General features: G+C 56.7%; 1 protein-coding gene and 1 long non-coding RNA gene across 8 annotated transcripts in view; one reads left to right on the top strand and one right to left on the bottom strand.

Annotated features, from left to right (window-relative positions):
• Window positions 1-19092: 19092 nt before the first annotated feature.
• LOC119531073 lies at window positions 19093-51060 on the top strand. 7 transcript variants are annotated; one of them, XR_005216199.1, is made up of 8 exons: window positions 19093-19246; window positions 20938-21061; window positions 21923-22676; window positions 24262-24373; window positions 28789-28835; window positions 28922-29065; window positions 36704-36783; window positions 50693-51060. It is a non-coding gene; the product is annotated as an uncharacterized LOC119531073 (long non-coding RNA). The 7 variants fall into 7 exon arrangements; XR_005216202.1 differs by lacking the exon at window positions 20938-21061 and having other exon boundaries at window positions 19095-19246; window positions 21923-22071; window positions 22576-22676; XR_005216198.1 differs by lacking the exon at window positions 20938-21061 and having other exon boundaries at window positions 19094-19246.
• A 16600-nt stretch (window positions 51061-67660) lies between these two features.
• Window positions 67661-69420, bottom strand: part of RTL1 (retrotransposon Gag like 1) — a 4386-nt gene continuing 2626 nt past the window's right edge. Inside the window, exon 1 of the mRNA XM_037835239.1 lies at window positions 67661-69420. This exon is cut by the window's right edge and continues 2626 nt beyond it. Coding sequence (XP_037691167.1) covers window positions 68018-69420 — 1403 coding nt within the window. The 3' untranslated portion in view covers window positions 67661-68017.

Here is a 69420-nt window from a genome sequence, read left to right as displayed (position 1 = left end):
AGATCAAAACAGAAATCTCTGAACTATAAAATAGAAATACAATACAGAAATACAATGAAACCAAAAGCTAATTCTTTGGAAGAGCCATAAAATTGATAAACTTCAAGCGCAACTGATTAGGAAAGAGAGCGAGAGAGCGAGAGCGAGAGCGAGAGAGAGAGAGAGAGAGAGAGAGAGAGAGAGAAAGAGAGAGAGAGAGAGAGGGGGGGGGGATTCAAATCACCAATATCAGGAATGAGAGAGGTGACGTCATTATATAACCACAGATATTACAAAAGTAAAGGAATTTTATGAACAACTCCATGCCTGTAAGACCTACAACTTAGATGACATGGAAAAACACCTTGCAAGAAACAAACTATGAAAGCATACTCACTTAGAAATAGATAACCTAAATGCCCCATATCTATTAAGGAAATTGAATCTATACTTAGAAACCTTCCCACAGAGAAATCTCCAGGCCCAAAAGGATTTGCCCAAGAATTCTACCCAACATTCAAGAAGGAAATAATACCAATTCTTCACAAACTCTCAGAAAATTCAAGAGACGGGAAAACATCCTAACTTATTCTATGGGGCCAACAAAACCCTGATAGAAAAAGCAGAAAAAGATATTATAAGAAAACTATAGATTGATATCCTTTATGTACAGAGATGCAAATATTCTTAACAAAATTTTAGCAAGTTCAATCATAGAAAAAGGAAAATATTCATGACCAAATGGGGTTTATTCCAGGAGTGCAGGGTTGGTTTAACAGTTGAAAATCAATCAGTGTAATTCAGCATATTACCATATTATCAAATCTTAATAGATACAGAAAAAGCAATTTGATCAAAGTCAACATTCCTGATAAAAATTACGAATAGAAGGGAACGTCCTCAATGTGATAAAGAACATCTTCCAAAAAAACTACAGCTAGCTTCATACTTAGGGTGAAAGACCGAATGCTTAGCCCCTAGAACAGTGATGAGCCAAGGATGTCCGTTCTCACCATTTATGTTGAATGTTGTAATGGAGGTTCAACCAGAGTGTGAAGCAGGAAAAAGAAATAAAAGGCATTGAGATTGGAGAGAAAGAAAACAAACTGTCTTTATTTGGAGAGGGGATGATCATCCACATAGGGAATCCAAGAGAATCTACACCAAAAGACACTTTTAAGAGAATGAGAAGACAAGCCACATAATGAACTATAAATGAGTTTAGCAAGGTTGCAAATACAAGATTAATATAAATACAAGATTATTAGAAAAAAAAATCGACAAATAATCAGCCACTGAAATAAAATGCCATTTATAAGAACACCAAAAATAGATGAAATACTTAAGGGACGAAGCTGACAAAAGATGTGAAAGACCCAAGAAAACGGAGAGAGAGGCCCTGTTTGTGGGCTGCAAGACATCAGCTCTCTCCAAATTAATCTCTAGACTCAACACAATCCCAATTAAAATCCCAGTAGGATTTTAAAAGAGAAATTAATAAACTAGTCTAAGCTGATTCTAAAATTCATGTGGAAATGCAAAGGACCTCGAATAGCCAAAGCAACTCTGAAAAGAATAAATCTGATAGGTAACACCACCCCAATTCAAGACTTATTATAAAGCTACAGTCATCAACAGTGTGGCATTGGCAAAAGAGAGATGAAATAGATCAACGAAGAGAAGAGTTCAGAAAAAGACCCAAGTGTATATAAGCTTATTTTTGACAAAAATGCAAAACCATATGAGTGAAGGACAGTCTTCTTGTCAAATGGTACTGGAACAATTGGATAGCCATAAGCAAAAAATAAAGAACACTAATCCACCGAATGCCTCATAGATCCAAAGGTTACCTCGAAATGCCTCATAGATCCAAACGTTAAACCTAAAACTGTAAAACTTCTAGAAGAACACATGGGAGAAAATCTCTGTGACCCTGGTTAAAATTTCTTAGTTACAGCACCATAAAAGAACAACTTGATAACTTGGACTTCATCAAAATTAGAAACTTCTCTTCAAAAGACACTTTCAAGAGAATGAGAAGACAAGCCACATCCTGGTGGGGGAGCGGTATTTGCAAAGGATATATTTGAAAAAGAGCTTGTATTTAGACTATATAAAGACTCTTGAAACTTAATAAAAAGAAAACAAGCTACTCAGTTGAAAAATGGGCAAAAGATGGACGCATATACTTCACCAAATAAGCCAATCAGCTCCTGAAAACCTGTTCAACATTGTTATTTATTGGGAAAATGCCCATTTGAAAACCGAGGCGGTACCACGACACACCTATTAGGGTGGCAAAAATTAGACTGAGCCCTGCTGCCTCCGCGGTCAAAAGTTCTGGTGCTCGGTGGTTCTGGGCCCTTCGCGGCAGCTCGCGCTGGTGGCTCTTGACCCAGGGCCTTGCTCAGAGCCAGCGAGCACCAGGGCTTCTCCCTCCCCTGCTGCCCCACTCTCCCCAAACCCGCCTGTTGGGGTGCAGCCCCAGGGGCCGCTGGGACTGGACAGATCTCTGCCCGCCCCCACCTGCGGCCCTCTAGGCCTGGCAGGAACGCCCTCCTGGGGAAGTGAGGGGCTTGCGGGCCTTCCCAGGGTAGAGGTCACCCGTGGCTTCCCCCGAGACCCCGGGGAGCCGTGGGGATCTGCTGCCACTGTGTTCCCTGAAGGGCTCCAGGGCCCCCCGAGGGTCCTAAGCAGAGCTAACAGGGCACCATTTTGCAACTTCCGCGGGAGGCTTGCCCCCAAGGGCAGAGCCCGAGAGCAGAAGGAGGGTGGTGGGGAGAAGGGAAGGCGGAGGCTGGGAGGGAGAAGAGGTGAGAAGTGGGCTGGGGGGAAGAGTCCCCTCCCACCCTCCAGGCCCATTCCAGGGGACAGAGCTGGGCCAGACCCCAGGACAGGACCCTTTGCTCAGCCACGTGGTTTCCACTTGACAGCTGCCTTTCATCTCCCGGGGTGGGGGTGGTGGGGGGACCTGCAGAGCCACTTGCTGGACACCCCAGGGAGCCCGGCATTTTCCTCTCTCCCAGACCCAGGGGGGCCCACCGACCATTCGCCCATTCTCTTTGCATATCAAGAGGAAGGAGGTTGCAGGAGAGGATGGGAGAGGGGAGGGCCCACTGGGGGGAGGGGGACTGCAGCTCCCCAGGCCAGCGCAGGCTCCTTTTCGGGGTTCAACCTCCAGGCCCCCCTCCTTCCAAAGGGGATCTGGGAGGGGAAAAAAACCTGCCTGTCCTCCCCTCAGGCCACAAGGAGATCTCTGGACCTGTGAAGTGGGGGGTGGGGGGACCCTAAAACTGACCGTGTCTTCTGACCCTCCACTGAGCTCTGTGGAGTTTTCCCACCCCCACCAACCCTGGAATTCCGGAAAGCCCCTAGGATCAGTGTTGCCCCAGGGGGAGGGTCAGGAGGGAGACTGGAAAGAGGTGAGAAAGCAGTTTTTACTTTGCAATCACACATCTCTGCCTTTTGGTTTTTATTCTTGTCCTTTTTTTTTTTTTCCAACAAGAACTATTCCTGTACTTGTTTTAAAGGTTAAAATATTATGACAGTTCCCCGACTGGGCTGTGGGAGAATTAACTGAGGGAAGTTCCAGGCTGTGTGGGGTGTGGTTGCTGCTGCCAGGCTCTCTAGCATCTCGGGGAGCTCTGTGTCAGTCCCCGGCTCCCAAAGACCCAGCTTCTCCAGATGGAGGGTTCTCTCACTGCGTCTGGGGGAGCCCGGCTTCCTTCCCTGGCTGGCACCACTTCAGTCCGAAGAGTGCAGTCTTCAGTTGCAAAGAACTTTTAGTGGTTAGGGGTGCAATTCTTATTAGAATATTCGCCCTCTTTAGCCCTGCCATCCCCCTGGCTCCCAGGACCCGTTCTCAAATAAGGTTTGTACCCCCTGCCCCCCAACATCATTCCTTGGACTATGCCCTCCCTAGTCTTTGCCTCCAGGCCCCTGTGCTGCGGTGGGGGGAGCGGGGAGTCCTGTGCCCCAACATCACCTGCTCAGCAGAACGAGAGGCTCGGGACGGTCACGGGACCATGTGGCAGCCTTAGCGCTGACCATCGAGGAAGTGGATGTCTTCACTTCTGTGGTTTAGGCATCCATGAAATTGGAGAATAAAAACACCCCTCCAGGGACTGTTGTGGGGACCCAATGAAATAAACGCCACTGAATGGCCCCTGGGATCACAGTACATTCAAGAGTAGGCAGTGACCGCATAGCCTGGGGACCCCCGAAGAGCACTCCACTCCCAGCCACTCCAGAACCCCCTTCCACCCGGGAGCCCCAGGAGGCAGCCTTGAACCCCCCAGCTCCCAACCAAGGGATCAGCAGGCCCCCTCTCCCAGCCTGGGGCGAGCGGTGGTGCCTGCTCAGTAGGGGAAGTGGACGGAAGCAAACTGCCCCAGGGGGAGGTGTTTTTTGGTCCAAGGAGCTGCTCCCAGCTACTTCTTTAAGAGGAAGAATTTCCAAGGACTTGCAGGGACCCCCTGCTATGTCTGGCAGGTTCGTTAATGGCCCTGTCTGAGGTTGGTGGGGGCAATTGGGACCCAGGGCTGGGGGCTTGCCCTCCCCTCCTCCTGTGCCGCCCAGAGGATTGGGTTTTAGGGGAAACCTGGTACGTTCAGGGTCCGCCCCAAGATGGCCAGTACCACCGGCAAAGAAGGGGGACTTGGGACCTCTTTGCCCAATGCATGTGTGTGTGTGTGTGTGTGTGTGTGTGGGGGGTGCTGCCTGTCGAAGGCCCCAGCCCCCCACATCAGCACTTTCAAGTCTTTTGGGAGCTTGTGAGAAGGGACTCAATCTGGTTCGCCTGTACCCGGGCCGCGGTGCGCTGGGGGTAGTGGTCCGCGCGGACCTGGGGGGCGCTCGCGGTTTGGTGCAGATTCTCCCGCCACCGCCTGGCTCCCCATCACTGGCCTCACCCAGGTTCCCACGTGTGGCCCGCAGCACCCCAGGGCCCTGCGTGTTTCATGTTTCGTGATTCTCTGTGCAGTTGGGTCCCGCGCCCGACCCCGGCGATCAGCTACCAGTGCCGGCGGCATTGGCTAAATGGCTGGAGCAGAAATTGCTGCAGGCTGTGGTCCCAAGTTAGAGAAAACCTGCATGCCCGGGGCAGGCCCCTGAGGGTTTTTTCCTGGATGGTTTGTGTGGTCCTAGCCTTACTGTTGTGGGACACAGTTTGAGGTCTTCAAAACTGGAGACTAGAAGACACGTTTCCTGAGCCTGGGGGATTGACTAAGTGTGATGGTCAGTGGAAGCACTATATGTTGTTGTAAGAACATGCTGGAGCCAGCCCCCTTAGGGTCTCTGAAATCTCTTGATACACAGAGTGGGGTGTGGGTGAGGAAAAGTGACCCCACTGCCCCCACCCCCAGTTCTGGGGAAGGTGTCTTAGCCAGGACTTACTCAGTGTCGGCTCCCAAATCCTTGAGTTCGCACTTCCCATATGGGGGCCATTAATATGCACGCCCCTCACCCCAGGCTGAACTCCTGACAGCCTGCCTGGAGTTAGTCTGCCCTTTTAAGGATGGGAGACCAAATCGGAGGATCCATCCCCTGCTGCTTTACCTGCAGCTCAGTCAGCCTGAGCTCTGGGACCCGCAAAGTGCTCCAAAGGATGAGACCAGACCCACCTTCTCCCTCTGTCAGCCTTGGGGACTCTAGAATTGCACTTTGGGGTCCCTGATGAGCTCTGTCACCTGCAGGGTTCCCTGAGACCTCCAAGTGTGCTGATGCACAGGTACAAGTTCGTGCTGCTAGGAAGTGAGGTGGATTTTCATGCCCTAGGTCCTAATTCAGGTTTGCAGGTCTGTGAGAAGTGGCTTCCCTGGGGCCACGGTTCGCCCATAGCCCGTGGTTCGCCCACGGTTCGCCCACGGTTCGCCCGCGGTCCGTGGTTCACCCTTGGCCCATGGATCGCAGGTGGCCCGTGGATCTCCCGTGGCCCGTAGATCACCAGTGGATCGCCCGTGGCCCGCGCTCACAACACTGTAATCTGCAGTATTTGCCATGGGTGCCACGGTTCCTTTGGTCTCCCTGCCCCACTCTTTCAGACCCCGGCATTCTGTGTCCCACACTTCACCATGATTTAGCAGGATGCACCAGGGTTCACGCAAATCTCTGATCCTTGGAGTGGCGCATGACTGCCCCCAGGTCTGGGGGAAATGGATTCACCAGAAAGACTTTTAAACAGCTCTCCAAAATGTCCGGGGTCTGCCCTTGTGGATCTCCCGCCTGGGGTGAGGGGTATGACTAGCAGCAATTGTAGCTCCTCCCTGGGGTGAGTAGTTAAATTTCATCCCGAGAGCCCCTCCTTGAAGCCTCCTGGGGATGTTCCTTTAAGAGGAGAAAGACTCAGGGGGTCAGCCCTCCTCACTGTTTTGCAAATTGCTCTCTCACCGAGGGCCGAGCAAAGCGGCTGGTGGAGTACTTGCATGTCTGGGTTGGAGCAACAATGAAACTTGCAGCTTTACCCCAAGACACCTCTTGGGCCAAGAGAGCCCGGCATAGCTGCGCTGGCCCAGGTGTAGTGCTGGCTGCTGGGCAACTTGGCAGCCAGGGGGGTTTTTGGGCTCCGCGCCCCATCAGGGGTGCATAGAGGCAGGGGTCTGCGAGCAGGGACTGCCGGGCCGGCCGGGGTTCGCCGATGGCCCGTGGTCCGCAGCGCTGGATCCCGCAGCACTGTCACTGGCTGCAGCGCGTTTGCTCTGAACCCTTGGCCCGGTGCATATGCTGTGGTTCCCTGGGGAAGGGACCCTCCGGTTATCAGTGCAGCCTCTCACTGGCCACACAGACGGGAAAGGCCCCAGGCCTTCGCTTGCCTCTCCCCCCACCAAAGCTCTACATTTGGAGAGGAACTGAATCTCCACACTTGCCCCACCCTCCCCCAAGGCTCTTGTTTGCCATTGAATTAGCTCAATGCTCAGCCTGGGAAATCTCGGCTGGAGGCCTGCAGGTGGGGGTGGGGGGCAGCAGGGGGAAGGGGAGCACAGGCTCACCTCCCTTTCCCAGGCAGACCTCAGCCCTCAGGGCTGCCTGAGCCGAGGTGGTGGTGGGGGGCTGGGGGGCCGCCCCCTGCAGGCTTGTGCCGAGCAGCACCGCGTGTTGCAGCCCCAGCCCCACTCTCACTGCAACAAATGCACGCACACTCACCCTTATGCACGTGCGTGCGCACACACACACACACACACACACACACACCTGCCTGGGCAGCTCCATCCCCGGAGGAGAGGCAGAACCTGGAGCATTTCCGAGACCCGATGTTGTAGGGACTCAAGTCCCGTGTAATTCTGGGGAAGATCGATTCCCTTTTCCCAGCACTGAGCCGCGCCCTTGGTCCTGCTTTTCCAGAAAGAAGAGCATCAAGACTGCCAGGAGATGGAAGAGGTGAGACGGCAGCCCCTCTGCCCTGTGCCCCCTGACCTGCCTCTCCCCCTGGGAGGAGGTTTTCCTGACAGTGGTGTCCTGTCTGGTGGGCAGACACACGGCGTGGAGAGTGGCCCCTGCCCTGGCCTGCCTTCCTGGGCTCTCCGGGGTCTCAGGGATGGACCAGAGCAGGCCTCCCACTTTATGCATGAACCCAGGCGAGGCCCTTTTCCTTTTGAACTTTGACTGCTGACATTTGACCTGTTGCCCATGATGCCGGGAGCCATTACTTGGCAGGAGGTCCCCGGCCACTCTCTCAACTCCCAGGCCCCTGCTGCTGGGGGGTCCCCCGTCTCCCCACACCTCCTCCCCTCAGGGCTGTCTTGTCTTACCGCTGCCAAACCAGAGCTGGGCATTTGGGAAGTCACTCGGCCTCTCCCAGCTGAGCTGGGGCACCAGTGAAAGTGGAGAACGGGAGCTCCCTGGAGTTGGAGTTTGGTGGTTGGAACACACAAGGCCATCTTACAATCCCGGAAATGACAATGAATTGTACGAGGCGGCCTGAACTGGCTCCCTGGGGACCCGCCAAGAGCCCTTTCCTGACTGGTGTTGGGAGAACCTTCCAGCCCCTCCCCAGGCCCCAGCTCCAACCCTAGGGGAAGAGGATGGAAGTTTCCCCAGGGGCAGGTGGTCTCAGGTCCCAGGGCTGCCCCTGCGGGGGATGCTCTGTTCCTGTAAGGAGGGGAAGACGACAGAGTTCCAGAGGACCACCCCGGCCTGGTCTAGCTAGTTTGTAAATGACTCTGTCTGCAGTGGGGGAGGGGGAGGCTGGAGGCCAGCCCACCCCCCTCTTCCTCCTGCCCAGCCCCAAAGCCTTGTAGGCACCGAGTGAATGCTCCTTCGGACGGTTTCCCCTCTAGGTGTGAACCTGCGAGTCCCGCGGCTGGGGGGTCACGAGGAGTCGAGGTGCTGGGTCACCTCGGCGGATTGCTGGCCCTGCAGCATCGGGGGTCGCCGGGGTCCACACCGCACCTCCCGTGATCCCCTGCGCGGCTCTGGTAGCAATGGCACGCCCCTCCTGGGCACCTGCTGGAGGGAGGAGTGGAAGCTGCTTCAGGCCTTTCTCCCAAGTTAGAGAAATCATCCGAGACGCCCAGAGACCCAGCTCCTCGCGGAGGGCCGACGGACCTGGATTTGCGTGTGGGGCTCTGTAGGCCAGGCCGTGTGCAGAGATGCCCCTTCCCCCTGCCGTGTCTGGGAGGCTGATCACCTCTGGAGGGGAAAGATAACCTCCAGCTCCCTTTGGGGCTCTCTGCCACCTCTCAGGGAACGAGCGCAACTCAGCATCCTGACCCTCTGTGCATCCCCTGCCCCAGTGGGCGAGGGGCACGGGGGACAGCCTTCTGGTGGTCTCCTTTCTGTGGCACTGGGCACTGTGCACCCCCTGCCTGCAGCGGGGGACCACCTTCCCGGGGGTCCTAGCCTCCAGCTGTGCAGTCCAGCGACAATCTTTGGGTCCTGACTCTGTAGAGTGCTGGGGGCTCTGATGAGAGTTGCTGTGACCAGCTTCTATGGCCCCAAAGGCCAAACTTCCCCTAAGAAAGACCGGGGTGCACTGAACTTTCATAGGATGCTCCCAGCTCAGTGCCTCAGTTTCTGCATTTGTAAAAAGACCAGATAAAGAGTCAGCCTGCTCAATTCCTGGGTCTATCCCAGATGAAGCACAAATACCCACCAGTATAACCTCCGGCCCTGTTTGGCACCGACCGGAGCCCCCCAGTCTCCTCCCCTCCAACCCCTGAACCCGAGATTCCTGCATGATGTGCTCCCATCGCTTGTGCTCCTCTTATCCCAGAGACCTTTGCAGATGGTGGGCTTCAGGGAGTGAGGTTGGGAGAGTGGGATTGATTCTTAAACCCCACACCCAGAGCAGGCAGAAGGAAATCCAACGGAGCCAAGGCCTTTACTCCAGAGGGAATTAAATCCGACGCCTGTCCCCACCCTCCAAGTCCAAGGTTGCCAGGGAATTAGCCAGAGCTGCAGCCCCGGGGACCTTCCTAGGGGCAGGGATGATGGAGTTCCAGGCGGGAAGGAGAACCCAAGAGTGGAGCAGCCTCGTTGCTACTCCATCCCAGCTGGACGTCACGGCCCTGGGCCCTCCGAGAAGGGGTGGAGGACAGAAAAGATGGGCCAGTCATTGGTGAGCGCAGCCTGTCAACTGTCTGGAATCTGCCACAGCCACCCACCAACTCCTTAACCAGCGCACTGTGCACCCACAGCGAGTGCTGAGCCAGACCGCGGAGGTTCCCTCCCGGCTCTGCTTCTCACTAGCCGCAGCCCTGTGCCTCCGCTTCCTCCAGTGTAAAGCAGGGATGACCAAGGACACACCTCTGGGTGAAGAGTAAAGGGCCCACGGAACCCTGCCCGGCCCGCAGGGTCCAGTGTTTTGATTTTGCAGGTGCCAGCCCTGTGCCCGATTCCCTGGTTGTTCTGAACCTCGATGCACTCGTGCAAGCATTTCTGCAGGAAACATTTCTAGAGTGTAGATGGCTGGGCTGAGATTCAAATGCCTTTAAGTTTGGGGTCTCTACTGCCAAAATGCCCTCCAGAGGGTGTACACATTTCCACCACTGCCGACATAGAGTTGACAAGATAACCGGGGTTGGGGGTTGGGGTGGGGAGGCATTTTGTGGTGAGTCTTCTAATAGCTTGGGAAACGGTTTGGTAAGAATGTACGTCTTAGGAAACAGAACAAGTGGGAACCTTTTGACCTGGTCAAAATCAAGCTTTGTGCAGATTCCCATTCGACAGCAACCTCTGGGACCCAGTGCCCCCCTTGCCATCAACCCTGGCTGCAGATTAGGGGTAAGGGGTGCTGGGTGGTCCCAAAAGTTAGCCTCAGGACATGGTCTTGCTGGAACAGGAGGGCCTGGGATTTTCACTTTAGAGAGAGCATGAGTCCAAGTGTGGAAATCCTGATCTGCAGAAATGCAGCTCTGCTTCTGTGCTCCATTCAGCAAAGGCTTCCGGTTGCAGGGCCTCCCACAGTGCCCTGAAGTTCAGAGATCCCAGTCCCAGCCTGCCAGGAATGCGGTCTTTGGGGTGAGGCCACCCTGACTCGGTCCAAGGGACTCCCTGAGCAGATGTGAACCTGACTGCCATCTTGCTTTCTGTCTTCCGTCTTCTTTCGTCAGGGTTCTGGACAGAGGCACAGAGGAGCCGTCAACATGTGGGGATGACGTGGTGCCTTCTGCCAAGCGCCCCAGTGCCCACCCTCCTCTCACCCCCAGACCCCAGCTCGGCAGCAAAGCTGGGGGCCGGCCCAGACGGGGGGCTCTTTCTGAAAGGCTGCAGTGTAAGCTGCTTCCTGCCTCCTGGTCAAACACAGACCCTCACATTCTTGGGCGGGACGGGCAGAACCCCCCTCCTTGGGCTGCCTTCCTGGGCCTCAAATCAGGCTCATAATTCATAGTTGGAGGCCAGGAGTGGCCAGGGGCTGCCCCTGTGCCCCCAGGTTCCTCCAGCTGCCCAGGGAAGGGGGTGTACAAGCCACTGGCCTGGGACCAGGGTGGGGGGCTGAGGGGACCCTGGGCCAGGGAGTCCCCTCTGCCCTTCACACACAGGATCCCCATTTCTCCCAGCCCCTTCACACACTGGGTGGGACGTGTGGCCACACAGGGTCGGCGTGTTCACCAGCTTCTTCTACACCCCTTGTCCCTTCTGCCTCATTCGTTTGGAGATGTGTGCTTGGAGTCTGTGCTTTCCAGTAAGCCCTGCTTTATGTATGAAACAAATCCAATAATGATATGTTTTATGAGCTGAGACCACGGTGCGGGCAGTGGAAAGGCTTTCTCCTGGGAGTTAGAGCCTGCCTTCTTGCCCACAGCCGTTCCCGGGCCAGGCCTGGAAGCAGGGCATTCTCACCCTGAGGTCCTAGGAGGGCGCTGGGAGGGCCTTCCGGGTTCCGTCTGGACCCACCCTGGAGAAGTCAGGCCCAGAGGGCACACGGGGTTTGCTCGGAGCAGCAGTCTCATCGGCCATCACTTGGCTCCTCGCCCCCCACCCTCTTATTCTTCTCTCCCTCTCCTGCCCCTGCTTGCGCTCTGGTCTTCTTCCGTGTCTGTGAGAAGGCAGCTTCTAGAAATCCCCCCTGGATGCTTCCTGACCTCCCCAATGTAGGACCTTGGCCTCAGGTCCCCTGCAGCCAGAAATCTGGGCCTGGGTCTGCGCTGGCCCACAGGCGACTTGCGAGGGCCCTTGGGGAGCCCCAAAGCCGGGCTCTGGATTGGCACCGAAGCCTTTCAGGGACTGCTCTGGCCGGCCAGGTTTGCTTGGATCTGGGGGCAGCCACGTGCCATACGTTCCGAGAGGGCTGTGCCTGAGCCAGCCAGAGACTGACTTAGAGCAGAGAACAGCATTTGAATTACTTCTGCTCCAGAGAGGCCCCTCAGCATAAACAGTGAGAATTTCTGGGAAATATACGTAAGGCCAGACTTTCGGGAAAGCAGGATTCCTGCTACTCCTACCCGGGAGAGAGGTGCCAGCTCTCCACCGGCATCCCGGCCGCCCACTCAGCTCTCCCTTCTTGCTGAATGACAGCTTGCCGCTTCTTGAGCCATCCTCCTGGGAGAGGGTAAGGGCCTCGGGCTCAGCGAGCTGCCCCCCGACACTGGCGCAGGGCCCGCCAGTCCCCCTGTTCACTCTGAGCTCTGTAAGGCAGGGGTCTTGTCCCAGCATCTGTCTTCATTTCCTCGGCCTAAAACAGCCAGTCATAGGCACCCAGTAACTGCTTCTTGAAAGGAATGAATGAATCTGTGAATCAAACTACCTGGAATTTTTCTTTAAAAAAAAAGTTGGCAGACTCAGGCTAAAGAAGCAGACCCCTCAGCAGGTGTATGTGGGGGCAGCCAGCCCCAGGTGTGCCCAGCCTGGCTTCCGAGCCCACCCAAGTCCTGGGAAGGGAGTAATGTGGCTGTTAACTACTCAGAGAGAGCTCCCACCTTCCCAGCTGTGGATTTTGGCCCTTGGGGTCCCTAGTTCAATCCAACAAAGCAGGAGGCTGCTGCTATTTTTAAGTGTTATTCTGGGTTTAGAGCAAGCCTGTGGCAGGAGTATGCATTTTTCCCAGAGGCTTGGTGGGCTGACATGGGCAGGACCCTCTGCAAAGGGTCAGGGGTCCCAGAGGCTGCCACCATCCCCCTCCTTCTCTAGGACCCCCTTTGCAAAGGCATCTTTAAGTCAGGAACTGGTGGAACCAGGCAGGCCTTTGCAAGGCAGCCTCTGTTTGCTTTTCTTTATCATCAGATGTGCGAGGGCAGCTCCGTTTACCTAATGGCAGGCGCCTTTAAGCTCATCCTTTCTGCAAACACCTTAAAGGGTATGTTGAACATTTGAGCCTGGCTCTCGGAGGGCACAGCGTTTGCACAGCCTGAGCCTGGGACCCGGCAGACGGGGTGAAGCTCTGAGACCCACGGTGACCTGCGGTGTTCTGAGATGACCCTCAGTGACCAGGGGTGGGATGCAATTAAGCTTTGGGGCAGTCTGAGGCTTCAAGAAGTGTCCACACGGCTCTAGAAGGGGCATGCATCCGGGGCGGGTGCTGAGGGTGCCTGGAGCACGTTCGGGAGCTTTGCCACCGGCCCTGCCCTGGTATCCCCAGGAAGGGGTTCATGTCTCCATGAGAAGGGAAGAGAGCCGGCAGAGCAGTAGGCCTTTGCCCACTGGCCGAATGTTATCTTGGATTATTTTTTTTAATTGCAAAATAAATTTATACTTCTTATAAAATAAATGCAAGCAACAAGAAAGTCACTGCACCCACCGCCATCTCATACAACCAGGGACATGGGAGTGAATGCAATGCTCACCCCTACCTCCCTCCATTTAATTTTCTCAATTGAAGGAGGCACACTATCCCTGTTTTATAGATAAAGGAAATGAGGTTTAGAGAGATTCAAGCAATTCCAGGACCACACAAATAGCAAGTGGACTTGCAGTATCCAGGAATCTGATCCCAGAGCCTGAGCCTTCAACTTCCAGGTGAGACTGCTGGTCGACCCGGAGCTGGGAAAGTGAAAGCCAGTGGTCGGTCAGCATTTGCACCCTTTTGATTGAGGATCCCACATATAGCTGGTCCCCAGCTCTTTGCAGCAAGGGCTGCTGCCCAGAGAGGGCCCTTGCCTTGCGTTGCCATGTGCTACCATCGGTTCCTTTCTCAATGTCTTGCACTCCCAGGACAGTAAGAGACATCAGTTGCATCTCACAGGTGAAGACATTTTCCCTCTCGTTTATGGGTGAGCTTCTGTGCAGTTCTCTTGAGGGTAAGTCATCAGCATCTGGATGCTTCTGCTGTTTTGGTGAAAGCTAAGGGGTTGGGAGCTCCTGGGTCTATTGGTGCCCCCAGTCCATACGAGCTGTGGCCTGGACATCAGCAAAGGTAGGGTCAATGCGGGAGGACCGTGTGTCCCCAGGAAGCCCAGCCCTCAGCCCCTTTGTGCATGAGGACGTTCGTCACAGGCGCTGGGCTTTCCACTTGCACGCTTATGGCTTCTGGGTTAGTGTGGAGACATATAGATCACCCGGCTTGGCTCAGGGAGGCAGACTGTGGGCTCCAGAAAGATCCAGAGCTTGACTGTTTCAACTGAAAGCGTGCCCAGAAGGGGCCCCCTCCCTGTGACACTAGAAGGCGGGTCCTCGTGCAAGTCGTCTCCGAAATCTAGTACAAATGTCTTCTCTGGGAGCCTCTTGGGTGGGGTGGCAATTTTTTTTTAACTGTCAGCAATCTTTCAGTTTAAAAAAAAAAAAAAGCAAACTTGCCAGTTCTGTTCTACCTGGAATACATTTTCTCCTCTCTGGGTCCCTCCCTGGGCCTCGGCAGTTCTCTGTCAACAGGGTGAAAGCTGCCCCCCTCCCTAGCCGCCGGCGGTTGAATGAAGCAGTTCTTTGCTCTACCGAAGGAAATATTTCCATGGAATTAGGCCAAGAAAACCCCTTGCTTGAATCTGGCGCTTGGCCCGTGCCCAAAGCCCAGGGGCCTGGATGGGGGTGAAATGGGGCAACGCAGCCACCTCTTTCTGATGTCAAGATGTGCCGCTGAAAACCCAACCTATGGCAGTGGCCTGCTTTGCAAAGACCCCGTTCGTGGCCTGCCTTGTCCTTCAGTAAATGGATTTCTCTAGGTCCCTCCTGGAGGAACGAAACCATTGACGTTCACTTTTCTCTTCTCTTAGCAGCCTGGACTTTGTTTGCCCCTGTGGCAGCTTCGAGAAGTCTGGCATGGCTGTGTGGCTGCCCCCAGCACCCTCCATGCCCACCGCCTGTGCGTGAACACCTCCGTCCCAGAACGGCCTGGCGCCAAGCAGGACAGGAGGCCTCAGCCTCTAGACTTCTATTTACTTATCGGAAAATAATTTTACATTTGAGGTTCCTAAAGAAGAGGCCAAATGACCAGTTCTCTTGGGCTACTGCATAAAAAATTGCAAATTATAAAGGTAAAACTTATCAAAAGAGAGCATTCATAGAAATCGAAAGAAAAAAAAATCACCCAGAATCTATGCACCCAGAGCAACTCATGTTAGCATTTTGGTGTATTACCTTCTGGTTCTTCTCATTGGCTCTAGTCATGAAAAGTCTTGCTTATGAGCAATGCCCACCCCCTCTCCCCGATACCGTCGACCCCCAGCATCCGATGAGGAACAAGGTAGCTATTTACTGTTGGACATTTACTGTTGGGTTGCTGTTGGCCAGTGGTGACAGCCAGGAGTTTAGTGAGCTCAAACACGTATCTGTGCCGCCTTGAAGCCCAGGGTCTACTGGGAAGTAAAGTTTACCCTTGGCTTTCTGTGAAAGGTACTGAATTTTATTTGCCTTTCAGTATCTACAATCTGGCAAACTCCTCTATGCAAGGGTTGGGGCTATACCCAGGACAGAGCACTCCAGAGGCTGGGTCCTAGGCAGGGGAGATTCGGGACGGCGCAGGCAGGGAACCCCAGTACCCGACTTATAAGGGATTGTGGCTACCAGATGATTGGATAAGTGACCCAAAATAGAAAACAAGACCCTTGTACCAGTCCTCAGAGGCCAAACTAAAGAGGTTAGACTATTTTGAAGGCAAAATCTAGTTCCTGAGGTACTGTTTGTAGGGAAGAGACCTGCCCATGTATATTCTAGAAGAGCCACTGTCGGTTCTGGGATGTCAAAAGGTGGGGCTCTTGTTTGATTATTTGTTTTCCCTAAATCCTTGGATGCCCAGAATTGGACCTTACAGGAGGCACAGGCTCCCCACTTCCAAACAGCCTTTTGGGAAGACCCTCCAGATGCTCTGCTGTCTCTTGGCCTTTGGCTGAGGTGTATGGGGGAAGTGGGAGGAGGCTGAGGATTGCAAATTTTGGGGCGCTTGAGCGATGAGAGGCTGCTGTTGGAATCATAAGTGGGGCAGGTGATGGCACGCACGGGGTAGCTGAAGCAATGTCAGCTACCAATGCATCCCTCCTGGGCAGTGTGGAAGAGGGCCAAAGAAAACTCTGGGGAGCTCTAACATTTTAGGGGGACCTGGGAGGCTTGGAAGGCCTGAGTAGAGGGGCAGCACACAGGCATCGTTGTTTCGTCAAAGCCATCAGGATGGCTTTTGAGAAGAGAGGGCATTTACCCACGCCTGGGAGGTGCATATAGTCAGAACTTGCCTTCATTTCCTGGCTGAATCTTAGGATGTTTGTACACTTACCCACAAGTATGTACATGTGGGGAGGAGAGAGCTCACACGGCTTTTGAGGGTTCCCAAGTATGAATTAAAAAAAGAAGAAAAATGTGTGCTTTGAGTTAGATCTATGTGAAAAATCATCAGCAGCAGCAGCAGCAGGCTACGCCGTGGGCCTGGGACACTGGCTTTCCTCCAGGATTCTTCAGAACAGTTGCGTGTCAGCGTGCAGAGAGATAAAGGGCTCCATGTCTCCAACCAAGATCTCCGCGTCTGTTTTCCCCTATAGATACGAATTTGGGTCTTCAAACGTCCTTTTGGAGCAAGTAAAGCATGTGTGGTGTGGCTTGTAGTGAGAGCAGCTCGATCCAAATAGCGCCATAGGTTTGGCTCCTTCACACAGTTCTCCCGTCGCTTTGGACCAATAAATATTTAAAAATTTAGGTTCTGAGCTCTGGGAAAGCCAACAAAAACATTTAAACGTATGGATATTTTATTTTATTGTGGTTAAACCATGCTCAGTGGAGATTAGTTTACAACGTTCTTTTTTTCTTTTTTCCCCTATCTTTTTTTCTCTTTCCTTTACTTCTCTTTCTCTCTCTCTCTCTCTCTCTCTCTCTCTCTCTCTCTCTCTCTCAGAAGCCAGAAGGATAAACATGTTGCCATGGAATTCAGTTTAAAATAAAATACAATGGAAAGAAAAGCTGCCTGATGAAGTAACCACATGGACGCGGCAGGGTACACCTGATACTAATTACTGTCACGCAGAATGTTCTGGAAGACATTTGACTCGCCTGATGTATACATTCAAATCAAGCAAAGCAGGACTGGAGGGCTCCGTGGGGACTTTTGTCCAACTGTTTCCTTTTCCAGATGAGGAAATAGAGGCCCCGAGAGGGGACAGGCCTGGGCTCAGCCTCCCAGCCAGGAGCCAGCAAACCCGCGGACTTCGTAGGAAACACATAATTTCCGGGGTCTTTTATCTTGGCCCGTCGGGAAGGCCCAGAGAAAGAGGGTTGGGGCTTACTGCTAAACTCGGAGGGGCAGGCTTGAGAGCCAGGGAACCCCAGAAATAAGGCCAAGAGGCCGACTTTGTCCGGGAGGCCCACCTTCCTCAGGGAAACCAGGACTTGGGAAGAGAGAGAGACCGAGGATGGGTGTCTGGGGGGTCTCTCCTTCCAGGGCCCCCCAGGAGTCCCCCACCCAACTCCTGGGGCTCGCACAGAGTATCAACTCAGGAGCTTTTGGGGTTCAGGGCTGAGGCCAGAGGCACTGTCTCCAGCCTCCAGGGCCCCCCAAGCGCGCGAACACCGACGCCTGGGGCCCGGCCTCGGCTCCCACGCGGGTTTCCCACGCGCGGGGGACCAGCGGGAGCGCAGCACACAACGCGCGCCCCTCGCTTCTGCCCCCAGAGGCTAGCAACCAGGGCTGCCGGCGTCTGATTGGCCGCAGGGGCCTGACGACAGGGGCTCCTGGCCGCTGATTGGTCCCGGCCTGCTCGGGCTGTTTCCTAGTTATTAATACCGGAGCTAATAAGCCTTCTGCCCAGGACCGCGCTGCTCCGGGCCCCGGGCTTTGGAGGCTTTCTCGACGTCAGGGCCTGCTGCGGGCCCTTCTGCCTCTCAGTCCTGCCTGCGGGGCTGCGGTCCCTGGGGTCCCCCGCGCACTCCGCAGGCTGTGCAATTCTTCCTCCATGACGTCGTTTCACACGTTGGCTTAGCTCCCCGAGGTGCCCCCCAGGCTGGGTGTCCCCCTCCCACGGCCAGTGGTCCCCGCCCCTGTTTTCTGCCCGCGGGCTTGGACACACAACTTCTGTCCGCCTTCAGGGCCCGGAATCTGCCGTCCATGCGGGAGGAACCCCGAAGCGGCGCCGAGGCGCCCCCGACGTGCGCGGTGGCTGTTCCAGCCCGGCGTCCCTTCGCGGCCTCCTCTCGCTCCTCGCGGTGGGGACCATCACTCATTTGCACCCCTTTTCTGTCACCGGGCGCTCCACCCTGGCCCTCCCGGCTGCCACCCACCTGTCACCCTAAGATAGATCCTTAGTGCTTTTCAACAGCGTCTTGACCTTTACGGAGGACATTTGATTGACGGCCCTGCCGGCTCTCGCCGCTCGGGGCCGGGCAGCGCCTCCGGGGGCGCCACCTGTTAGGGATTAGGGCTCATGTGCCAAGTCTGCGAGCACGAGGGGCGCAGCACCATGTGTCGCTGCCTGTTTCCCGAGGCCGTGGGAGGGGGGCTCATTCAAAGAGTATGGGGGGAATCACCCCAATTTTGGGGGGTACGCCAGTCCTCTCCAAATGGTACAGTCTTCCTTTGCAAGTACTTTCCCGAGAGGGACACAGCTCACGTCTACATACTCATTACAACTCCCGTTAGGGTGCCCCCTTGCTAACGTGCGGGAAACAACACTCCCACCCCAGCCGCGGCCAAGGAAGAGACTGTGCAGATTGTAAGCGACCTAGTGGGGAATCTCTAAAACTAGGGTTTTTTAAAAAAACGTTTTTATTATTTTATTTTATTTTATTTTTTTTTTATTTTGAGATGCTGTGCCAAGTCTCCCAGGTCAAAGAAAACCAATCAGAAATGGATGGGTGGGCTAGAAGGGGGTGACGGCAGTCGGCACACAGTATAGTTTGGACAGACTAATTCACCTGGGGTATTTTATTTTCCAGGACCGTGAGTAGAAAGCATCGTTTTCTCCCCCTAAGCCCACGTCCTCCGATAGATGCTCGGCAATAACCAGGTGTGTGATTTGCTGCTCCCAGCTCCCCAGCTCTACCCTCCGCCCGCCTAGGAAGAACCATGCTCTACCCGGTTCTCCCCGCAAATTGTGGACACAAACGGGCCCGCCTCCCGAGCAGGGCGCCTGGAGGGAAGACGCACCGGCGACCAGAGGGTGTTGGTCATGGCGGCGAGGGGCACTGCGGCAGAATTTTTTCCTCCCTTCTTTGCTGCAATCTGGGTGCGGCTAGAGCAATTTGTCATAGAATCTGGGGGGCTCATTTTTCCGGCCAATCACTTTTAGAGAAATGAGCGCATTGCAGCAGAATGCGCTGACGTCAGAGACCACCCCTTCTGCGCCTCCATATAAACCCCACCCAGTCAGCCCCTAGCGCAGACGGCGGAGAGCTGGATGGAGCGCGCTCGGGCCCCGCCGGCCCTGGCCGCAGCTCCTCGGGAGAGACCGGAGAGTCGGGGCGCCCGCGGGAGAATCCCTACCTGGTGAGTGGGTGGCCTTCCTTCTCCGAAAGGATGTGCGAAAGGAAGACTACACTCCCTTCTGGGTGGCGTCCTGTCCTCCTGGACACGCAAGAAGACGCCTGGGACCTTCTCCTGGAAGGCGGCAGTTCGCCTGCCCCAGAGCGCCACAACCCAAATCCTGCTAGGAAGGGGGATCTCCAGGCACATTTTTCTGGGGGGGTGGTGGTAGTGGTGGGGAGATCAGGGCCCTTCTTGTCCAGTCTTCGAGGACAGGCTGGGTGGTAGGGGCTTAAATTAAGAGGAGTACAAGGAATCAGACGAAACCCCTCTTGGAACCCAGTGCACCGCGGAAACTTGGGTTCAAACACCAGATTTTGTGTTGGAAGCCCTGCCTTTGGAATCACGTTAATAGTGGAAGATATGGCGGCGGATGCATTCTGCTTTCCCGTGAATTAGGGAGAAAAACACCAGAAAAGAAGGGTCTCCCGGATGTATTTTCCCCCTAATTCGTGGCCAGTGGCCGTGAGCTGTGGAGGTGCCTTTCGGGGAGGGATTCCAAAGCCAAAAAAACACAGGCTTATTGAAGAGCAGATTCCGGTCAAAATTTGGAGAGTCAATATTCTGACCTGTGGCATCTGGTTCCACCTGGATCAACCGCTGTAATAGTGGGAAGATATGGCGCCCCAGTGCAAACCTGCCCGAGTCCCCTAGGGTCACTTCCGTAGAGAAGGGACAGTGGGGCTGAGGGGTGCAGGCAGAATAGAAGCAGGGGGTGGGTTCGGGTGAAGAGAAGGCCGCGTCCTTGGGTCTGGGAGAGGCTAATCAAGTGGCAAGAGAGAAGTGCAGAAAAGGGGGCGTGTTGGGGGTGGTGGTGGCTGGGAACGGGGAGCTTGGAACTGGGGGCCCGAGGACCTTCACAGCATTGCATGGTGGTCGCGGGAAGATTCTGACACGTTGTGAGCTTTTGACTTTTGGCAAAGTCGCCTTTTGCCGCTCCTTTGTCCCTGCCAAGCCCCCCCACGCTGCCCCCTCCTCACTCTGGGCCGGCGGGCTGGGGGTGGGGGGGCAGCGGGTTGCTACGTGGCAGGTTTCTGGAAGGTTTCCCCGCTGGCCGCCAGAGGGCGCTGGCGGCACTGCGGAATTTGGGGGGGGGCGGGGTGGGAGGGGAGGTGGCCTTTGTTCTCCTGCTGGAGGGGGTCGGCGCGGGGTTTTACCGGTGGATCCTGGATTCACTGACCTCAGGGGGAGAGGTGTTCGGATGCCCGGGTTGGCCGGGGGGCGGCCCGCAGGGTTTGCGCTGGGCGGAGACGCCGCGGTCGGCGCTGGTTGCGCGCCTTGGGGTGTCGTGGAATAGTTCTTGCAGACGGCTCCGGTTTCTGGGGTCGTAGGAAGGTGCGGCTCGTTGGAGCAGGCCGGAGAGGTTAAAGAGGCGCAGGGTCGAAATTCTTGCTGCAAGCAAAAGGGGAAGGGGGGATGTGGGAAAGCTCCATGACTGGGGCAAAGGAGGAGAGGGGCGAGTGGTCCAGAGAATTTTAGGGGTTCGGGCGGTCTATGTTTTCTAGGGATACCATATTTTACACCAGGGGTCCCGAGACCACAAACATGAGTGAAAACAAAGTAGTGAGAACTGGGCCTTGTAATTTGTAATCAACTAATTTATGTTTGACTGGCTTTATCCAAGGTCTGAGCCAAGGTTTCGTGTGTTTCCTTAGCTAAAGTGAGATCGCGCTGCGGGAAGACCCCTGATCTCAGGTCTCTGACGCGGGGTGGCTCCCGCGGTTGGAGGGGCGCAGAAGAACACCGTGGTGTGCGCGGGGGCACTGCCCGTGACCACAGGTGGGCCCTGGCTGAAGGCGGCTGGCGTGGCTTCTGGGGGACACAGCGGCCCTGTGCGACGGGCTGGGGCGGGCGGTGGCCCCCTAAGCCTCAGACCTGTTGGGCGACCCCCGTCCGCCCTTGGTCAGCTGCGCGCGGGGCAGCTGCGGGCCTGGCGGGCGCGCGGGCGCGGGAGGCGCTGGGAGCGCGCGGCAGGTGGCGGCGCTGTCGGGTGCTGGGTGCGGGCCGCGCGCCCCCTAGCGGTCTGCGCCTGCCAGCGACTCCCGCGCGCTCAGCCGGGCTTTGCGTTACGCATGCGCACACAGCCGAACACTTGTGTCCTGTCAATCAAGTCATCCTTACCCCCTCCCACTTATCTCCCTCCGCCCCCTTCCGTCTCTCCTATCCCTCCTCCCTCTTTTATTTTCCTAGGCCCTCCTTTCCTCACTCCTTCCCCCCTCCCCTCTCCCACTCCCCCCACCCTTCCCCTCTGACAGCCTCCTCCCTCTCTCTGCTGTTCCTGGGCCCGCCGTTAGAGGTCATCAAGATAGCTTCTAGCCAGCCCCCTCCCCTGGCATCCGGCCCCTCTTCGGGGATGACGTCAAGCTCTCACCTCCTTATCTCCAAGGACTGTCCCTCTGGAATGCCACGTTGCTGCCCGTCCCCACCATGGTCCCTCCACCCCACACCATGGCACTTCATTTGCAACACGGCCGGCAGAGTCCCCCCACCCTCCTTGCACCACCCCCTCGCCCACTAGCAATTAGAAGACAATCTTCAATTTCAACTAATTAGTCTTAATTGTAATTAATTCATTTAAATTGCCATGACTATCTGGGCTTGGGCTTTTACGCAGGTCTTCTAACCTTTGATCAATTGCAGAAGGCACCGGGAGCACCGATTGCAGGATCCCACCAGGATACCAGGCAGCCCCCGGAAGACCCCCAGGACCAGGACGGGCAGAGGACGAAGAGGACCGGAACCCACTGGGCAGCACTCCCTCTTGGCTAAAGGCCTAACCCAATGCCTTAGTGAGGGGGCATTGGCGGTTGACCCCCGGCCTTGGCTCTGCTTATGCCTTGAAGTCTCTGCTTGTGCTAACTCGCCAGCGATCTGGAGTGTTTCCCACCCCCAGGGTGTTGCCCTTATGATGTCCGGAAAAGGAAGGATTTGGGGAGCCTCTCAGGAGGGGCGCCTGGCTGAGAGCATGGCCAGCGTCTCACTGGCAGTTCCCAGGCGCTGGGGAAGGGAGGGAAGCTTCTGGAACGAGCATGAGCCCTGATGCCATGTTAAGGGCAACCTCACCTCTGTCCCTGTCCTTACCTGGGGAATGGGGGGAGGGGGGAATGGGGAGGGGGGCGTGGATGAGCCGAGCACCTTCCCAGGGGAGTTGTGAGAATTAAATGAGATGGAGCAGCCTCAGGCTGAGCTGGGCGTAGTGGAAGTGGTCCGCACATGTTTGTTGACCAGGTTTGGCAGGTCAGTCTCCTCCCGTCCTCGCACTTGTCTTACTCCTCTTGTTTATTCTCCAACAGCACTGGAGACACCCCCGTGCACAGGGGCTTCCTTGCACCAGCTAGGGGCTCCGCCAAGATGGGCGTCGGGCTGATTTAAGTAGGAAAAGGAATGATGCATGGTAGGTTCCAGAACACTCTCTCGGGAGGCAGCCGTCTTGCCCAACACAGATGAATTCGGTATTGATCTGCACGAGTTTTAAGAAGTTGGGTGGGGTGGGGGAGAGGACCAATGAGAATTGAGCACCCCACTCCACAGGGTAAGTTTTGTCCCTGGAGCTGACACCAGAGGGGTGTGCGAGCATTTTGTATGTTGCTGCCGAGAGGAGGGGTTCACATTTAGCCCCGGTGCCACCGCAGCTGCCCCTTACCCCCCTGCTGCCCCACCCTGGCAGTTATACCGAGAGTGCTTTTATTTCAAGTCAGACATGTGACAATGGGACACTGGGTTTGAAGTCCTAGCTCCCCAGGCTGGTCTTGGAGGGGGGCCAGGATTGTGGCTGGCCCTGGTGCTGCAGCATGTGCTTGTTTTACCTCCTCATAGCCTCGGGACCTTAAACAAGTTGCTTAGCTTTTCCAAGTTTCAGTTCCTTTCCTGGTCTAAATGGGGATTAAAAAAAAAATACCACCACCCACATTTAGTTACCCCACAGGATGCTTTTGAAGACCAAATTACCTTAACTCCTATGAAAGTGCTTTGTCAGTTGCTGTGGAAATTGCTAGATAACTAAGAGCCTCCCCCGGCTGCCCCTCGTTCTCGTGTCCAGCCTTATTCTCCCTCGGCAGTAATAGCCAGCACCCAGTAGGTGCTGTGGGCGTATGTGGTCAATAGATCAAGTCCAGAATGAATAAGAACGGGATTAATTCAACAAACATTTTCCGGACCACTGACAATATGCCCAGCCCACCAGGCTAGGTGTGTGATACAAAGTTGATGAAAACAGTCTCTTGGAAGCTAATTGGGGTCCTCAATTGACCAGCACTTTCTTTCCTCCCCTTTTTAAGCCAACCAGTTTTGTCCGGACAAGACAAAAACAACTGGGGCCCGGCTTTTGAGAAGCAAGCTCATTGGGGACAATAGCTCCCGGGTGTCTGAAAGGGGCTGATTGGATTATGTGGCAAATTAAGGTGGAAGGTGACAAATGGAATGGGCGGGGATCTGCTTTGAGTTAATCCAGGCTATTAGGGGGGAACCTTTCGTCTTCCAGACCCTGGTGGGAGCTTTTACCACTGGTTTTTACATCTTTAATGTTCAGGGCAGATAATTTATGGTCAATGAAAATCCAGGCCCCAGTAGGATTGGAATGGGCTGTAAAATTGAACGTCCTGCTACTGTTCAGGTTTTTTCCTTTTGCAATTTGCAAAGCCCTTTTGCGACCATCAGTTCATTTGAAGCTCACAACTCCCTGTTGGCACCGTGGGGGACGGGAGGGGGGCCCTGGCATCCCAGGGAAGCAGGCAGTCAAGTGGCTCTTCAGGTTGGGATCCCACCAACATTTGCACCCCACTTTGGCGCTTAAATTTTAGGAGGTGAGGGTCCCCTGAGCTGGACCCCCTTCTGTCTCTGGCCTGGGCCTCCCGCCATCACTTCTTCTGAACTTCTCACTGTGCTCCTTCCTCCAGCCCTGCTCAGCTTGAGCCTGGCAGGATGGTCCTGTCCTCAGCCTGTCCCTTCCAGGCCACTACCACCTCTCTTTCCGTTCACAGCCAATCTTCTCCAAAGGCCTGGCTACACTTCCTGTCTTCTTCACCACCTCCAATTTCCTCTTCAACCCACTGCTTCCCGACTTCTCTGCTCCACCGATCGGCTCTTGCGAAGGTAATGTCTTTTTTGTGGCTCGATCGTCTCTTGACACATTTCCGGCTCGTGGACACATGCACACGTTTCCGTTCTTTCTCTCATGTGGCTTTTGGGCTCCTGCTCACTTCTGTTCATGAACGCCCCCCCCCCCCCGCCACCCCCATCGGCTGTACGCCGCCCCCCCCACTCCCGGCTTCCCTGGTTCAGCTCCTTAGCTGCCCCTAGGAATGCTCATTCCCAGGCCTCCTAACTTCTGGAACTTGCCTCTTGCCCGCTCCCCTTGCTGAATTAAGCACTCGGGAGTTGGGCCGGCCTGGTGTAGGTTAACTTTTTCAAACCACCTTTTTCTCCATCGCAAAATAGAGTTGCTAATCTTTAGCTGGCAGGTCAGATGGGAGAACCCATGGGTACCATCAGGTGCTACTCGAGGGGCCTGAGACTGCAAATAAAGCGGTCTTGAAAAATTGACAGTGGAGGCACAGCTAGGTTTTCTTAGGTTCCCACTGGGAGGGCCAAAGCAAGAAGAAAGAAGGTGGAGGAGGGGGTGGGGAAAACGTGGGAGAAAAATGTATTGAAGGTAAAAAATGAAAGTTGGAAAGGCAGACCAGACTTATAAAATATTAAAATCGACAAAAATGCTTCCATTTTTCCCCCCCTCTCATGTCAGCTTAGCTGAAAGAAACTGAACAGGAAGAAGGTTTTAAATTGATTATCTCAATGACAGATCCCAGGAAGCTTTTGTTATCAAAGGTCCCCGTTTTGAGTTTTTTTTAACTCTTTCCCTCAATGTTTCTTTTTTCACTTCCTGAGTCCTGGTAAACCCTGCCCCCCCCCGGCCCCGCTGCCCCCCGTTGGTGATTAAATCCTGAGGACCGTGGAGTGTCTCGGTGAATGAATGGCCGGCAGAAAAGAGCCCTCTCCCTTCCCCGGCTGTGTTTTTCAGTTTTATTCCACTTTCCGCCCTTTTCCCTAATGAACACAGGGCTAATCTTGGGCCTTGTGGAGGGAAGAGGCAGCGGCCTTAATGAGGCGGCCACTGGAATCCAGTGGTCCTCTCGGGAGGAGCCCTCTTTGTCTGCGTTGGGAAAACACGCTGATGACCATAAGGAGGTGAACCGGCGACCCCGGGGCAGGGCCTTGGGGCTCTGGAGCCACACTCCTGATTTGGGGGCCGGGGCTGCCGTTTCCTTTGCTCCCCCTTCAAGTCCTGCCTCAGCTGCAGCGCACGGTCCATTGAGTGGGGTTGAGAGAGAAGGCAGCTTTGGGGAGGGGGCGGCCGCTAGGGCTGCTTTGGAAAAGAGGCTTTTGTGTGCCCCACATGCAGCGCAGCTGGCCGGGACGTTGCTGTCCCAGCCCTCCAAGAGGGAGGAACTGGGGTCCAACTTTGAGCAACTCAGAACCTGCCTTGGTTCAGGAACCCCCGGGACCCTAAGAACCAGCCTTACTCAAGACGAATGAAGGGTAGAGAAGTGCCGGGTCCCAGATGCACAACCCTTGGGGATACCAGCGTGAACCCACGTTCATGCCACATCTGGGTCCAGAAATCAGATGGGTATTAACATCCCAGAGGTCCCCTCCAACGAGAGGGCAAGGTTGGGGGTTCCGAGTTGGCTCCAGCACACTGGTGCTGGGCTTAGTTACTTCACCTGCACCGGTTTCCTCAGCCGAACACTGGGTTGGTGGAATTAAATATCGTGTAGGAAGTGGGCAGCCCGGGGCTTGGCTTTCGGGTGTTGTCTGGTCACTGGGGAGGGGTCTGATCTAGAGGCATCACACCCCCTCTTGGTGGTATACAGACCCCAAGGTAGGTGAAACAGGCTCAGAGAGGGCACGTGTTTTGCCAGAATCGATCAGAGCAAGTCAGGTGCCTGAGTGGAGATTGCAGCTTAGCTCTGGTATCAGCCTTAATGGTCCATCCCCACGGTGTGCTGGAAGACCCCCACCCCTCCCCTCCTGGGTGGTTGTCAGCCGAGGGCGCTGATGCTTGAATTCTCCGGAGATCGCTGGCGTCCTTAGAGCAGGTTTCCCGAGTCACTTGTGAGACATCACGTTATTTGTCCTGAGTTCTGGACATTTATCCCCTCAAGGTAGATCAATCAAGATTAGATCACTCCAATTTAGGTTTCAAGCTCCAGCCAGACCTTCTGCCAAATTGAAAAAAAATTAAGGGAGAAGGGACTTTGATAGGAGAAGGCAAATTTTAAGATTTGAAAATGGAGGGGACCTTCTTCCCTTGATGTATATGTTGGCCAGAGTTGCTCTGTCGTCATTGATAGGCACTCAATGCTCTTTCCAAGTTAGCAAAACCATCATGAGCCCAGCGCCCCGATGGAGACAGAGATGCCCGATTGGCAGGCTGGGGTGAAAGCGTGAGGTGGCCGTCTGTGCCCTTGGATGTCTTCCAGGAGGCTGTTGAGATTAGGGGACTGGGACCAGGACCCCCTAACCTCCCCCTCCCCATCCCGGAGTTAGTAGAGAATAAAGTAGTGGAGTGTTTCCTTAGGATTTCACTAAATAATGAAACGGTGAAAAAAATTCACAGGAGGCCCTCCCCACTCCCTCAAAAAATACAAACCAATATTTAAAAACAGGCCCCCACACTGCTGTTTGATAATAGCGCCTGTGGGCATTTGAGAATCTGGGGGGTTGCAGGGGGTGCTGGGGAGTGGGAAACAGCCCTGGGTTCCAGGATCTTGGGATTTGTGCTCATTTGTGGGTCTTCGTGGCACCCCAAGACCCTGGGTGTCTCCAGAAGTTAGGAGGCCTGGAAATGAGCATTCCTGTGCACCCCATTTTTCTAGCCCGGGGTTGAACTCTTTCCCATGCTCTCAACTGGCTTCCTGTGTTGGCCCTGGGACCCCCAGAGCTCAAGTCAGTCCCCGAGGCCACCCTCGTTCTGTTCTGCTTTTGCTCTCCCTGGCCCACCCTCCTCCCTGTGTTTCAGCCCTTTCTCTCCATTTTCTGTCTCTCTGTCTCCTCCCGCTTCCCCCCCAGGTTCTCCCCTCCCTCCTTTACCATCTCCTGCCTGGCCCTCCCCGGGTGCCCCTAGGCCGCCCCTCTCTCCTCCGGGTGACCCCAGCCCCAGTCTTGGCACAAAGTGGGGCTCTTTGAGAGTATGTGGGATGTGTGTTTGGACGGCGAGCCAGTGGAGGGCTCGGCAGCTGCCCCCGCACGCAGCCAGGGCCGGGCGTCTGGGGAGCCAGGAGCTCTAGGTCAGGAGGTTGGAGGTGGGGGGCCCGTCGTGGAGCACAGGCACCGTCCCCTCCCGAGCCTGCTGCCCGCGCCCCCCACTCGCCCGCCCACCATCCCCTCATCCAACAGTTGATCCTCACTGAGCCTTTCCACGCCAGGCCTGGGCCGGGCACCCGCCCCCCATATCGCCCCTTGACAGCCTCTTTCCCTGGGAGGGGGACTGGGGGTGCAGGGGTTGCCCCCGCGGGGGTCCGCCTCAGGGGTGTCCATGCATGCCAGGACCGGGGACAGGCGCTGAGAGCCGGGGGGCCTCCTGGCTGTCCTCCTCCCTTGGGCGAGTTGGTCACCCCGGCCTTTAATTTGAACCCCAGAGGGGCTCCCCATGCTGCCCATCCCAGAGCCAGCTGGAGCCCCCTCCTCTGCCTCTCCCACCCCGCCCCATGGCTGGCTGCTGCTCTGGATGCTTCCTGGCCCTGATGCTCTCAGGGCAGAGGTGGGAGCACAGAACAGCTGGGGTGTGCACCCCCCTAGGCTTCAGCCATTCGGGTCTCCCTCTTGAGGTGGGGTCCTTGTATGGACATCTCCTTCTAGAAGATTCCTCCCCCCCCAGGGGCTCAGTGTAGCTTCCTTTGCCCCCTGACTGGAGTCGGTGTCTAGTGCAAAGAAAGGGCAGATGGTTGGGGACCTCCAGGGAGCAGCTGTGGACTCCACCTCCACCTGGCTGCCTACCTGCTCTGCTCTACCTGGTGGCTCCGCCCCCAGTTCTTTACTCACTTGGTGCTCTGCTTGCTACAGTTGTGCCCCTGGATGGCCCCTCCCTGCAGGGCTCAGCTCCCTGCCCTCTGCCACTCAGGTCGGCTTTCCTTGGCCAGTGCACATGGAGCCCACACCTGGGCTTCCCCACCCTGCCTGCTGCCTCATCCACCTCCCACCTACCTGTGACCAAACAGCACTCCCCCTCAGCATTTGTCTGAGCCCTTGAGCAGCTCCCCAGTGCCCATGGGGCGTCTCCCTCGCCCAGGAACCATCCCCAGATGCCTTCTCCCAAGGGCCTGGCTTCCCAGGGTCAGGCGACCAGCCCGACGCATGCCCTGTCCTGCTGGACCCAGAGGCACTCCTTGTCCCTGGTGGGCAGTGCCCACCGCCCTGCTCCTCCTGCCCCTTGCTGATGGCTCATGCTGCTGTGGCCCTTAGGGGCTGCTGCCTAGGATACTTGTTTCTCTCCACGCCTCTTTTCCTAGCCCATCCCACGTTAGCTAACACCTCTCCACCGAAAAGCAAACTGCAGGTGAGCTCGTGCTCTGTGTCTTATAATTTTTGAGGCTTTTCTGGATGTTTGTCTTCCAGGAATTCTAACTTTCTGCCCCTCCCCAGGGTTGGCCTCGACCTGGCTGGGTTGGCTGAAGAGTTGGGGACGGGAGGGGCAGGAGAGCCCCCCAAGGCCCACCGCCCTGGACCGAGACCCCCAAAGCGTCTCACGCCGAGTTCCGTGGCTCTCTGACTCCTTCCTGATCTGGGGTGAGTTTCTCGTCACCAGGACTTCACTGGGGCCGCGTCTCTCCTGCTTGTTCAAAAGTGTAAACATGTAAAATGGGTGGGGGGGTTGTCCTGTCAGGGGGGTGTGCTGCCCACTGCCAACCACGGCGCCTGGGGATGGGAAGCTGCCCGGTGCTGAGCCAGCACGTGAGGGGTCTGCCCGGGCCTGGGACGGTCAGTGAGCGTGTCCCGCTCGGCCTCGACCTTGAGGACCGCCTTGGGCCGGGCACACGTTAGGGGGTCCGTAGGGCTTTGCTGAACCAGTTTGGGAGACGAGGCCACGGCATCTCACGTCGGTGAATCCCGTGAATTCCACGTCAGCGGGAGTGCGTGCGTGCGCTGCCGCCAGGAAAACACCGCTCCCCGCCAGCCTGGGCCTCGTGCCTGCTGTGGGGAGTCCTGGTTTCTCATCCACGAGGCTGTGACTGTGGATGTTCTTTAGCCAAATGGTGGCCTTGCAGCGAGTTCCTCTGTGGCCTGTTCACCCCGAAACTGAGTTGAGAGGGGAACCATTTTGACTAAAGGAAATCCATGATGGTGGGAAGGGGGCTGCTCACCGCTGCAGGACTCGGCGTCCACTTGCCTGTGGTTCCCGGATCCAGGATGCGTGAGGGGCTGGGAAGGCTCGGGTCTGGGGCTGCTGTGGGTTCCCAAGACCGGCTTGGCCGTAAGAACCAAAGGTGTTGTGGGGTGTTGTGGGTGGTCCCACAGGGGCAGGGGCTCCTGTCTGCCTGCATCTGGAATGGCCCCCATGGCCCCGTCCCGGGCACAGTCTCAGAGGCTGGAGGCTGGGGGGCTTCTCTGGGGGTGCCTCTCTCTCTGTGGTCCACAGCAGGTCACCGTGGGGCCAGCAGCCCTGGGAGGTGAGAAAGGCCTGGAGACTGGGGGTGACCCTGAGGGAGCCTGGAATGGGTCTCAGGCCTGGGCTCGGCCCTGGCGGCCTCCTCCCGACACTTGGTGCCCCCATGGGGGTCTCTGGGAGAGAGAAATTGGTGAATGGAGTGCTTTCTCCATGCCAGGGCTGGGCCCCTGCCTCTAGCCACCCAAGTGCTTCTATCTGGGGGTTCGAGTCACTCCCGAAGCCCAGAGTCTGCAGGCATGGCGGCCTGGACCCCCTGCCCTGGCCACAGAGACCCCCATCTCCCACACAGCTTTGATAATGCCCATTCATCAAGCAGGGTTCCCATGGCAGCTCTGGTGTGGCCCTGCTCTTCTCCCTCGAAATCGAAATGGGATGAGGGTGTTATCTTTAAACAAAACATGTCAGTGTAGGTAGAGGGGGGCCCCTGCCTCCGTCTGCTTGCTTTCCATCTCCGGGGAGCGTCTGCGACCGGCTGGAGAGCGCCGGGGAGGGGAGAGGGGAGGCTGTGCCCTGTGACATTTACTCCACAGCTGGCATTTGCTGAGCCACCTGCAAACACGGTGACATTGAGGCGGGGTGAGGAGGGGGCTCAGCACAGGGCAGAGACTCGCCCCCCAGTGGGGCAGGAGAAAGCAGCGTCTGATTCAAAGTCGGTTTGAATCAAGTGCCCACAGTGTCTGGCCTTGTTCCCGAGGGGCTTCTTGGGACCCTCAGGGTGGGCTGAGCCAAGGGGCAGGGTCCGAGGTGAGGGTAGCGCTGCCCACTCTCCCTGCCCATCTGCGACCTCATCTGCCCGCCCTCGGTGGTCTGGGGGTCAGAATGGCGGCTGGGATTCAGGGGCACCGTGAAGGTTAAGTCTCAGGCAAACACATATTTTGGGTTTTGCGTGTCATTAGGCAGAAAACATATAAAGATAAATCAAATTCTCAATTAAAGACGCTGAAACGGAAGATAATAAGTCAGCCTTGCAGATCATCATCCCAGAAATTGAAGAAAAGCTGTCATTAGAGAGTTGACGGAAACGATCATTTTCAGAAAGATGCTCTTTTGATTGACTGGCCAGTCCCTGACCAGTAAGGGGCAGAGGTGAGACCCCGAGGGCCCAGCAGCAGGGCTTGGGGACCCTGTCACCCCGGTGGGAGGAGGGGGGTCATTGGGCTGAGCCGTTCCCCCCGGGGACTCTGGCTAGGGGGTGCTGCTGGGCAGCCCCGGACATGAGGGGGGATTACCGGAGCCCCCTCCCGCCTGCCTCCTCTGGGTATTGGGGAAAGGCTGCCCTGGGCTCCTGGAGGAGCAGGAACCCCCATTTGTCACCCCAAGTTGCCTGATGGGGGTGCCTGGAGCTTCCGGGCCCCTGACCTCAGGCTTCCTGTGTGGGATTCAAACCCCAAATGTATCTCCAGGCACATTCCTCCAAATATGTCGAAACCTGGCAAGACTTAAGGCAGCAGGATTCGTGTGTTCATTATACATTCATGTACATGAAGTAACTTAAATGTCTTTTTGATGAGCAATCTGACTTCTAGGAAAAAAAAAAGTCTTCTGTCTTTAATGAGCTTGCTAATGAATTTTTCCTTGAAAGGAGGAAGGCAGCTTTAAGCCACAGAAGGGGCCCTGGAGGGAGGTGGACCGAGGTCCCCAAGGGTTAAAGGGCAGCGGACAGTGTAGGGACTGGCTTCTGTGCTGAGCTGGAAAAGGCCTGGGGTGTGGGGAGCGTTTCATTTTTGGAGCCTGGAATTTAACAACTTCTGAGTGGGTTGCAAGAAGCAGTGCCCCTTCACCTCGAGGTGTGGCCCTGCTTCCTTCCCCCAAAGGAGCAATAAGGGAGCGATAGCCATGGCCGCCAGCCCTGGTTTCAGCCAGTGGAAGATTCTGGAGAAGAGCTGGTTAGCCTTTCTCAGGCCGTCTCAGGTCTGGGGTTCCCGGTTCGAGAGGGAGAGGCGGGTCCCCGGCAGTGGAGGCTCTCGGGGGGCCCAGGTGGCCCCCGAGGTGGGTCTTCTTGCTTCACCCTTTGGGAAAGACAGAGGAGAGAGTGGCAGAGGCAGGCTTGTCTCCTCTTGGTGTTCCGAGCCAGGGATGGAAGGAAGAGCAGGGCTTGGGGACCAGCACCGCCAGCTCCCCTCGGGATCCGTGTCTGTTTCCTGCTGGGAGACACCGTGACCTTCCACGGGGCCAGTCTCCGGCCTGCTGCACTGACCCTGTAGCCGGGAGGCCTCTCTGGACAGTGCCCCCTGCCAGGCACTGCCCGAGTCCAGCGTGACCCTGCAGTTGTGGACGGAGCACCTTATCTGGCCTGTCTCAGGGGCAGCCATACGGCTCTGGAATTTCTGGTGCCTTCCGGTCCTGCGGCCAGGACCTGCGTCCCCTGTCCCAGCTCTCACTTTGGAAAACTATGGTCACCTTAGCCTGGCTTCTGGGCACTAAGATGACGCGTGAGGGGGGCTCTGGGGAGGTTCACGTTTGTCTTCTCAGCTCTGTTCACCCCAAGATCCTCCGTAAAGACCTGAGGGCAAAGCAGCGTCCCCGAGGCTGGGCGAGGCCCCGGTTTGAGGGAGGACTTGTGTGAGAGAGAAATTAATTAGGGGCAAAGAGGACGGCGAGGCTGTGGTCATAACTCTTTTAATTGCTCTCCAGTTTCTTTGGGCTTAAAAAAAAACCCAGATGGGGCGGCCTAAGTCCCCTTCCCGGGATGTGGCAGAAAGGAGGCTGCCTGCCACCCTGGGCTTTGCTTCCTTTGCCCCGTGAATAGGGTCTTTGCAGGGGCCTGAGGCGGCGACACTCAGCCCGCGGCTCCCAGGGCTGTTTCAGACGGAGACAAAGGCCCGGCCGCGAGGAATGTGGGGGAGCCCCCCAGCGAGATCAGGCACCTGGGGACGATTAATTGGGAGGGTTGAGTGCAGATGAGTTTTCCCAGGTTCTTTGAATACTCTCTTTCAATGGAAGGTGCCTTTTCTTCAGTTGAAAAGAAGAAAACCTCAATTACCTTCCTCTGAAACACAGTGTGTGTGTGTGTGTGTGTGTGTGTGTGTGTGTGTGTGTGTGTGTGTGTGTGTGTGTGTGTGTGTGTGTTCGTTCCCTCCTGGGGAAGGCGTGGGGCCTCCCCACGAACTGCTGTGTGCAGGGACCAGGCTGCATAATGACACAGTCAGCCGCCCCGTTGGCATGACACTGGAGACGGGCACACGCCGAGGCCCTGGACCTCTGTTTGTGAAAGTTTATTATGGAGAAGAATCAGGGTAGCTGAGCCTGTAGACAGAAATCTCTTCAAACTGGGTTCGATGCCCAAAGGACGCCAAGCAGACAGAATGGGGGTTGAGGGGACAGGATTCCAGAATGCAGAGCGAGGGGCCGGAGATCTGAGCGCACGTCTGCGCTGGCCGTTTGTGACGGCAGCTGGGCCGCCCCTTCTGCCTTCCCAGCTTTCTTTGGGCTGTCCTGTGGGTGGAGGTAGAGGCCTTGCCGCCCCTCTCCAAAGAAAGTTTGTGGGTGGGTGGAAGGGGGCTTGGACGTCCACGGTGCTGGTGTCTGTGACATTTCAGAGGTGGGGGAGGTGGCGCGGCCCAAGGGGTTAGCTGGTGGGGCAGCCCTGAGCGAGGGCACTCTTCGGTTTGATGGGGGTGCAGTTTGCACCTCTTTGCCCCTAAACTGCCCCGAGGGCTTGGGCCACTCTGGAGGCACCAGGGGCCAAGCCCCCGCCCCAAGAGGAAGGTGTGCAGGACCCTGTCTTGGCCAAGGTCTTGCACTATCGCTGCTTCCTTTGGGCCTCGGTTTCCCCATCTGTGAAAGGAGGCAGTTGCCTGTCAATTCTACGTTTTCCAAAAGTCAAAGAGGTGTGGGATGTCAGTGCATGGTCCCTGGGTCAACAGAAGGGCGGAAGGCCCAGGTGTCCATGCTGGGCCCTGTCTAGCCTGCTGGCCTCAGGGGCTACTGGAACTCGTTGGGGCTCAAGGAGAGAGTCCTAAGTGGGTCCCCTGGGCACAGGGTCAGCAGCAACATGGAGTGGGCTTTTGGAGCCCTCCTCCTGCCCCTGTTCAACTCAACTGTTGGTGTGACCCTTTCTCCAGCCCCCTGGGATTCAGTTTTCCCCTCTATGAATTGAGGAGTGTGGGGCCTGGGTCCTTGGAGGGCTCTGGGTTAGTGTGCTGCGTCTCTAAGGTGACAGAGGCTCTGGCCGTCACCAGCCCATCCCTGCCTCCCATTTCAGAGTGAGGAGACCAGAGGTCAGAGTGGGGCCAAGGCCTCTCTGGGGTCGCTTCCTAAGCAAGCTCCAAGGCGCTGCTCGCTGTCGTGGTGCCGGGGTTGTGTCTCATGGAACGGGGCCGTACAGCGGCCCCTGCGCTGGAAACTGGACCTGTGGCCTTGGCCCCGGGAGGGTGGGGCCTGGTTTCACAACCCTGTCTACCAGCCCAGTCAGCTCATAACTTTCTGAGAAAGCCATCGGGTGGCAGCTTTCGGGAAAGCGATCTGTTACCTGGCCTGGGTCCGGGCCGGCGGCTTGGAAAACATCGCCGGCTCTCTCTGTGTGCTTTGGAGCGTGGTAATAAATAGCTCCCAGAACCTCGCCGAGGCCTGGACCCAGCCCTTGTGGCACTGGGCTGGAGCTTTTGTTTTCTGACCTTGGTTGCTACAGTACCTGTGAGCTGAAATGAGAAATCGAGAGATTGCCAGCTTCAATTAGACCGGCAGCCTGCCTTTCCAAGGCTGCCTCAGCCACTCTACTCATTAACCATAAACACACACCAAATAGGGCCTAATTCCCTCTAATCACCCACTCCTGAAGCAAAGAGGTGAAATTCCAGGAAGACGCACATGTGTAAACAGCCTCCGTAACCCGGCGGGGACCGGTGGGAGAGAGGGGCTGGGATTTCAAAAGATGTCCCAATTATCTCTCCCGTTTTCATAAATGGCCCCGTAACATCCGGGGTCCCGGCCCTCATAAAGCCACAGGAAATGAGCTCTGCAAAGAGCTCGCATGTGGAGGGGAAGCAGCGGGACGGTCTTTACTCAACAGGTAGGAAGGATGGGATCTGAGACAAGGCTTATTATTTGCACAAGCCTTGGGGTCTATTTCTAGAAACACAGCATTTTAGCCACCGTAATCCTTTTATGCCTTTCTCGGTTCTAAACATCCATAAGTTATTTGCACCTGAGACACGCCAGACTGACTATTTCCAGAAGAGAGTAACTTTTCAACTCAAGATGCAGGGCCGGGCTTTTCCGTCAGCCCGTGGGGGTGCCTCTGGTGTGCCCACTGGCGCAGGCTTCCCGGGTGGGCACTCAGCTCTCGTGGGCCTGAGGTTTCTGCTTGGGGCACCTCTTCCTCTGGATCCTGCAGGGAGGCCTTGTGTTTTTCTCTCACTCCAGCCCGTGACTCATCCCTGCAGTTTCTCTGACATGTGTTACAGTTCCAACCCTGCACCCACATTGTTAACACATCACGGCAAACCCGGAGCTGGGACCCGCGGCCCCGGAGCAGAGGCCCAGTTTTGCGTGCTGGCAGGGCAGTGTTAATTAAGGACCGTCGGAGCTCCGAGAGCTCCTGGGTTCTCTGGAGCAAAACCATGGAAGAAATCTAGATGCCCTCTGCACCCCTTCTGGCTTCTCTGCTCCTGTTAACAAGGCAAAGTGGGACTAAACGAAACCCCGTGCCAAAGTGCTTTCCTGTACTTTCCCAGTGGGTCCTCCTTTATCATCTTAGGACCCTGGCGATGGTGAGAAGCAATTGCTTGGTGGTGTCCAGCATGTAACGGGGGGGCCCTGGGGTCCCCCAAAGGGTAGTCAGCTGCCCCTCAGTCACTGGCTGCCCTGTCCGGCACCCCCACGTTCCCCCCATCTGTCCTCACCAGAGAAGAGTGTTCGGAGAGGGTGTCTTATAACACACTGGCCCTCTCGCTCTCCCGCCTCTGGCTCCCCCTTTACCTACCTCAGCCACTCCACACCACCTTTCCGGCCACACCTGCTCACCCTTACTAGAATTTACTTGATAGGTTTTTGTAAAATCCACTCACTTTATTTTTTAATCACACAATTTAAGCCAAGTATGTGAAATTGGAGGCTTGATGTGCCCGGTTATGATTTTTTTGAGAGCCCATTCACATTTGTACATAATCATCAAAGTAAAGAGGTCTGTCCAGATGGCACCAAAGTTGTTGTGCATCCTATTAACAGGTGATGTGGTACCGTGCTCTTACGAAGCACTAGCTGCCCCCGCCAAGAACCGCAAGGCTCTGGGCCCCTGGCTCTGCACAGCTCTTCAGTCCCTCGCGAGGCCAGCTGCCCCAGATCCCCAACCCTCACACCACGTGGGGCCCGTAGCTTCTCCCTCAGCACATGCTGGTCCTGATGGGCCACGCCTGGGCACTTCCGTCCATGGGGAATGCTCTCCAGATCACGGGCTGTGCTCTCGGCACCCAGCTCCGTTCTCACTTCTGCAGTTGCCCTTGACCTTCAGGTTCTTCTGGATAGCACCTGCTGCTGGGATTGGAGCTCAGACCCAAGGCAGGGGGGCTGGGAGAGCCATATTCCAATCCTCCGCATTGGCCTCAGCCCCTCTGTATGTAGCTAAAACTGGGGTAGGAGCCCATGGGTGTGTGAGCAAGTGAACGCGTGAATTTGAAAAGGGAAATGCTTGGGTTTTGCCACTTCCACACCTGTCAGAAGTGGGGAGCCCCTGCTTCAGTCCCCCCTGGTCCCCTGCATAACTGTCCCTGATCCACCATCACTGTCCTCCTCGCTGACCCATGGCTTTCTCATTGCAGCCGAGGCCATCACCCTGGAATCCTCCATGGGAAGGGACATCTGGACACTGCACCCCAGCACCTGCCACCACCTTTAAATCGTAAGTCACCGAGTTGTGGGGTGCCTGCCATTGGCCATGCCGCCACGGGTTGGGGGCTGCCCCCCAGAGCACACCGCGGTGGGGAGTTGGTGTCCAGTGAGCCAAGGCGGGTCCATGCCCTGATCCTGGGGGCTCGTGTTCCGAGACGGGAGCCCCCAGTCTTCTGGTGCTGTCTCTGTGGCAGAGAATTCTATAGGCAGCTTCGAGTGGTGTGCCCAAAAAGAATTTCTTCTTTTTCACTCCTCTAAATGAATGGGCCTTTCATTTCTGAGCCTCCCTTTGGCTCTTGTGCTGCAGGGCAGGCTAGGAGGAAAGTGCCCCTGTGAGCTGGGGGCCCAGGGACGGGCCTCTCCATGGGCTTCGGGCTCCAGTGACCTGTGCTCACCCCCTTGAAATGTCTGGAAAACATAATGGGCAGATTTTCTGTCTTCAAAGTTTCCGGCTAAACCTCTTCAAGTTCTTTATTGTTTGGGACTGAGACACTCAGCAATGGTAATGGGTAGTTCCTTTTGTATTTGCTTTGAAAGGCCAAAATATTTTTATATTGCTACAGACAAAGCCATCTATTTAAACTGAACTCCGTGTCCTTCGTTTCCCGCTGGGAAGAGCACGTACAATGTGTGTGTCTCTGTGGATCCGAGGGTCTTGAAACAGGTTTCTCATGGGGTTGGCCATTCACGGGGGTCCAGAGGGGCAGGGCGGGGAGTGTCAGGGCGGGGGGTGGGGCGTGTCTGGGGAATCGGGCTCTAGTCTCCAACCTGCCCCCCGCTTGCCTAGGCCCTGAGCCTTGGGGCGATATGGCTGCCGTTTGTACCTGTCTCTGCTTACCTGGCCTGGGCACACCTGGCCTGGGCACACCTTAGTGGTTGACCTGGTGGGAGGAAGCAGGAAGACCTACGATATCGTGATTGTCCTTTTCCTTGTTGGACAGGACACTAGAATCTATTACACTGTGAAAATAAGGGAATGAATGAATGAATGAATGAATGCATGGAGTGAATAAACAAATTAATAAGTGGAGAAGTCCATAAGCCGGGGAAAAAGGGTATCACGTAGACCAACAATGAGAGCACGCATCGAATGAGACTATGGTTCATCCGTTTTGATGTCAAGGAATAAATCAATAAAACATTGAATCAATTAGTAGATAGAAAATAAGAGAGGGCCACTCACAAACCCATTTCAGGTCACCATGGACCGAGGAGCAGGTACATCTGAGGTTTGTCAATAAAAGGATAAAACCTGAATACAAGAAAGAATGGGTAAGAATGGGGATGTGTAAAGCAATGAGGAGGAAAAGATGCACGAAAGAGGAAATAAGTAATGGGAAGAAAGAAGGAAAATGGAAACAAACAAAAAATAAAAGGAAGAAAGATGATTTAAAAAAAGTGAGGGTATTGTATTGTATGACGTTATTTTTCTTTTTATCATTTTTTTCTTATTGCCAAAAAAAATCAATTTTTCTTGCAGTAATCAAAAAAAAAAAAAAATGAGGGGATGAGTGAATACAGGAGGGCCGTGTCAGGCTATTATAAGCCAAGCTTTAGGTCTAATGTGAGTATGTGCTCTTGGCATAGAAAAGTAAGCAACAGAGTTCAGAGGATGAGTTAAAAGAGAAAGAGGGTCCAGCAGACCAAAGATGACAGCGTAATTTACCCAAAGGTTATCTAATTCTGGGTACCTGAAATCACCACGTAAATGAATAAATTCTGTAAGAAAAGAAAGAAAATAAAAAAGAAAGGCTGGTTGTGTGGATGGATGAGGTGAGGGGGTTTTGAGTGATCCAGTCCTGGGAGTTGAGGTCTGTCAGATGAAAGAATGCAAGGGAGAATGAAAGAAGAGAGAAGAATGAAAGAAAAAGTAACACATAAGTACGGAAGTAATTAATGGTGAACAAAAAATATTTGTTAAAAAAAGGCGGTGCTAGGAGTGATGGTGCAAGGGCATCGCCAATCAGGGGTTATGGCTAGTCCCATCCTAAATCCACATTCCACCAGTAGGATAAGTGTCTAAACAAAGCAGGGATGGACGCCCGAGTGGGGCACGGGGGAGGTGGCTCCTGGGTGCTCTTGATGAGGGCTTTTTTGGGGGGCGTTGTGATTAATCCCCTCTGGGCGCCTGTCCCTGAGCTGAAAGAAGGCAAGTGAGAAGGAGTGCGGGGAAAGGAGGAATTAGGGAAAGCTGTAACAAAGGAAAGAAATGATCAATCAAAATGAAAACAGCTAACGAAATGGAAAATGAGTAGCTCCACAAGACACAGGGCTAGGCTAGAGTTGATACTAATTGGTCATCACAAATTCTGGGCACCTAATTCCATTAGTCAGGGAATAAAAAACTCATGAAGAGAAAGAAAGCAAGAAAGAAGAATGGTATGAATGAATGAGGGAAAGAATGAGTGAATGAGACTTGGAGCTGCCTGGACCAGGGATGGGTGTTTGCGGGTAGCATTTTAGATGCATCATCCATGATCACTGATCTCCAAAGAACAAAAGAATGCAGGAGAGAAAGAATGTGAGTGAAGGAGCAAATGAAAGTGAGGGGGACAAAGCGAAGAAAAGAAGAAAGGTAATGTATTAACAAACAAATATATATGTTTACAAAAGAGAACCATGCAAAATTAGAAATAAGCGGAAACCCAAGCACACAGTTAATTCACATCTGTGCTCCCGAGATGGGGAAACAACCACCAACCAAAAAGCAGTCGGAAGCAGAAATTCATAAGGAAGGGCCTCAGTGGACCACACAAGAGGGGCCACATGTGGTCTAGAAATGTACAAATAAATTTCAAATAGAAAGAAGAAAGACTTAAGTGCATGTGTGAATGAATGAATGAGAGTAAAGCTGTGCATTTGCTGATGAGGAAGCAGTTGCAGAGAGTTTGGGTTCGTTCATCCCAGGTGCCTGATCTCCAAAAGAATGAACAACATAAGAGAGAGAGAGTGAAAGTAGTAGAAGGAATAAATAAAGGAAAAAAAAAATGAAAGGAAAAAGCCAAAAGAAAAAAAAAAGGAATAAAAAAAATACAAAACAAGCAAATTGGACAGAGGCCAAGAGAGGGCTGATGCAGCACAGGGTGTGAGCAACCCAAATCCCTGGTCCTGGAGTTTATAAATAGTTTCAGAAATACTACAAGCAAAAGACCAAATGAAAGAATAAATGCATGAATGCCAGAAGAAGGCAAGAAAAGGAGGTTGAGAGAGTGGAGGAGAGAATGAGAGAAGGAAAGATGGAGGAAAAGAAATTAAAATAGACATGGAAGAAAGGGCACTTACTGGGTAAATGCTTAAATATAATGAGTGACTCTTATTTGTTAAATACAGTGAATTAGAAATGTTTTGAGGTCCATAGATAAAAGAACAAATACCTGAAAGGAAGAAAAAATAAAAAAGAGAAAAGAAGGAAAGACTAGAGGCATGGCTGTGTGAATGAATGAGTGAGAAATGGTGAGTTAAATAATTCTCTTCTGCACCCGAAGCTCTTGAGAGTAAGAGTCCAAAAAATGAGAAGGAAGGGGGTGAACCATAGAAAATGATGACAAGATGGATATAGGCAGTAAAAATCTGTGGAATGAATGAAAGCATACACAGATAAACAGAGAGCATGCAGGTCACGCTAGGACAAAAAAATGAGAAGGCATTAGGAGCCAAGAATTATGTCTAGTTCAAAACTGGGCTCTGGAGATCGTTAAACAAATCCTAAACCAAATCACCAGTATAGCAAATTAAGGAACAATAGGGAGCCCCATGTGGGCTGGTATGGGGAAGGCTCGGTGAGCCACAGGTGATGGGTAATGCAATTCTGTGCACTTGAGGGCCATAAATAAAAGGCTCAGGATTGAAGTAACAGAGTGCCAGAAAGAATGAACAGACACGTGAACAACTGAATTAGAAGTAGAGAAGCCTGGAGAGTGTTGCTCCTGGGATTTTCACTCATCCCACGAGGGCACCTGAGGGCGGTGAGAGTGAAAGATGCAAGAGAGAAGGCATCAGGGAGGAAAAGAAAGAGAGACAAGAGGCTAAGATGCAATGAGATGAAAGAGAAAGAAAAAAGCAATAAATAGGTAGCCGATATGTGGGTGTATCTGGAAGAGGGGGTTCTGCGAGGATTAGTGATGGCAGACATCATTAATGTGAAAGATTGATGAGATAATCCACAGCCATGTTCCTAGGGGAGGGAAGCTTGGAGAGGATGAAAAAAATAAGCAGCAAGGAAAAAGGAAAGATAATAACCAAACAACCTAAGTGGTCGATGAGTCTTCAGCAGAGTTAAAAGATCAGCAAGAACTACCATGAGCTCGTGTCCATGCTCCTTAGATAAATAAATGCCTTACCTCTTTCCAAAATAAATGAGAAATACAGGGCCACACCTCATCTATAAACAGGACGGCCTCTGCCGCCATTGTTGTAAAAATAGGTCCAACTGAGAGCCCTAAATTAAAGAATAAATACCTGGGTGTAAAAGGCAATTAACGTCAGGGAAGAAGATTGCAAATGCAAGTATAAGGACGGATGATGTTTGTTTTGTACATTGTGGGGTTTTGATTATACCATTAAGAGCACGGGAGACCAATAAGTAAAAGAATGCCCCAAAATAAGTGTGAGCGAGAGTGAACGAGTGAATGAATGAATGCTGCAAAACGGAGCTGCATGGATCAGCGACGAAGGTGTTGCATGTGGGATTCTAATTCGTCCAATTCTTTGCACCCTTGTTGATAATAATGAGTGAACGTAAGAAAGTGAGTGGAAGGGAGAAAGATGGAAAGGAATAAGGGATAATAATATATGGATAAATAAAGAAGTAAAGGGAGGTTCTCATGACATGAGGGGTATAGTTAATCTAATTCTGTGTCACTGAAGTCCATAAATAAAAGACTCCAATCTTAGTGGGTGAGTGGGTGACTGGAGGAAGGCAGTTCTAGCCAGCAAGTGAAGTGGTACCCAGGGAGGGAGGGCCGTTTCACTCCATCTCCCCCAGCCTCAGTCTCCCCATCTGCTTAGCTCCCTGCTTGGGTTGATGGTGGGGCAAATGTTCTCATCCCTGCTGGCAGTGCCCTACCTGTACCCTTGGACAGGAGGGCAGGGCTCGGGTCTGGGGCCCTGCAGAAGGTTGCAGGGACGTGGGGTGTTAGGCCAGGTGGGCGTCTTGCGGCCCCTCCCCGGGCCTGGGTCTCCCGTGAGCTCCCTGCGAGGGCAGCTTTGCCCGCCAGGGGGCAGCAGAGGGTAAGGGAGCAGGAGGCACTGGGTGGAGCCAGGTGTGCCCGAGAGAGAAGGTGACCCAGTCCTGGGCAAGGTGGCCCAGGGGCCCCCAGGAGCCCAGGGGAGACGGTGCTTGCAAACTTCTGAACTGTGCCCCAGGCTGGCCCTTGCAGGGCATGGTGGCCTCAGAGCAGGTGCTGCTCAGTCCCAGTTCCGGGAGCTCCTGGCCCCCTTGACCTGCCGCCCCCAGAGCCTGTTTCAAGGCCTCTCTTTCTTCTTGACTGTCTGACGTTGTGTTCTGTATTTGGGTGAATATCCGTTTTTGCTCTGTGTTGGGTTTGTCTCTTCTCTTCCCAGCTCCAACTCTGGGGGTCTGGTGGGCAGACAGGGGAGGGCTGTTTGTGCCGACGGTCACCCCCAAGGGTCGCTGGGTCTGCCCGGGGCCCCTCTTTCTGGCAGACAGGATTGTGCAGTTGTGTGTTGTGTGCCAGTGTGTGTCTGTGAAAACGAGGACCAAATCCCCTGGCACCTGCCTGGTTCCTGTTTGGGACACTGGAAACAATTGGATTCTCCATCACCGAGAGCCCTGAGCCCGGATGCGAGGCCGGGAGCCCGTGGGAGACCAGGGAGGCCGGCTGGTGGAGGTGGGTTTGCGTCCTGCCTGATGGCCCCAGTGGGCAGGGGGGGCTCTCTGGCAGGTTTGTGATGGCAGTGGTGGGGGGGATCCTCACGGGCCCCGAGTTGGAGGGGGCAGGGTGCACAGGCACTGGGTGGGCCAGTTGCTCTAGTCCCAGGCCTGAGCTGGGGCCCAGAGTTGGGGTGGGGGTGGGGTGGGGGTCACAGCTGTAGGGTTTATAGACAGGGTGGGAGGGAGGGAGGGGGTGGGCTGGGGGCTGGTTCTGGGACAGCAGCAGCATTTCCGGAGATGGGGGACACAGCTTCTGTGTCTCCAGGGGGTATGCAGGGACCCCTAAGAGCCTCACTGACAAGTCCAAGCATCACCTTGTGGATGTGGGTGGGCAAGGGAGGGGCCCAGGCCAGGAAGAAGGTGAGAGGGTCTTTCCCACTTCTCGGGTGATGGGGTAGTTGAAAACCTCAGCCCAGGCTCAGGCAGGCTTCTGGGTGGAATGGGGAGAAGGAGGGGGTCCCAGCTGGGCTCCGAGTGGAAATGTTGTGGGAACAGGGGCCTTCTCCCAGCATCCGAGGGACTGGTGAGGGACTATTCTAGGGGGTCCCAAGGGGTCTCATGGGCCAAGGGGAGAAGCCCAGAGAGACCCACTGAGGCCCTAGGTGGGTTTGGGTGGGATGGATTCCAGTTGTTTCCCTGGAAATGCTGAGGCTGTGAGGGTCTTTGGATCTGGGACTCCATGGCTTTTAGATCTGGGGTTCTGGGGTTCTCGGGTCAGGGCTCCTGACAGCTCAAGGATCCGGGGGTGCAGTTCCTGGTCCTTTCTGTGCCCGGCCCACGAGGTCTGTTTTGCAGGGCCAGCCCTGCTCCCTCATCGGGGCTATCTAAAGTGTGCTTTTCCTTTTTTCTTTCAGTTTTTCTTGAAAAGACAGATTTCATCTGTTGACTTTGACATTTACATGCACCCCCCACGCAAACCTGCTCCCCTTTTCCTGGTCACTCCAGGATCTGCACCTCTCTCTGAACCCCACCAGTTCTCGCCCGGGAAGCTTGGCCTCAGGGCCTCCCCCGAGGACGGGCCTCCAGGACAGATGGGCCAGAGCCCTGGGTGCCTGGTGGTGACCAATGGCCCGGAGCAGGGGAAATGCACCCCCAACCACAGCTCTGACCCGTGTTCCTTCTCCCCCTTCAAAGTCCTGTCTCTGGGCACACATTTTTATTTCTTTAATGGGCACCATGTCTTTAAACTTGTTGTCAATTTCTGCATACATAGTTGGCATCTGCCTCTCCCGTCTAACGTTCTGCCTTCAACATCTTTCCCCCCATGGTTTTTCCCCTCTTCTGGCTGTGTCGTGTCCCGTTGGGCAGCTCTGCCATCGTTCTCAAAATCATTCTGCTTTCATTCTGCATAAATTCTCTTTTTTTTGACACTATAAATTATGCCACAGCTAACAGCTTAGCACACCCACTTTTTTTTTCATTCTTATGAGTTACTCTTTTACATCAAAAAATTATAACTGCTTCTTTACATGTAAGATTCTGCCGCTAGGGTGTGAGCCCCTAAAGGGCATGGAGCTTGTTGAGCTGGTGTTTGTGTTAGCACCCCGTGGGCTTTGAGTAGGTGTTTGCTGAGCGAGTGGATGCCGGGCTAGATCACAGGGTCACTGAGCGAGCAGGTGGGTGGCTGGTGGTTGCCAGGATGGACGGATGGATGAATAAATGGATGGGGAAGGGATGGATGAAATTCCTAAGGCTGTACTTAAATAAAAGATCGGGGCTTTTTTTTTTCATGAATATTCACTAATTTCAGAAGGCTTATAGCATTTTACAGTGTCCAGCGATGTATTAGCATTTTAGTAAGATACTGCTAATTTACCTCTGTTAAAAAGTGCATTTCCATAATTTTAACTGGCATTGCTTTGATTATTAACAAAAGTTGATCACTTTCGCATGTTTGTTTACAAATTGTATTTTACTTTCTGTAAACTGTTTGTCCATCTCCGTCAGGTCATGGCTTTCTGAAGAGACTGTCCAAGGACAGAGCTAGTGTCCTTGGGACATAGTGAGCTCTCCGTCACTGGAGGCATTCAAGGGCAGGCAGGGCAGCAGCTTGGTGAGGATATTTTTAAGGGGATTCAGATAGTGGTTGTAGGGTTGACCTCAATGACCTTTAAGGTCTGTCTGACTTTAGGACTTTGTTGCTCCCTGGGAAATGGGTGTGGGTTGTCAGAACACCTCCTGTTTTGCAGCCCAGGCATGTTAAAATTTGTGTCAACTGAGTGTGCTTGTGTGCTCTTGATCTGAAGCACTCTAAGCCCACCCCACTGCAACTCCTTTGTGGGACACCTGCCCAGCTCTGGGGGAGGTTAGCTGGTGGGCTCCACGCTAGCTCCACCTCCCACCCCTAGAGACCTGCAGGAGGCCGGTCCTCCTGGGCCCCCATTTCCCCACCTTTCAGGGGACTTGGGTGAGGCAACCCCCCGGCCCTTTGCATTTCTGGGGGTCTGTGATCTGTGAGCAGACATCCCTGAGCCCCAGCCTGGATGTCTCGCCTTGACGGTCATCTTTTGAGTCTAATTGATGAGTGGAACATTCCGGATCAGGACTGATGAAGCATTGTCCTTCAGTTTTTCTTCAGTTGGGGCAATTAACTTCAATCTTCCCAGGAACACACTGACCCACACTGTTCTTGGGCGTCCCCTTGTGCCCCACCCCAAAGCTTGCCCGGGTTCAAAGGTCCATCACAGCTTTCTGGGAAGGGGGCATTACCTGTGGAGGGCTCATCTCTGCTTTCCAGAACCTCCATCTCTCTCGGCAGAGAGTGTCCTCCTCCTGTCCGAGCCCCGTCCTATGGCTCTGAGCTGTTTGCCTGTCTCAGCCACATGCTTGCCAATAGCTTGGGAGGCCGCTGGCTATTTCCCACAGTAATTTAATCCTTTCACCCACTCATGCGTTTGGCAAACATCTGTTGACCTGGTACTTCAGTCCTTCCCTGTTGCTGAAAGCAAGCTTTCCCTTTGGGGCAAGGCTGCGGGTGCCACGGGCTGTGGTCACAAAGCAAACACCCTCACTGACGGCTTCCTCCTTGGGTTGCTGCCCTGGCGCCCCGGCTGCGGTCCACGGGCACTGTTACCACACACCGCCTTGCCCGCTGCGCTTGTCCGTGACTCCCGGGCTGCGACTGGCCAGGGGTGGCCCGGGGCTGAACCCGCTCATATGTGAAGGCAGATGACGTGCCCAGGCCTCACCCCGGCTGGCATAGGGGCTCTGCCCTGAGCTTTGCCTTCCGCCTTTTCGCCTCCTCCGCCAGACCGTGGGGGTTGTAACTCATTCCTTCCTTCCATCGTTCATTCACTCACAACCAACATTTTTAGGAATTAGCTGGTGCTTTATTAGAGTCAGAGCCCAAGGCCTCATCCCTCCATCTCCTTTGGAAAAGGGAAGACTGTGTTTGCGTGTCAGTGACCAAGAGACATTCTTGACTCAGCGCAAACTTGCAGAGCTGATTTCTGCTGAAAGTTTGATGGCCCTCTCCAATCGTCCCGAAACGAGGCTGATTAGTAATCAGCAAACTGTGCTTCCTGGGTGCTCAGCAACCACAGCCTGTCTCCTCATGAGGCCACGGGGGGAGGGAGCCCTAGTGGTATGGTTGGCTGGTGCTGGCTGTGAATAAGCTTGCCAGTCCCGGAACTCCCTGGCCGTTCACACGTTCTTAGAGCCGTTCCCGTCCCCTTCCAGCTTGTTTAGTGCCTGTCGTTTTCCAGCTCTATTTAAGGGAAATCAGGAGCTGGTTGCTCGTGTGGGTGACGAAGACCCTGTCCCCCATGGGGCACAGTACACCGGCGCACCCAGGCACATAGCACTTTGCAAATCCTAGGTGCAACCAGCGGCCTTCTCGCAGGTCCCAGTTGAGGACAGGCCTCCTTCGGCTCCCTGCAGGGCAGATGGAATAGGTCTTGGGGACTCTACCTGGAATTCTGAGTATTATTCGCTGCATGGGATAGGAGGGGGAGGGGGGCAGAAGCCAGGACCCTGGAGCTGTTTGTACTTGCTGTGAGGGCTGGAGTCTGTCTCCTGGGGGGTGGAGGGGTGGCACCCACCTCACAGGGCTGGTATGAGGCTTGGTGGGACTGGATGCGGGGACCTCCTGAAGGCCCGGGTGTGTGCCTCGGGGGAGTGGGGGAGAGTTCTGGGTGCGAGAGGCGGTGGGGTGGGAACAGCTGATGCAGGCAGCTCAGCAGGAAAACCTCTTCCTAAGTGAGCAGGGGTATATGGTGGGATAGAAGGCTAAGTTTGCATATTTTAAGATGAAACAGGAGTAATTGGGGTTTGGTCTTTCATGCTAGGGGATGAGGGGGCTCTTCGGGTAATGCCCCGGGATGTCCCTGGGGTACACGTTCATGCGCTTCTCTGTAAACGATTGGAAATGTCAGGTGATGCTTCTCAGTGGTTAAAAACATAGAAACACCTGGCGTTGTTTGCCCATGGGCGGCACTTCCACACGTCCCTCCACCAAACGCCCCTCCCAGTGGTGTCCCCCTCCCCCAAATACTGGGCATCAGAGAACCTGCAGGCCCCCTTCCCAGTGCCCCCTCTTCCCACGACAACATCTGGACATGGAATGCCACAGCCGGGTGCCTGACCCAGGGCCCAGCCAGGGGCGGGTGCCCACCTGCCATTCCTGTCCAACGGGGATGGACAGGTGCCTCAGCGATGAAGCTGGAACCAATGCACATGGCGGGCGTTTATAACGTTTCCTAGGAGATTGTATTTTGCTCACAATTAACCTGTTAACGATCGTTGTATCGTATTTTATGGACTTGCATGTGAAATGTGCGGTTTTAAAGCCAGGATTCTTGTGTCGGGTGTCATGATGAACTTTGGTTATCTGATCAGAGTCAGTGTTTTTTGTTAGAAAGAACCTGGGCTTCAGAATCCGGCAGGTCCAGGGGGGCACTTAGCTAACTGTGCCGTGTTGGGCAAACTCTAGCCCCTCTGACCCTCAGTCTCCTTTTCTCAAAGCTGCGGGTGAGCAGGAAGCCCCCCTCATGGTTGTTGTGAGGGCCGGGGCTGGGTGAACTGTACCAGTGCCGTGCAGATGTGGTTCTAACTGCGAACAGCCAGAGGCCAGTGGCTGAAAGCCCCAGTGATGCCTTTTCGGGTTCTAAGTGAAGGAAGAGTCGGCTTTGGCCTTATTCTAAGCTTGTGTTTCCGATAAGGATGCTCAGGGGTGGGGCCGTCTGGAAGTGTTCAGCGCTGTGGGCCCAGGGTAAATATTGGTTAACGAGTGAGGCTTCTTTTGGAGCTCCCCTCTCCGTCTCCTTCCGACCGCGTGCGGCAGCGTCTCGGCTGGTGTGGGGTGTGCTTTGGGTTTGCCGTACATTCCAGCCCCATGAGAGGACCGTCTACCTGGGGGGTGAGGGTGGGGCCCCAGTTACCTTCACTTGCCCCCAAGGTTTGGTTCGTTAGGTCAGAATGCTCGGGGTTGACTTAGAGAGAGGGTGAGTAGCATTTTGGGGATTTTGGGGGGGGGGGGCTGAACGTCTCTGACCCTCTAGCAGAAAGATCTGAGTTCCTAATTCCCTCCCAACCCTGCTCCTTCTTTCCCTTACTGGAAGGTAAAGAAATTGGTCCTCAGCCCCCATTTTGGGTCTGGCACCCATTTCGGGGCTTTGACCCCCAAATGCTCTGGCTGGGGGTGTCGGGGGAGTGTTGGGGCCCATTTTACAGATGAGTAGAGGGAGGGTCAGGGACAGTCGGGTCCTGCGGCAAGGCCTCCTGGTGACTTGGGCTTCCCTCTGCCAAACCCTTGGCAGATCAGATGCCCCGAGTCCCCGCCATGTGCCCTGGGCAGGGGGTGCTGCCGGGATGAGCCAGAAGGTCACTCCCTCCAGACCGCCCTGGGGTCTCGGACAGTCGTGGACACTTGGCCCCGTTAGACGGAACTTTCTGCTCTGGCAGAAGTCTCTGGCGACTTTGGAATGGGGGTCTCCTGTAATTATCAACCCCTTGCTGAATACCCAAAGTCCTTCCCCACCTGCGTCTCGTGCATATGGGGGAGCAGCCTTCTGCTCTAGCCCCACAACCTCCATCCGAGGCGGCCCAGGAGGGCACGCACGAGGCTGTGAGGGCTGAGTCGGGGTCCGTTCTGGCTCCTCAGCCTTGCCCCTGCCTCACCGGCTCCTCCCGGCTGTAGGACGCCACTGGCTGTTGTAGCCTCAGGGGCCGGCCCCGGGGCTCCTGCCCTCCTGACTTCTTCCCCCCAGGCTGGTGGTCCTCAGCACCTCGGCCAGGACCCCCAGACAACGTAGGCCCCCCACTGCTCCCCTCCCTCAGGCTTCCCTGGGGGGCCCTTGACAGGGATTGAAACTCTGATCCCCTGTAGCTGTGGACTCCTCATGGGCCAGCCTGGGGGTGCCCAGGTACGGGGCCCGTCTGGGGTGTCCGTCTTCCCCGTGGGGTGGGCAGGGCCAGGGGGCAGTCGAGGCTCACTGAGGTCAGGGCTAAGCCACACCTGAACCCACTTCCCCAGCTCTGGGACCCGCGTTCCAGGCAGCCCCTGGCTGAGCAGGATGGGGTCTTCAGCAGATGTGAGGGGCTGTGTTTACACTGACGCCACGTGCTTTTCTCTCCCCGGAAAGGGTGTGTTTTCTGGGCAGAGGCTCTTTACGGGAATATTCCGAGGGTCTCTCTCTCTGCCTGTGCTCATGGTGCTGGGTCCACCCAGACATCAGCAGCTCCGACGGCGGCATCTGGAGCCCCCCCCCCACGAAAACATTTGTCTGTACAGAGTTTTGTAAATACATACATCTAGAATGAAACGTCGTCTGTGTTCAAATGTCCCCATTTGCAGTTTAGCCCAAGCCACGATCGCCCGGCTGCATTTGGCAATTCCAAAATCGGGGGTACGTCCTGGTGAAGCCCCGGGCCCCTCTGAGGCTGGAAGCCCGGTGTCCGGGGAAGGGGGCCTGCCCCCCTGGAGAGTCTGTGGCCCACTGTCTGGGGTCATCGGTGTTGGCCGTGAGGCATGTGCCAGGGTCTGGGGTGCCACCTTGGGCATGGAGCAAATGGGTTGGGGGATTGGACCCCAGACCTTGAGTCCTTTCACGTCACACTCTTGCCTGTAGAGACCAGGCACAGGTCAACTTGGGGTTTTGGGGGCCCTGTCATCTTGGCCTCTGGTCCTAATGTCCTCACTTTCCCCCTTGGTCTTCCTATCTGTAAAATGGGAGCCATTCTGACACACCCCACTCGGGCAGCTCGTGGGGGCCAAGATGCTGGCTCCCGATCCCCTGCTCACCCAGGCCCCCTGGAGCCAGCAGCCAGCTCGTGAGAGTCAAGGTCTGGGTCCACAGCCGCCGTAGCCCCCCGCCCCCGGCTCTGCAGCCTGGGTGTTTGCTCACCTGTAACCTTGAAATAGTCACGCTTACCTGGCCTCGCCACTGTGAGAATCAGGGCTGTTTATGTGAAAAGAAATGCTTTGTCCCCCCCGTCCCCAGCTGTCCGGGGGCCCCTGCAGAGGCCTGGCAGGTACAGGGTGGCCCACACCTGCTCCAGCCCGGGGGGTCAGTTAAAGAAACCCCCGTGAGGGCCTCGGGGGGCACCCAGCCAGCTCGGGGAGGCTGTGAGGGAGGCATCTGTTTCCTCACCCAGAAATTCAGCGGGTCTGCGGGGCAGGGGATGGGGCAGGGGAGGGAGGGCCGCATCAACCTTTGGGAAAACCCGAGGAGGACTTTTTAGAGAAACCAAAGTTTTTCTAAAATGGTTGGGTGGGAGAGCTGGGGGTGAGTTTTAGAAAAGCCCAGGGTTCTGGATTCGGGGTTAATGGGTGAGATGAGTAGCTGGAGGTTCCTGGGCTGTGGGAGGGTCCCCAGGCTAGTGTTATGCTTCTGGAAGCCTGCAGGTGGAGTGGAGGCTGGGGGTGATGTTTGGGACACCAGCTGTTGAGGGGGTGGTAGCTGGGGCAGGGGCTGGCTGGGTGCTGCCCCCCACCTCACCCCAGGGCCCAGGGCTGTGGTCTGCATTGAGCTCTTGCCTGCCAGGGGACCTGGAGCAGGTACCTCACCTGCACCTGTGTGTCTCTCAGCCTCCACAGCCTCGGGGATGCCCTCATGTTCCCACGGGACAGGCTGGACCCAGAGACCCTCAGCTCCGGAAGCAGGGCCACCCCCAGGCGAGGAGGGGCGCCCCGGCCCTGGCCTGTCCCCGAGGAGAGACACAGCCTCTGGAAGGATGGACTGGGCCGAACCAGGGCTCGGGCGGTCGGGCCTGCCCCTGCTCCCCCCACCACTCACCTGGAGACTTGGGGGAGCACTGGGCCTTCACCTGTGGACCTGTGAGACGGCTCGGACACCTACCCCACAGGGTTGTTGTGGGGTCACCGTGACGGGGCATGCAGTCGCCCACTCCGGGCTTGGCACGGCCTCCCTCAATAAATGTGTTTGTTGCCTTACCGAGAGCGGCGATGGCTGTGACTACTAACCCGCCCTGTCTCCCTGGCGCCCCCTCACCTGGCTGTGATGCGGGAGGGGGGGTGGGCCTGAGGTTGAAGGGTGTCTTAAACTAACCCGGGTCCCTTCTTCTCATGGTTTATTTCAAGAAAGGAAAGTAAGACAGGAGGTGGAGGGGGTCTGACTTGGGGGGCAGGAGAGGCTCTGAGCAGAGCTCGCTGTCCTGGCCCTGGAACCCAGGAGGGGATGCTCCCCCAGGTCTGTGACTGCCCCCCACACCCCACATTCCCCAGGACCACTGGTCTTCTAGACCTGGCCATGAGCGGATGGCTGAGGTGGTCCAGCAGAATGTTTGAGTGCCTCTTCCGTGATGGATCAGAGGGACCTCAGCGAGCCTTGCACCCCTGTTTCAGTGTTTCTGTCCACGTGAGGTGGCGGAGGGAGGTCGGGCTGTCAGTAAGCAGTGTCTAGCCAGGGGGCAGTGGGGAGCAAGGGGGTAGGGGTACCTTGGACTGAGTGTAGATGAGGCCTTGTAGTCAGCACAGCCAGCTTTGCAGGAGCAGATGAGATGGAAACGTCCCCAGTGGGCACCAGAGAGGCTGGGCACCCCACCCACCTCTTCTACCTCCTCCTCCTCCTCCTCCTCCTCGTCACAGGGAGGTGCCTCAAAAGAGCTGCAGGTGTGTCCAGCGGAGCATGTACTGGGTGGAGCGTGGCCCCTTTGCTGACAGCAAGAGCCGTCTCGGGGGACTGTGGCTACAGCTCAGCTGAGGGGACCTGACCCCAGCCCCTACCGAGACTGTGACATCGATGCAGCAGTGGGCTGGGGGAGAGACAGCCTTGAGTGTGTCCCACCGAGGCAAGCCTGGGCCCACCCCAGGGGGAGCTGGAGGCCGAGAATTCTGGTGTGGTGTGTGCAGCAGCCCGACTCCGACAGCGCTCAAGCGTCTGGAATGAGGGGTTCCCCCTCGATGTACCAGAGCTGGTGACCTCAGCTTCAGCCAACGATGAAGCTCAAGCATCCGGAATGAGGGACCCCCCTCGACGTTCCAGAGCTGGCGACCTCGGCTCCAGCCTCCGATGTAACTCAAGCATCCGGAATGAGTGCTCCCTCATGGATGTCCACACTGGTGAGCTGAGCCCCGGCCTCCGATGAAGTTCCAGCATCCAGAATGAGGGAACCCCTTGATGTCCCAGAGCCGGCTGCATCAGCTCCAGCCTCTGATGAAGCCCAAGCATCTGGAATGAGTTCTTCCTTGATGTCCAGATTTGGGGACCTCAGCTCCAGCCTCCGACAATGCTCAAGCATCCAGAATGAGTGCTCCTCCTCAGTGTTCCAGAGCTGGGGACTTTGGCCCCAGCCTCCGATGAAGCTCAAGCATCTGGAATGAGGGACCCCCTCGATGTTCCAGAGCCGATGAGCTGAGTCTCAGCCTCTGAAGAAGTTCCAGCATCTGGAATGAGTGGTCCCCCTTGATGTCCAGAGCTGGGGACTCAGCTCTAGCCTCCGACAGCACTCAAACATTGACAATGGGGTTCCCCCTTGATGTTCCAGAGCCGGGGACCTCGGCTCCAACCTCTGACAATGCTGAAGCATCTGGAATGCCTGCTCCCTGCCTCGATGTTCCAGACCTGGTGAGCTGAGCTCCAGCCTCCAGTGAAGTCCGAGTGTCCAGGACCGATGGGACAGCATCGTGCCCATGGGTTTGCCTGGGCAGGGCTGGGTGTGGCTGAGTTTGAGACTGGAGACAGACAGGAGACTGTGCTGTCCGCCTCGTGGCCTGCAGCATTCCTCCCAAGCAGCACCAGAAGTAACATTTGAACCCGTGAGGAATATGGGTTCCAGGTGCACAGGCGAGAGGTGGAGAGGGGAGGCCTGGCCGTGGGAGCTCGGGGATTGCGCCAGCCCGCCCAGGAGACTGACATGGTACAGCGAGGAGCCATTTTATGCCCTTTTGCTGTGCTGGACTTGGGGCTGGCCGCAGACCCGTCTTGACCCATGGGCTGCCAATGTGGCCAGACCCTGGAACGTAACCCAAGCCTGTTTCCGCAGATTAGCTCCTCTTGGAGCGGAAGGTGCTAAATGCCCACTCGCCAGCCTGGTGAGTAGTGGCTTCCTTGGGGCTGCTTGGATCTGGCTGCCTCCTTCCAGCAACAGAAATTAACTGAGGAGAGGACTGGGATGGGGCCAGGCCGTCGGAGAGGGGGTGAAGACAGCATAAATGGGAACATCGACCCCCAGTACACGGGGCCCTGGACAGCTGCCCCCAGAGGGCACTGCACCTGGGGCTGGAGCCATGCATCTTGATGGGAGCCACCGACTGTCCAAGAAGCCGGAGAGAGAGGATGACAAGGGAAGAAATTAGACCAAAAATAATTGACTTGCTCAGAAACTGTCAGAACGTCACAGGTGGAGAGAGTTGAAGTGAGTTGAAGCATGGACTTCAGGAGGTGGGGGGCTGAGGGTTGTTGCCCTGGACAAGCTGACTGAATTCTCCAGATGGGACAATGCTAAGAATCCGATATTATCAGCTCTGCCTTTCGGACACAACCGCAGTGATCTATCCTGGATAATGACTTATATGTGGTTGGAATCTGGGGGAAAGGAAACAGCTAGCAAGAATTCTTGAAAAACATGTACTGATGTCCTAAATTAGATGCCACCGTCCTTCAGGCAGTCATTTCTGGAAATTGATTAGAATTTGGAACTGTGTACACAGCAATTTCTTTTATGAGTAATTGGAACTTGAGACTTGGGATGAAGTGAAGGAGAAACATCGTCTTAGAGAACTGCCCGTGCCTCCTTGATTTGGCCAAGTTACTTTAGGAGATTTCCAGGAATGTTCAGTTATTAAAAGCACTCATTGCTGATTTCCTAGAAGTCCCCACAACAAATTCTGAAGCCAAATGCAAAACGGGTGAGCTGGACTTTCAACACTGGTGAAGAAAACGTGAAGCTTGTTCTATAAAATCATCAGCCTCAGGGAGCTGGGCTTTAAAAGTCAAACTTAAGTAGTGGAAATAACACAGGATGGAACTTTCTAGATCATCAGACCAGGCTCCTTGGCTTAAGATAGATCAGAGATTGAGTTTGAGTTCCCAAGATATTTCTGGAAGGTCCACTGTACACTAGGCATTGCTCCGGGACTCGTGGGTGGTGGGGTTAGAGAAGGAGAAGTTAGAGCTCCTGTCTGCAAAGTGGGAAAGAGCAGATTTTAGGTTGTCTCCTCGTGGTCATGGCACAGCGGGCTTTCCCTTTGGCCAGAGCTGTTTGGCTTTCCAGTCACTTCCCCATTTTACAGATGAAGACACTGAGCCCATGCGAAAGGCTGGCCCCATTTCTACTGAGACTCAGCAGGAGCCCAGAAGAGCTAAGCGGTTCGCCCGTGGTCACCCAGCAATAGATCAGAGGTGGGAAGGCTTGGGCCAGGGGTCCCACCTCTTTGGGCAGGTTGACTGTGGTGGTGCTGGTTGACCAGAAGCCTGGGCTGCTGCTATGGAAGGAGGTGAAGATCCAGGTGTGTGGGTGATGGCGCAGGAGGAGCAGCCCCTTCTGGGTGTCTGGAGAGCCAGGCTCAGCCACAGTATTGCCTCTGACCCCCTCCCCCACTTCCCCGGAGCCTCAGTTTCCCCATCACTCACTTTGTCCTTCTGCCCATTAGAGGAATGTTCTCTGGGTAGAGTCACCCTCAGTGGGGCTCACCTGCTTGACTTCCACTGTCCGTAGGCCAGGCCCGGTCTCCGGGTGAGCAACCCCGGGGCATCGTGATGTGCTTCCTGAATGGGGCCACTTGGCAAAATGAATTGGTGCCAGAGGTGGGCGATTAACGAGGGAGAGGAAAAGCACAGCCTTCTTCCTTCCCAGGAAGGGCCAGGCCAGGCCTCACTTTTCACTGACACGCTCAGCTCTGCTCTTAGAGGATCAGGCCATGGAGATGCCTTAGGCTGCAATTTTCTCCTGGATGACTAATTTTCCGCTCTTATCCTCGCCAGTGGCTGCCATTTTGGAGCTGGGGGCTGCGGTGAGGAAGGGGCGGGCAAAACTGCCTCCAAGTTGCACTTCCACTGAGGGCTACACTCACGTGTGCAAGCCCCTAATTCCACCCCCCCATACTTCTCAGAGAATGCTTTGGACTCCCCCCACTCCCACCCCCACCCCCAGTGCTGCAGGTAGAGCATTTTATTAGGTTGAAATGGGACTCCAACCCGGGCCACGAGGGCCTCCGGGGCGCCAGGCTGGACCCCGTTAACTGGTGGGATGGGTGGAGATGTGTCGGGAGGATGAGGTGGAGAAGGCAGCGGGGTGCTAGGACAGCAGCCAGCTGGCAGGGACAGTGGGGTCAAATTCAAGCCAGATGTTACACAATTCATCAGCAAAGGATGGGGTGCCCACTGTCTCCCCATGGAGACGTTCATGAGGCTAATTTGCTAGCTCTGAGTTACCCAGACAGCCTGCAGCTCAGAACTACCTTCCTGCAGCCAAGGGGTCCCTGGACCCCTAATTGCCCCAGGTGAGGTGGGTTCTTGGCGTCAGCTTAGTTCAGCTCAACAGACATTTCTCGGTTCCTCCTGGGTGCCAGGCGGGTGCTGAGCTGGGCATCCCAGGGAGAACCTACAGCTGGGTAAGGTGGGCAGCGAGACAGCTCCGCAGATGTGGCGTCACAGGGTGACCCTGGGGCCCCTGCGTTTCAGAGCCAGTGCTGATCGCCGGGCTGGGGAAAGGGTGGGGGTGGGAGCTGGCAGGGTGTTTTGGAACATTGCCTATATACCTGCACTTTACAAAGCACTTTATCTGTCTGCTTGGTCTTGGTTGCTGGTGGAAGGAGTGTGTGCAAGTGTGCATGGCAGTGGGCTGGGTTGCAGGTAGCACCCCCATTTCAGAGGCCGAGAAGCTGGGGCTCACAGAGTGGCCAAGGCTGTTCCGGGGCTACTGAGTCTACAGGGGACCCGGAGCCAGGAGGGGCCTTGCAGTGGTGCCTTGACTGGGCACAGCTGCAGAGGGTGTGGGATGCCCAGGACCCGCTGTGGGGCCCCCCCCATCCGACTTGGTCTTGGGCAGGGAGCACAGGGTGGTTTCAGGAATTGGGGGAGCCCACTGCTTAGAGGAAAGACCCCTGATGCACCCCAGACCTGACTTTCTGGGGACTGCAATTAATCACCCAGGCTGGGACTGGCCTCTCTTCCACTGAGAATTTGACTGTGACCCCAAAAGGCCCCCACCCCACGCTGCCCTGTACTCATGACACCTGCACGCAGGCCGCTTTCTGGGGCTCTGCAGAGGCCCGAGGACCCTGCTCTGCGAGTTGGAGCCTTGGCCACGGGGTGCTCCCCAGGCCTGCTCCCCGCTCCCTGCACAGCACCCAGCCCTCATCGGCTGCCCCGCGGGTGTTTGGTGACCGGGCTCTGAAGCCCGTGTAGCCTGGGCTAGGCTCAGCACGCAGGTGTCCCCTGCCTGGGCCCGGGGGTGGGCGCGTGCCCACGTGAGTGAGCTTGTCTGGGCGTGTGGCCGGGTGCGGGTGAGCGTGCATGTACGTGTGCGGCTCTGCGCTTGTGGGTACGCGTGGGTGCGTGTGATGGCTGGTGGGGAGCGCCTGAGAGCGAGCGGCAGAGCGGGTGTCCTCATCCCCCGACGTCCTGACGCGGATTCCGCGTCCACGCCCCACCCAGCCCTGCTTCCTGGAGGCACCTGGGCCTCGGGGCCCCCGGGCTTGGCACCCCCAGCCTGCCTGTGCCCAGTTCTGCCAAGGCAGGCAGAGGAGGGCAGCCTCAGCCCCCAGCCCCTTCCCCTCCACCCGGACCCTCCCTCCTTTCCCCTCCCCCATCGCTTCTCCTTGACTCTGCAGCTGCCCCCTCGCCCCCACGCCCTCCTACACTGTGAGCTTCTGCCATCTCTGCCTCACCCCAATTGTACCCCCTTGCCTGGACGGTGAGACAGCGTGGGTTGAGCCAGGAGTGGCCTGTGTCCTGCTGCGGCCTCCCCAGCTGCCGCCCGGGGCCTTGGCGTCCCACCTGCTGGCACCAGCCAGGATTGCAGCCAGGGACCCCAGGACCAGATGGGACCAGGGACCCCAGGATGGGACAGAACCTTCCAGACCATCGCACCATGCCCACCGTGGACCTCGGACTCTCTGGGACTGCTGGCCCCCAGGTCAGTTCCTGCCCCGTCCCCACTTATCTCAGGTGACATCTTCACCTGATCTCAGAATTCAGAGGTGAGGCGTTTGTCTTCCTGATGCACGTTACACCTTTATTAGAATGGAAAAGTGACAAAAACCGGCCATAGGCTTTTTCTGGCCTGGTGGATGGGTTTAGTTCACTGTGAGGTTGAGAGCACACCTTCCCACAAATTGAAATGTGCTAAATCTACACCTCTGAGGTTTTTGCCAGGTGTCTATATGTAAATCGGATTTGTTTTATATTGTATGTCAGAGGTTGCACCTGTTGCAACTCTTTAATCTTGGTGTGAAAAAGTTGGGTTGCCAATTAAAACGTGGGCTGGGGGAGCCCGAGACGCCTGGTGTTTGGAAGTTCTTTTGCTTGCTGAGCCCTGCTCTGGACGTGATGGGCCCTGGCTGACCGGGTTCTCAGCCTCAGCAATTGTCCTCCCTGCTGCAGACGTGGCTGGTGTTCTGTTGAGGTGAGTGGGTGGGCGCGGATGGCCTGGGTGCTGGGCTGGGCTGCAGCTGCCCAGGGGCCCTCCCACGTTGTACCTAGACCTCAGCCTCGGAAGTTTCCAGGCTCAGATCCGGGGCCCTGGGGTTTTCCTGGGGGCGGGGGCTCCATCTCATGCATGCCCGTCAACCATGGACTCCGTCATCCCAGCTCCCATCGCCCAGGGCTGCGTCCCTGTCACCTGCAGCCCATCCTTCAGCATGGGCCGGGTGGTCCCGGCCTGCCATCACCCCCACTTGACCTCTGCCATCCGTACACAGCATCTCACCTCTGTCACTGCAGACCCGGCCAGCTGGCCTCCGTCATCCGCCTCACCTCCATCATCTTCGCAACGGGCTCTCTGGCCTCCAGGGCCTTGTACATGGTAGGCTTTCACCCCTTCGTTGCACAGTCGGTGAAGGTCTATTGTGTACCAGGCCCTGCGCCAGGCTTCAAGTAGATGGACGTTGCCCTCGGGAGCCCACGCTTCGGGGAGACGTGCGGATGGCTCTAGAGCCTGGGCGAGGACTGCCCGGAGCATGGGGGCCGGAGAGGGGCGAGGCTGACCCTGCGAGGGAAGGGGCTTGGGGAGGCTGTGGCCTCGTCGTGTGGCACCTGGGCACAGAGGCCGGGTGGGTCTCCCCTCCCCCAGGCCAGCCAGCATCCCAGAAAAGGCACCAGTTGCTCAGGCTTCCCCGGCTGGGTCCTGGGGTCCTTGCTCCGAGGCCCCGAGGGGGCTGCGGTTTTCTGGGTCTGCTTCCTGTTGTCCACTCCATGGAGACCATCTCTTCTGACTCAAATCCTCTGATGTGGTCGCAGCCTTCACTCTTTCAGATGGTGAAACCGATGCACAGAGAGGTTCCCGGGTGTCCCACGGCCAAATTTTATGCCGCCTCTGCCAAAGCTGAATGAATGAGTGAGTGAATGAATGAATGACATTCTAAGCAAAGTAGCTTCTGGAGACCTTTGGCAGTGTTATGAAAAATGGTTTGTCCTCGGGACCCTTGTTGCCCCCCGATCCACAGGCCATCGCCCCGCCCCCCCCATCTTTGCCCTCCACCATGACCGCCCAGGCTGGGAGAGCATTCGGTTGTCAGCTGGTGGGCTCCGGACGCAGCCAGCTTCTGGGGCCTCCTGCTTGTGGAGTTGAGAATATGGCTTCCCGTGGTTAGATTTCTTGTTTCAAGATCTGTGTCAGGGCAGACCTTTTTGTAACAGTTCATGCAACTGTGTCGTGCCTTGCCTGCTTGAACCCGCACCAAGTCTCTCCAGAGCAGCATTTCCGAGCCAGGATGTCTTTCTTCCTGGGAGACAGGGCACCTCTTTGGGCACATAATCTCTGAGGTCCTTTATGAGGCACTGCCTAGGCATGGAGGGAGGAGATCCCAGCAAGGAGTGGGGGGATAAGGCCGAGCAGAGGAGTTGCAGTGGCAGCAATTGTTTCAGTCCTGGCTCTCCAGCTCCTGGGTCTCCCTGGGGGGCATCTGTCAAATCTTTAAGGGCATCCATCCATCCATCCATCCATCCTTCCTTCGTTCCATCCACCCATCCGTCCATCCATCCAGCTGAGGTTCTCTGAGGGCAGAGTGGTGGTCTGGTGTGATGTGAAAGGTGTGAAGAGGATGTGGGCTCTGCACTCACTGGCTGTGTGTTCATGGGCAGGTGACTTGACCTTGCTGAGCCTCAGGTGCCCCTGGGACCAGCAGGTGTTCCTAGGCATGCTGGTTACTCAGCAGGTGCTTAGTGAGTGGTGGCCGTTCATTATCACAATTAACGTCAGGATGCTGATGAGTTGGTGCCGGGCAGTGGGTGTGGCGGTTTGATAAAGACACAGAAGGCTCCTGCCTGCAAGGAGGTCGTGTCTAGCCAGGGACACAGATGTTGACAGTGCCCTAGATTTGGGGACCAGAGCAGCTCAGGGCAGGCGTCTGTGGGTTCGGCAGAGGTGAGGGGACGCAGGAGGGCCAGGCACAAGGCAAAGAGGAGGGGCTCCAGGACCCGGGCGTGGCGCAGCCAGCCTTGGGCAGTGGCCGAATTGCTGTCCAGGTTGACAGTGGAGTCAGGAGAGAGGCCCATGGGAGGGAGGGGAGACAGGGCCACGGGGGTAGCCACCCAGGGTGGCGGAGCTGTGGATGGAGGTGGTGGATGGAAAGGGGGGTGTGTCGAGCCCCTTACACTCCACCCAGCACCATGGCAGGTGGCAGAGGGGGTCCCCCACTGCCCTGATGCTACCAGGCCCCTGGGGGTTCAAGTTTCCACCCAGGAGAAGGGAGGGGCCGAGGAAGGAGAGGAGACCCCCTTCACCACGGGGTCAGAGGGCAAAGGTTTGGTGACAGGTGTGGGATGGTGGGAGCATGGTGAGGGATGGAGAGGAGGGTGACTGTCCTGGTTGCTGAGTGGAGCAGCCTTGCTGGGCCAAGCATGGGTGCTCAGCACCCACTGTGTGAGGTGACGGCTGGGGAGGGTCCCGATTGTCTGTGAAGATTCTGGATTTCTAGGCGCGGCCTGCGGGCGGGGAGAGTTGGCCAAGCCTCGGGCACCTTGGCCTTTCGGAGCTGGGCATGGCTCGGCCTCCAGGGACCATGGTGGGCTCCAGGAGGTGGACGACTTTGCTGCCTGGAAAGTCTCCCTTGGGTGGCTTGGCCCCTGTAAGGGTCGGGACTGCTCAGTGCACATTTGGGTTGAATTCTGAGTCCGGATTGGTGAGTGTGTGGGGTCTGCTGAGGTGGGGGCCCCTGGGTCCCACCCCAGGACGCCTGCTGCTCCCTGTAGCGGGGGCTGCTCCTGGCTGGACGTTGGTGAGGACAAACCCTCCCACGTGTGTCACACACTGTGCCCCTCGCACCTCCCACCCCCACCTCCCGGTTCTCCTTATGAGGACTCGGTTTCCCTCCACGCGCTCCTTCAGGGAATTTCACACCTTTAGGTCATTTGTTCAGCAAATATTTTCAACCCCCTGCCACGTGCAGGCTCGCGTGTCTGTGAGATTGTGTTGATGGCGTTGGTGGTGGTGGCTTACGGTGAGGTGCACTGTCAGGGAGAGCGGCCGAGGTGGCCGAGAAAGCAGCACCGGGACGAGGGAAACCCCTGGAGTTCCTGCTGGGCTCAGTGAATTCTCGTGACGGCCCCAGAGGTGGGGGCACATACACCCCCCATCCCATCCCCTGGGGGCTCTCTGGGAGCTCCAGTCTAGGGAAACCCAGGCCCCAGCCATAACTGGGAGAGACCCAGGAGGCATGAGGAGGCAAGGACAGAGCAAGATGTAGCAGGTGTGGCAGGTGTGGCAGGTGCGGCAGGTACACGGCAGGTGTGGGCAGGTACTGCAGGTATCATAGGTACACGGCAGGTGTGGGCAGGTACTGCAGGTTTCACAGGTACATGGCAGCTGTGGGCTAGGTGCAGTAGATATTGCAGGTATTATTACAGGTGCAGGCAGGTGGGAGCAGGTGCTGCAGGTATCACAGGTATATGGCAGGTGCTGCAAGTATCACAGGTACCACAGGTACGTGGGAAGTGTTGGCAGGTACAATAGGTATTGCAGGTGTATGGCAGGTGTGGACAGGTGCTGCAGGTATCACAGGTACACAGCAGGTGGGGGCAGGTGCTGCAGGTACCACCGGTATATGGCAGGTGGGGGCAGGTGCTGCAGGTATCACAGGGACACAGCAGGTGTGGGCAGGTGCTGTAGGTGTCACAGGTACATGGCAGGTGTGGGCAGGTGCAGTAGGTGTTGCAGTTATACGGCAGGTGCGGGCAGGTGCCGCAGGGACCCGGCAGTGGGCAGTGCCGCCTGGGCTGGCCGTCTCTTGCTGTCGCTGCTCTAACCACTGGGCGCTGGCGCTGGCTTCCAGGAGGAGGGCCGCGGCCCGTAGGCAGTAGGTGGGGGGTGGGAACGGCTTCATACAGGAGTTGGTGTCCAGTTGTCCAGCTCCTATATGATGCCTTTCTTCATCCCCTTCGACCACGCGCAGCAGCCCGGACCCTCCTCTGCACGCTCTTGGCTGCACTGGGGCGTGTCCTCCACACGCGCCCCTGCCAGGCTCTCCTGGCACGCTCCGCGGGCTCTTTTCTCTCTCTTCCTCAGCTCTTGAGTCCCTTGAGGGGAGGGCCTGGGGCTGGGCCGTCTCCGAGACCCCTCCTTGGAGGGGGCAGGTCACCCCCGGGGGGCCGCTCCTGGGGCTGGGCTCGGGGTCCGCCTCAGCCCACCCTGGGGCGTCCCCGCCGCTGGGGCAGCCTCGTGGCTCCCCTTGGGAGCCCTCTGAGAGGACCCGGCTCGCGGGATGGGGCGGAGGGGGGAGAGAGGGTGCCTTGTTCCCAGGCCTGGGAGGGGCGCCTGGACAGAGCTGCGCGGACCCCGCCCCTGCCCCGGGAGGAGGGGGTCTCCTCAAGGGGCCTTCGCCTCTATGCAGGGCTCTTAAATGACCAGGAGGCGAAGGCCCCTCACAGGCGGCCTCTGAGGCGCTCCCTAAGCCGGTCTGCAGAGAGCTCCCCGTCTTCCCAGGGGCACCCCGCTTTCAGCAGGTGCCCCCACTCTTCACCTCGTGCCAGCCCTGCCCGAGCCAGGAGCCCAAGGAACATCAGCAGCTGGCACGGGGGTGGCCCTCTGGTCCGAGGACCATTGTCCTTTGATCCCCCACTAACCCGTGCATGGCAGGGGGGCCTGCAGCGAGCCCCCAGCTCCGGGAATCTCACTAACTCTATTAACGAGTCATGGCAGCCAGCCCAGGCACGCAGGCCCGAGGGTCAGGGTGGGCGGGGGGGGACTTGCCCGCACCACCAGGCCGTCAGGGTCATGGAGGGCCCCGTCGCAGGCCCTGCGCCCTCCCTGGCTCTCCCACCCCCTTGTCCCTCCCTCCTTCCCTCCTCCCCCTTCCCTCCCTCTTCCCTCCCCAGCCCCCCCTCCCTCTGCCCACCTTTTTACCTGTGGTGGTGTCAGGTGGATGTGTTGGTCCTTGTGGCGTCGAGGAAGGTTCCTGGTGAGGGGACAGTTTGAGCCAAAGCTGGGGATGGAGGACTGCGCTGAGCAGAGCTTGGGGTCGGGTGAGACACGAGCCCGGGAGTGGGGAGGCCCTGTCCCGGAGGTCTCACCGTCAGGCCTGGGAAGGCAGCGTTGGCACCGACGGGCTCGTGAGGTGGATCTGCATGTCCTCACCTGCCACTGCTTGTGACTGGATAACGGCGTGCACGTGATATGAGGACCGTGGGGCGTAACGTCCATGTAATGATGGAAGTGGCACACATGGTCTTGTCCCTTGGGGATGGGGCTGGTCAGGCATCCCTGGGCTTGTACCCTCGCCGTGGCGCAGGGAAAGTCCAGCCGTGGGCGACAGGTGCCATGGGACGCCCAGGCAGGGGAACCGGTGGTCCCAGTGACATCTTGGAGAGAGCTGGCCGGCTGATGGGGGCAGGGGTGGAGTGGGGGGAAGGCTGGCGGCAGGGAGGGCAGGTGGGAGCCACCACAGGTGTCCGATGGGAGGTGGGCTCAGTCCCCGGGGCCGGGACAGTGAGGGAAGGAAGGTGGTTGGGGTGTCCTGCACGGGCCCTCCGGGTCCTGTACCACCAGGGCCCGAAAGAGGTGCTTCCCCTGGGTGGTGAGAAAAAGAGCTGGGAGCCAGTGCTGGTGGGATTGGGGGCACGGGGCGGGGGAGCAGGACAAAGGTGGGGTGGCCACGTGTGGTGAGGATGTGGGGAGATGGGGCGATGAGGGTGCTGACCTGTCCCGGGAGAGAGGACCCTGATGGGGCTGTTCTAGGATGTTCAGGACAATGAAGGGGGCCCCTCTGCCCTTGTTTCCTGGGGTAAGTGAGGTGAGAGGAAGCCTGAGGCCGAGCAGGTGGGCTTCTGGAGCCAGGAGCGGAAAGGAAACTGGGATGCAGTTTCCTCAGCTGTCGGATCAGATTCCGAGCAGCCCCCTCTTCTCCTCTCCCCTGGGTTTCAGGCCCCCTGAGCTCCACATGTCAAGTGTGGACAGTGTCTAACGCATGGGGCTCTCCACTTCCCGGCTACTGGGGTGGGGGCCTTGGGACCCCCGTGCCAAACCTGCTGCCTGTGTGTCCGTGTGGGTGCCTGAGGGACGCTCTTTGAGAAACCCTCTCCGTCCCCGGCTCCGGCCTCTGCTGGAGAAAGAGGCCTTGTGGCCTGCCCCTCCCTCCCTGGCCTCTGGTTTTCTGGGGCTGCTTTCCCTGCTCTGGTCTGCTCAAGCCCCCCCTTATGTGGAGGGCCGGGGTTTGGTGGCCGAGGGTTTTGTGCACAGTTTGAGACCTTAGGAAGGTAGCTGCGCTTTTGGTTCTGTAGGACGCCGGGCAGAGGTCAGGGTTAGGTGGTTTGTGTTCACGCTTCCCTCTTGGGCTTGGGGTGTCAGCGAGTGACCCTCGGCCCAGCAGCAGGGCCCAGGGCGAGCTGGGGCTGGAGTGTACCCAGGGGCCTGGCCTGACTCGCTCTTTCTCGCCCTCGGGAGCGGGCTAGGGCCGTCCAGGGAGTGCAGCGGAGCCCCAGAGCCGCGGCTCTGGCCAGACCACAGGAGCTGGCTGCCTGGAGGCGGCGGCCATACCCGGACCCGAATGGTGAGTAGCTGCCTGTGCAGTGTGGGTGCTTGCACGTCCCAGGGGGTCCCAGGGGCTGGGCCGCCCTGGGCTGTCTGTGTGGCGTGGACTGGGAGCGGGAAGGGAGGTGGCTGGAGGGCTGGCCACTCGGCTCCCCAGGGGCAGAGCTCAGGCTCCCCCATGCCGGCTGAGCTGTGAGCTGGGGGAGGATGGGGTCAGGGGGGCAGCGGGTGCACAGAAGGTCCCCTTGGGGCCTGTGAGCTTGTTGGGGTGTGCCAGCCTGAGGTGGGGTAACCAGGGGCTGTGTTGATTTCACCTCTTTTGCATGACTGTGTAGGCAGAACCCAGCATGTCACTTAGCACTAACTTCCTTTATTATTTCAGGAGAGAAAAGGTTTGTTTTGTGTTTAACTGCTTTTCCTTACAGGTGGCAGCATCGCAACTCGAAGCTTCACCTTGTGGGTGTTTCTCGGCTCTGGGGCTGCCAGGTGGGGGTGGAGCTCTGGCTTTGGCCAGGGGTCCCAGGGGACAAGGACTCTGCTTTGTGTGATAGCCCCACTAGTGTGGTGTCAGTGTGCACAAGTGCATGTGTGTGATCATGAGTGTGTTTGCATGCATGTGTGTTAATTGTGTGATTATAGGGGTGAGTGTGGATGACCAGGTGTGTGTGCAATTGCATGTGTTAATGTTAGTGATTGTGAGTTTGTATGTGTGCAATCATGAGACCATGGCGGTGAGTGTGAATGACCAGGTGTGTGTGCAAGCGCATGTATGAGTGAGCATGGATACGCTTGCATGTGTGTGTAATCGTGTGTGATCATAGGTTTGAGTGTGAATGACCAAGTGTGTGGGTGTGCAAGTGCCTGTGTGAGTGTGTGTAATTGTGTGTGTGACCATAAAGGTGAGTGTGAATGACCAGGTATGTGTGCAAGCCCACATGTGAGTGTGACTGTGAATGTGTGTGCATGTGTGTGTAATCATGTTTGACCATAGGTTTGAGTGTGAATGACCAGGTGTATGTGTGCAATTTCATGTGTTAATGTTAGTGACTCTCAGTTTGTGTGTGTGTGTGCAATCATGAGACCATGGTGGTGACTGTGAATGACCAGGTGTGTGTGCAAACGCATGTATGAGTGAGCATGGATATGCTTGCGTGTGTGTAATCGTGTGTGATCATAGGTTTGAGTGTGAATGACCAGGTGCATGTGTGCAAGTGCATGGTGAGTGATCGTGTGTGCATGTGTGTAATCGTGTGTGTGACTATAGGGGTGAGTGTGAATGACCAGGTGCATGTGTGCAAGCACACGTGTGTGTGTGCATGTGTGTAATCGTGCGTGTGACTATAGGGGTGAGTGTGAATGACCAGGTGTGTGTGTGCAAGTACACGTTTGAGTGTGTGTGACTGTGACTGTGTGTGTGTGGGGCCCTTACCTGCCCCAGGTGTTTCGCTTAGGGGCTTTGGCATCCCCCAGAGGAGCTTACCTGGGGGCAGAGGGCATTTTAGAGCCAGGGCCTCTGGGGGTGTCCTGTGTCCTCGGGCCTCCCCGCCCCTCACACGTGCCCCAGTTGATGGGACAGCAGGGCAGGCAGCTGGCCTCCGGGGACAGGGCCTTCCGTGACTGCTCCTTAAGGGGGGTGCAGGGGTTCCTGCCACTAAGCCCCGACCTGTAATCAGGGGGCCTGCCAGGGATCTCCTGGCGCTGCATCCTGGGCAGAGTGGGGAGGTGGACAGACAGACAGACATGGTGCCTGGGGGCTCCTGGGGCCGCTACAACACTGGCTCTATGGGGGGGCCTTTCCCTGGGCCCCCATGGCTGTAGCTGTGCAGGGTGGGCACAGCATGGTTGGAGAAGGGCTCTGTCCCCGACTCTGGCCCCGGCTCACCCCACGGTTACCCAGGAACCCCATGGCGGGTTCTCCAGCACTCCGATGGTTTGTTCAGGCTGGGCGGGCTCTGGCCGAGCCCCTGACCTTTGAACCAGGGGGCCTGTTCAGTGGTCTCATGGTGCCACCGTCAGGGGCAGACCCCAGGGTGGAGATGGACTATTGTGGGCATCAAGGTTCAAGGCCCTGCCCGCCTGGGAGGCCAGTGGGCCTCCCCTCTGCCCATCCCGGGGTGCACAGGCTCGTCGGGGTGGCGAGGGGCTGGGCAGGGGCAGTGCCCTGGCTCTGAGGCGTGCTTGGTCAGTGGGTGCTGGGTGGTGGGATGCGGGAGCCCGAGTGAGCGTCCGAGAACCTGCCTCGCTGGCCCACGGCACTCACGACGGCTGTTTTGCCACTTCCGGAGCGTGGTGACCCTCTGACGTGGGACCAGGCCTTCTCCCCTGGCTGGGGGGCACCTCCAGGTCACGGCTCCTTGGCTCCCCAACTCTCCAACTTGGGGGGCACAGACTACAGCCTGCCATCCCCTCATGCTTCATATGGGGGCTTGGATTTCTGGGCTCCCTGTCCCGGAGTCCCAGGAGGGCAGCTCCCAAACCCCCCAGGGGCTCTGGGGATGAGCCTGGGAGGGCAGGGCATCGGCCGTCACGCAGCAGGTTGGGGTGACTCCCAAGGCGGAGTGGCAGCTCTGGGGCCACGGGTCACCTTCACCAAGGTGGAGGCAAGGCCAGGCCCCACGTGGGGCTGTTTCAAGGGAGACCCCAAGTCTGGCCTCAGAAAACCAAGCCTTTCTGCCCAGCCCCTCCTGGCCCTCCTCCCCCCGGCCTGCCCCCACTTTTCCTCCCCTCTCCCTCCTCCCCATTTGCCCCCCCACTCTTCCTTCCCTCTCGCTCCTCCCCCTTACTGCCCTTCACTCTTCTCTCCCTCACCTGCCCCCACCCCACCTTTAAAGAACAAACCACAAAGCCAGGTAATCTTTTATTCTGCTTTATTATGGGGGTAGGAAAAGGTTGAAGAGGTGGGAGCACAGGGGAAGGGGCAGGGTCTTCTCCCCGTGGCACAGAGCTGAGGTCCAGAGGACGGCTGTCACCTCCTCAGCACAGTCCAGGGCCGGTGTCTCCCTGGAGCTCCCCTCCCCATGTCCAGCTGTCAGTACCGGGAGGGAGCGGGAAGCCCCCAGGAGAAGGCCCCATTCAGTGCCCTGCGACCCCGGTTTCCCGGATGTCCTGGACACGTCAGCTGTGGCAAATCCGGTAAGAGTCCTGGGACATGGGATGGTTCTGCAGTGCGGCAGTGTCCAGGTAAGGGCTAGAACTCAGGGTCAGTGGAGCAGGTGCTTGGAACTAGACGGCTGGGGAGTGGGCTTGCCTGGCGGGTGGGGGCTGGGTGGGGGGCGCACAGCACACCATGAGATGGTGGGGGAGGGGTGCAGGGGGTCGGGACCCAGCAGCTCGGGTGTCCAGGAGCACCGGAGACGGAGGTAGGAGTCAGTGGAGCCCCCGAGGTCAGTGTCCCAGATGACGCTGGGTGGCGGCGTCCACCACACCTGCTTGCCTGGCTGCGTCCTTCCTCCTGCTTCTCTCCTGGCCTGGGTCGCGGGTCCCATCTGCTCATCGCTGCTTTCTGCTCATTGTCTTGGTCCCCATCGGAGGCCTGGGGCCTGCAGACTGAGGCTGCTCTGGTCTCCGATTAACGAGGGTCCATTGGTGCTGATGACATTGCTGGATGGACGATGAGTTGGAGAAATTGTAGCCCTTCAGGAGGGGGCTCCTTGGTCAGGTGCAGCAGGAAGGGGTCTCTGGGTCCGAGCCAAGCAGGTGGAAGCGCGGTTCTGGGGTGCTTGGGGGCGGAGGGGTCCAGGGGCCGCTCCCCGAGAAGTGGGAGCTTTCAGTTGAGGTCTGCGTCTCTGCTGCTGTCATTGTCGTCGTTGGGCCGTTCTCCCGGGCTGGCTCCATCCGCCATCTGCCCAGGCTGCAGCATCCAGACAAAGCCTGGCGTGGCCTGGGCCTGGAGCGCCCCCAGGAAGTCAGCCGTGGCCCTGGCTGCCCGCCCCCTGTTGAGCAGGTCCAGCTGCCCATCGGCCCCATGGACGTAGAGCAGGAGGTCATTGACGATGGCGAGGATTTGGGGGCTGGCGCGGGGGCGTCGGGGTTGGAGGGCACGGGTGGCATCGGCGGGCAGCGCCCCTGGCACGCCGTTGTCCTGCGCGTCCTGCGGGGTGTCTTGCAGGCCGTCATGCAGGCCACAGTGATGGTAACGTTGCAGGTCGTCTTGCAGGGCTTCCCGCGAGACGACGTCCTCGTCGCCAACGCCGTGCAGGGCCGGGTGGTGGGGCACGGGCGGCGCCCAGCGGCCTCCTTCTCGGAGGGTGACGCCCACACCCCAGAGCTCGCGCAGCATCAGCCAGAACCTGGGGGTGAGCTGCAGGCCCTGGCGGGTCCCGGGGAGCAGGGCGCTCTGCCGCCAGCAGCTGGGGCCCAGGAGCAGCTCGGCTATCTCCTCGGCCAGGGCGGCGGTGGTGCCCGTGAGCGGGGGCATCTGGGCAAGGAGCCGGGCGATGGCTGCGGCGAAGTCACCCCTGGCGATGCCCGCTGTGTCCAGGGTGAGCCGCTGAGGGCGTCGAGGCGGGGTCCTCTCTGCTCTGGGCTCAGGGGGCAGCAGCAGGGGCAGGTGCCGCTGCAGCTTCAGCAGCAGGAGGAAGGTGGCCAGGGCCAGGGCGTCCCTGCAGGTCAGCAGGTCTTGGGCGCAGCTCAGGGGGGCATCCCTGATCTGCTCGGGGTTGAAGCGTGAGAGGAAGCTGTCCAATATCTGGTGGATCGGTAGCCGTGCCAGTTGCTGCAGCTGGGCGTTGGGCCCGTGCGGCTCGCCCTGCGGCAGGATGCCTTCGTCGTTGTCCTCCTCCTCCTCGGATTCGGGGAGGGAGCCCCCAGTGGCTAAGATCACCTGCACCCGTGGGTCAGTGACGTGCCGGAGAGCGCCCGGGTTGAGGCTTCCTGTGGGCAGCTGGGGCCGGCCACCCTCTCGCTCGGGCCGCTCCGCGACGTCGAAGTGGAAGTGGGAGAAGAAGACGACCCAATGGCCGGGGAGAAGTACGGTGAGCCTGTCATTATTCAGAGAGGCCAGATCCTCTGTTTTGAGACGGATCATGATGGGCTCCTCGGTATTCTCCAGGTAGCGACGCCACACCGTGAAGGCAGCCCAGATGGGGAGGACCCTCCGCTGCAGGCGGGAGGACTCGGTCAGCTCGGTCGGGGCCAGGGGGCGCGAGTAGAAGGCGCACGGGACCATCT

Source organism: Choloepus didactylus, chromosome 4 (genome assembly GCF_015220235.1).
Source record: "Choloepus didactylus isolate mChoDid1 chromosome 4, mChoDid1.pri, whole genome shotgun sequence".
In the NCBI taxonomy this organism is placed as follows: domain Eukaryota; kingdom Metazoa; phylum Chordata; class Mammalia; order Pilosa; family Megalonychidae; genus Choloepus; species Choloepus didactylus.
This window is presented reverse-complemented; position numbering and strand designations above follow the sequence as displayed.